This window comes from Lepidochelys olivacea (assembly GCF_965140295.1).
Source record: "Lepidochelys olivacea isolate rLepOli2 genome assembly, chromosome: 1".
NCBI lineage: Eukaryota > Metazoa > Chordata > Testudines > Cheloniidae > Lepidochelys > Lepidochelys olivacea.
Window position 1 is genome coordinate 160,013,153 of NC_140411.1, and position 72,089 is coordinate 160,085,241.

General features: G+C 42.3%; 1 protein-coding gene and 3 long non-coding RNA genes across 4 annotated transcripts; 1 reads left to right on the forward strand and 3 right to left on the reverse strand.

Moving 5' to 3' along the window:
- Positions 1-8,553: 8,553 nt before the first annotated feature.
- LOC311514986 lies at positions 8,554-10,003 on the reverse strand. The gene is made up of 3 exons (XR_014710017.1): positions 8,944-10,003; positions 8,716-8,867; positions 8,554-8,685 (listed from the first exon to the last, which is right to left on the reverse strand). It is a non-coding gene; the product is annotated as an uncharacterized lncRNA (long non-coding RNA).
- Positions 10,004-13,166: 3,163 nt separating this feature from the next.
- LOC311521495 lies at positions 13,167-13,932 on the reverse strand. The gene is made up of 3 exons (XR_014711903.1): positions 13,557-13,932; positions 13,329-13,480; positions 13,167-13,298 (listed from the first exon to the last, which is right to left on the reverse strand). It is a non-coding gene; the product is annotated as an uncharacterized lncRNA (long non-coding RNA).
- A 5,664-nt stretch (positions 13,933-19,596) lies between these two features.
- On the reverse strand, positions 19,597-23,900 carry LOC311515116. Its single transcript, XR_014710051.1, has 3 exons — positions 22,843-23,900; positions 22,615-22,766; positions 19,597-22,554 (listed from the first exon to the last, which is right to left on the reverse strand). It is a non-coding gene; the product is annotated as an uncharacterized lncRNA (long non-coding RNA).
- An 8,093-nt stretch (positions 23,901-31,993) lies between these two features.
- On the forward strand, positions 31,994-53,984 carry LOC311518727 (uncharacterized protein; the record flags this gene model as incomplete). Its single annotated transcript, XM_084624722.1, has 6 exons — positions 31,994-32,075; positions 33,623-33,769; positions 35,022-35,168; positions 36,908-37,054; positions 39,155-39,301; positions 53,830-53,984. 6 exons carry the CDS (start codon positions 31,994-31,996, stop codon positions 53,982-53,984), a joined length of 825 nt encoding a protein of 274 aa, XP_084480848.1.
- Positions 53,985-72,089: the final 18,105 nt, after the last annotated feature.

Consider the following 72,089-nt stretch of genomic DNA (forward strand, 5'->3'; position numbering starts at 1 on the left):
CTGCTGTCGCTGCATACGCCCAAGGGTCATGGAGAGGTTCACCTCTTCCACACCACCAGCACATTTCCCTTCGTAGTAGACACCTTCAGGCCACTCAGCGTCGTCTCCTCCCTGGGCTGTAAACTGACAAACCTTTAATTCTCTGGAATAAAAGGGCTTTAGAGAATTAATATGATACACCTTAGGCTTTCGGTTGGAGGTGGGGAATGCTATGAGATAATTAACAGCTCCCAGGCGCTCCTGGACCACGAATGGCCCTTCCCACGATGCTTCCATTTTATGGGCCTGGAGCGCCTTTAAGACCATGACCTGGTCTCCTACTTTGAAGGAACGCTCTCTGGCATGTTTATCATACCAGGCTTTTTGCTCTTTTTGAGCATCCTGTAAGTTTTCTCTAGCAAGGGCTAAAGAGGTTCGGAGGGTGTTTTGTAGGTTGGTTACAAAGTCCAGAATGTTAGTTCCTGGAGAAGGTGTAAATCCCTCCCATTGCTGCTTCACCAACTGCAATGGCCCCTTAACCTCACGGCCATATACAAGTTCAAATGGGGAAAACCCTAAACTGGGATGTGGTACAGCTCTGTAGGCAAAGAGCAACTGCTGCAATACTAGGTCCCAATCATTGGAGTGCTCATTTACGAATTTACGTATCATGGCCCCCAAAGTTCCATTAAACTTCTCCACCATGCCATTTGTTTGATGATGGTAAGGAGTGGCAACCAAGTGATTTACCCCATGAGCTTCCCAAAGGTTTTTCATAGTTCCTGCCAGGAAATTAGTCCCTGCATCTGTGAGGATGTCGGAGGGCCAACCTACCCTGGCAAAAATGTCTGCTAGTGCCTGGCACACACTTTTAGCCCTGGTGTTGCTTAGAGCTACTGCTTCCGGCCATCGGGTGGCAAAATCCATGAAAGTCAGTATGTACTGCTTTCCTCTGGGTGTCTTTTTCGGAAAAGGACCCAGAATATCCACAGCTACTCGCTGAAATGGAACTTCAATGATGGGGAGTGGCTGGAGAGGAGCTTTGACCTGGTCTTGGGGTTTTCCCACTCTTTGGCACACCTCACAAGACTGGACATAGGTAGAAACATCCTTGCCCATTCCCTCCCAGTGGAATGACCCCCCCAAACGGTCTTTGGTCCTGTTCACCCCAGCATGGCCACTAGGGTGATCATGGGCTAAGCTCAAGAGCTTGGCCCGGTATTTAGTTGGAACTACCAACTGTCTCTGAGGATGCCAGTCTTCCTGGTGTCCCCCAGAAAGAGTTTCCTTGTATAAAAGTCCTCTTTCTACAACAAACCTGGATCGATTAGAAGAGCGGAGAGGCGGTGGGTTGCTCCGTGCCGCCGTCCAAGCTCTCTGGAGGCTTTCATCTGCTTCCTGTTCGGTCTGGAACTGTTCCCTTGATGCTGGAGACATCAGTTCCTCATGGGATTGTGGACCTAGGCTTGGTCCCTCTGGAAGCGATATAGGGGATGGAGCTGTTTCTGTTGACTGTGAACCGCTCTCCGCTGGTGCACTATGTTGGGATTCAGGCTCCGGCTGAGCCTCTTGTGTAGGGTTATCGGCTGCTGCCAGTTCAGGTTCGGTGGGGCCCTCTGGTGTTGAGGTTGCAAGTACTGGATTCAGTGCTGACACGGGGTCTGGTGTTGGTTGTTCGGCTGGTTCCGGTTCTGGGACTGGTTCCGTCTGGGTCTCTGGGACTGGATCCACTACTGCTGTTGCAGACATTGGCCTGGGGTCCAGGTCCATCACCTCTGACTGGGTCCTGATAGAAGTTTCCGGAACAGAGCTAGGCCTCACGGCTTGTTTAGCCTGGTTGCGGGTGACCATTCCCACCCTCTTGGCCTGCTTCACATGATTGGCCAAGTCTTCCCCCAACAGCATGGGGATGGGATAATCATCATAGACTGCAAAAGTCCACATTCCTGACCAGCCCTTGTACTGGACAGGCAACTTGGCTGTAGGCAAATTGAAAGAGTTGGACTTGAAGGGTTGAATCGTCACTTGGATCTCTGGGTTGATTAAATTGGGGTCCACTAAGGAAGCATGGATAGCTGACACTTGTGCTCCGGTGTCCCTCCACGCGGTGACCTTCTTCCCACCCACACTCACAGTTTCCCTCCGCTCCAAGGGTATCTGGGAGGTATCTGGGCCTGTGGACCTCTGGTGTGATTCCGGTGCAATGAACTGTAATCTGTTGGGGTTCTTGGGGCAGTTGGCCTTTACATGCCCCAGCTCGTTACACTTAAAACATCGTCCAGCTGACGGGTCACTGGGGCGAGGAGGGTTGCTGGAGAACGGGGTGGTGGGACGATAAGGGGTCTGGAGGGTTCTTTGGGAGGTAGGTGGGGCTTTGGGCGGCCCCCGGTAATAGGGTGTGGTCTGGGGTGGTCCCTTCTGGTCTCCGCTCCAACTGCGACCAGTTTTCTTCTTCTCTGCCACCTCCACCCATCTGGCTCCAATCTCTCCTGTCTCAATTACAGTTTTGGGTTTCCCATCTAGGATGTATCTTTCTATTTCCTCAGGAACACCCTCTAAGAATTGTTCCATTTGCATTAGGAAGGGCAAATTTACTGGAGATTCAACACTTGCTCCTGATATCCAGGCATCCCAATGTTTTACAATGTGGTAGGCATGTTGTTGGATCATATTAAAGAAGTTCTGTATTAAAATCACAAATGAGTTTGATTCCCCAGAATTTAAATTCCAGGGTATTACTAATTAAGAGCTCTCTTGGTTTTTGGTACTTTCTCTCCCTCTATGTGTGAAACTTGCAAGCTGCTAATTGTGTTAGTACATTCCAAGACAGAGTCTGTTCTCAAAGCAATTCACAGAGAGAGAGACTCAAAGCAATACTCTAACAACAGAAACAGCACCCAGAGACTCCCCGCCCTTTTGTTGTATTAACCATTGTGATTAAAATAGAGATAGAGGATGTATGTGGATGGATGCTTGGTGTGGATAATAACTGAATGATCAGGGAGGTGCCAGCCTAAGAATCCAGTGTCCATCGGCTGAAGAAGGCGTCAAGTGGAAATAACCAGAGGACCCCACCCGGAGGGCAGACTGGAATCCACCCAACAGCCTCAAGAATGGGAGAACCAAAGAACAAGATAACATCTTGGAGCCGTCAGGAATGTGCTATCTGCTGATTGATTCAGCAACAGCATGATGAAGCAATTCCCATAGACTGCCATAGGAAGAAATTCCTATAAAAATAGACTCTAAAAAGTGAGAACTTTGGGGTCTGATTCTGCAAACCAACTTCCAGGAGCATCAGATGAGCATCTGACAAGGCCCTGCTCCCTCCTCATGTCCAGGCCACCTGGCCAGTGGCTTGGCATGAGCAACTCTAAGGCTGGTAACTATGATAACAACCTTGCAGAACCTGTGTGTGTGTGTGTGTGTATGAATGAATGAATGAATGAATGTGAGAATAAATTTGAGATTGAATGGAATGTTATAACTATAACTAACTGCTTACTATGATTCTTTCTGTATTCACAATAAATGTGGTATTTTGCCTTTTTCCCTTTAATAAGATCCTGCTGGTTTTTATTTTATTGGTACAACATTTTGGTGGAGAATTGCGAAAGGGGGAATATTGGTAAAAAACCTCAGTTATTGTAAATATTGGTGTGCACACCGCCAGCTCTAGTGAGCTAGGCATTTCTATTAGGTTAACCAGACCTGCTGGCCTCCGAGAAGGTAGCAGGGGACCTGCTGGCCTCCGAGAAGGTAGCAGGAGACCTGCTGGCCTCCGAGAAGGTAGTAGGGAAAACAGATTAAACCAGACCTGCTGGCCTCCGAGAAGGTAGCAGGGGACCTGCTGGCCTCCGAGAAGGTAGCAGGAAAAACAGATTAAACCAGACCTGCTGACCTCCGAGAAGGTAGCAGGGGACCTGCTGGCCTCCGAGAAGGTAGTAGGGAAAACAGATTAAACCAGACCTGCTGGCCTCCGAGAAGGTAGCAGGGGACCTGCTGGCCTCCGAGAAGGTAGCAGGAAAAACAGATTAAACCAGACCTGCTGGCCTCCGAGAAGGTAGCAGGGGACCTGCTGGCCTCCGAGAAGGTAGTAGGGAAAACAGATTAAACCAGACCTGCTGGCCTCCGAGAAGGTAGCAGGGGACCTGCTGGCCTCCGAGAAGGTAGCAGGGGACCTGCTGGCCTCCGAGAAGGTAGCAGGGAAGAACAGGTTAACCGGACCTGCTGGCCTCCGAGAAGGTAGCAGGGAGAAACAGGTTAACCGGACCTGCTGGCCTCCGAGAAGGTAGCAGGGAGAAATAGGTTAACTGGACCTGCTGGCCTCCGAGAAGGTAGCAGGGGACCTGCTGGCCTCCGGGAAGGTAGCAGGGGAAAAACGCATAGATTAAGCTATGATTTCAGAATCTAGGCTGTGTCACTTGCTAAGTAATACCAGCAGTGACAAAGAGATTGAAATATCCATGTTAAGATGTTTAAAAGAAAACAGGGTAAGCCAGTACCAGAGGGAGGAATGGAGTCAGAAGGAACTCCAACCTTACCTTTTGTTAAAGAAATTACACCTTTTAAACAAATCCTTCAAAAATGTGGGCACAGTCCTTGGACTAAACAAGCCCTAGCTGATGTCTGCACTATTTCGGACTTAGAGGATAGATTGGCTCAGTATATCCTCATGTACAAACCTTCTAGTGCTGCCAAAAGAGATGCAGCAGCAATTTGGTTGTTGTGGGAGGCATGTAAGGATTCTTCCCTCCGCTTGTCTTCATGTAAAGAGGAAAAGGCACAAATGGAAAAGGGAGCAGACAATTGGAAGGTGCTGGCTACAAATATCCAAAGCCAGCTGAAAATAGTGAAAGAGGCACTCCAGGAATACAAAAAGAGTGAAAAAGTTAACTCTGCAGAGGCTGGAGGGAGGTAGGTAAAGGGGGAGAAGGTCCTATGTACGGCACCCCCAGGCATAATTACAAAGAGAAAAGAGAGTAAAAAAAATAAAGTTAACTCTGCAGAGGCTGGAGGGAATTAAGCAGTTAAACTTTGTATTTCACCCAAACAACTTTTAACCGAAAATGTTAAAAAGGAAAAGTGTTAGAGCACTCTTGGTTTCTTTGCAGCCATTCTGAAAGAAAAATGGGCCCTTTTCCAAAGGAATGTCTGTAAATTAGCCAGGCAAAAATAAACTATCTGATTAAAATCATTTGACTGGACAATTTAGTCAAATTTGCTAAAAGAACATTAGAGGGTTCTATTGGAACTTAACTGCCTCAAATGTATAAAGGGAATGTAAGATGTAAAAAACAGAGCAGTGTGGAAGGGATGTTAAGGAAAAGAAAATGTGTATGTATCTGTCTGAGTGTGTGTAAATATGTAAAGTTCTAAGGACCAGTTAGTTTTGTTTTTGTTTTAAATAATGCCACTAAAAATCCATTTGACTCTTTAATTCAAAGTTGCAAAACTGACAGACCTTTTTGCTAGACACAGGTAATTAGTGTTGTTTGGCTTTGGGATTTGGCATTTAACCCTTAAAAGGTAACTCAATGCTTTACAAAATTTAAAATGTTTTTAAGTTGTGGCTGCAGCAGGGCAGTCAAAATCAGGAGAATATATAAAAAAAAATTTGGATTCTTTTTGTTTGTTTTTTGTTTGTTTGTTTTTGTAACAAAATAGCAGATGAGAGTTGTAGTAAAAAAAAAAATAAAAAAAGACAGTGCCTCTCTGAAGCAACAGCTGGGGTGAGGTGCACAAAACAAAAAGAAGCAATGTTAGAAACACTGAGTCTTAAAATGGCTCTGAGTAATCAGACTGTCACTTTGATAAAGGTACATGAAAACTCTGTAAGCAAAAAAAGAAATAGTGACACCTTATGTAAAAATGGATCTGGATAATGTTATAGAAGTTAAACTATGGAAGAAATGTGCATTTGCCCCAGAACATGTGCAGGGTATATTGTAGAAGGGGCAAAAGAAATGCAAACATACCATGCTACTTAATTAAAATGCTATTAGGGCTCCAAAGGGAGCCACAATAGGTTGGGTTTTCTTTTTCAGATTGCTGTGTGTTTTGGAAGCAGAAGTTAAAAGTAATCAAAACTCTGGTGAAAGTTGATTGTGTCCCTAAGACAGAGTCTCTGAGCTGCTGATGGCTTTAAATCCAAAAGCAGGAAGTTTCTGTGAAAATGCAAATTACCTAAATGATAAAGGAAGGAAAGAACTAGCAGCACAAAGGAGCTGCAGATAAAGGACATACCTGGTCAGCAAACAAATTGTCTAAATAAAAGGCATGGGATAACAAGATAATTTTAATAAATGTAATGATAATAAGTATCCCTGTAACAACGTATAGTGTGTATGATTTTTGGAAAAATCCTTTAAGGTCGTATGATAATGATGCTTCTCAGTTATTACCTGTAAATAAAACTTAAAGCTTAACACAGCAGGAAAAACATTATAAACTTAGTCTGCTGTATAAGAAGGAAAACTCAGGGATTTAATGACTAAACAGTGGGATAATTTCCCCATAACCCTTAAAAGATAAAAGCCTTTGAAACCTGGCCTGCCTATAGAACAAAAACAGGAAAATATGGGGGCAATTTCTCTGTTTTGCCTGCAATCAGCAAGGGTATTTGTAAAAGAAATATTTTAAGCAATAATCTGCCACCCCAAAAGGGGTAGAAACATGTTTTTTTGTCTTTCAGAAAATCAGGAAAAGCTGCCAGCTGAAAAGCAACCCAATACCATGAATCTACTGTCACAATAGAAATTGTGTTCTGTGTTCTATGTTTTGTCTTGTGTTTTGTGTTGTTGCTAGCACTGTTGTGTGTTTAAAAAAAAAAAATACTGAAGACCTGCAGGAACTTAAAAATAAATTAAGCTTTCTGTCCCAGCTACAGGACAGCCTGATACAAAAACAAGTACATGCCAATGTAGACTTGGTCCAAATTGGTCTAGGTAACCTAAAAGGCCAATGGAATCTTTAGTAATGGCTTAATACCAGCACATGGCTTATCCATAAGAAAAAAAAAAATATTAGAAATAGGAAACTACACAGCCATAGCTATGGGATGCACTGAAATGCAGATACTTGCACTAGCTACTTTGGAACACAAAATGTTCTGGGTCATACTGGGAAATATTAAGGGTTTGATGCATTTGTTAAAAAAGAAAGAGATCATTGTTTGACACTTATCAATATGAATGGATGCAATATGTTTCCAGTATTGTAAACCAGACTTGTTAATGGAAGAAATTGTTGTCAAAATTGCACACCAACAGTCCCTGGAGGCAAAGGTATTGAAGGTTAACCCACTCCCCATATTACACATGGGATCCTTTTGGCTACCCTGGACCTTGAGCCAGTGGGCTGGGGAGGGAGGGAAGCTATTGGACACTAGAGGTTGTACCGAATGGACTCCTCAAAAGTGGGTGTGCCTCACCTTGCCTGTTGCCCCAGAACCTTGTAGTAAAGATACATCACTAGGATCATGTATGTGGCATGAATTGGAATCACAAACTCAAATTGCCTCACAGTACTTTCTCTTGAATAGGCTACATAGAAAGTGACACTGACGATTATAAATCTTAGTGTCAAAAGGGGGATTATGTTGGATCATATTAAAGAAGTTCTGTATTAAAATCACAAATGAGTTTGATTCCCCAGAGTTTCAATTCCAGGGTATTACTAATTAAGAGGTCTCTTGGTTTTTGGTGCTGTTTCTCTCCCTCTATGTGTGAAACTTGCAAGCTGCTAATTGCGTTAGTACATTCTAAGACAGAGTCTATTCTCAAAGCAATTCACAGAGAGAGAGACTCAAAGCAATACTCTAACAACAGAAACAGCACCCAGAGACTCCCCGCCCTTTTGTTGTATTAACAATTGTGATTAAAATAGAGATAGAGGATGTATGTGGATGGATGCTTGGTGTGGATAATAACTGAATGATCAGGGAGGTGCCAGCCTAAGAATCCAGTGTCCATCGGCTGAAGAAGGCGTCAAGTGGAAATAACCAGAGGACCCCATCCGGAGGGCAGACTGGAATCCACCCAACAGCCTCAAGGATGGGAGAACCAAAGAACAAGATAACATCTTGGAGCCGTCAGGAACGTGCTATCTGCTGATTGATTCAGCAACAGCATGATGAAGCAATTCCCATAGACTGGCATAGGAAGAAATTCCTATAAAAATAGACTCTAAAAAGTGAGAACTTTGGGGTCTGATTCTGCAAACCAACTTCCAGGAGCATCAGATGAGCATCTGACAAGGCCCTGCTCCCTCCTCATGTCCAGGCCACCTGGCCAGTGGCTTGGCATAAGCAACTCTAAGGCTGGTAACTATGATAACAACCTTGCAGAACCTGTGTGTGTGGGTGTGTATGTGTGTGTGTGTGTGTTTGTATGAATGAATGTGTGAATAAATATGAGATTGAATGGAATGTTATAACTATAACTAACTGCTTACTATGATTCTTTCTGTATTCACAATAAATGTGGTATGTTGCCTTTTTCCCTTTAATAAGATCCTGCTGGTTTTTATTTTATTGGTACAACATTTTGGTGGAGAATTGCGAAAGGGGGAATATTGGTAAAAAACCTCAGTTATTGTAAATATTGGTGTGCACACCGCCAGCTCTAGTGAGCTAGGCATTTCTATTAGGTTAACCAGACCTGCTGGCCTCCGAGAAGGTAGTAGGGAAAACAGATTAAACCAGACCTGCTGGCCTCCGAGAAGGTAGCAGGGGACCTGCTGGCCTCCGAGAAGGTAGCAGGGGACCTGCTGGCCTCCGAGAAGGTAGCAGGGGACCTGCTGGCCTCCGAGAAGGTAGCAGGGAAGAACAGGTTAACCGGACCTGCTGGCCTCCGAGAAGGTAGCAGGGAGAAACAGGTTAACCGGACCTGCTGGCCTCCGAGAAGGTAGCAGGGAGAAATAGGTTAACTGGACCTGCTGGCCTCCGAGAAGGTAGCAGGGGACCTGCTGGCCTCCGGGAAGGTAGCAGGGGAAAAACGCATAGATTAAGCTATGATTTCAGAATCTAGGCTGTGTCACTTGCTAAGTAATACCAGCAGTGACAAAGAGATTGAAATATCCATGTTAAGATGTTTAAAAGAAAACAGGGTAAGCCAGTACCAGAGGGAGGAATGGAGTCAGAAGGAACTCCAACCTTACCTTTTGTTAAAGAAATTACACCTTTTAAACAAATCCTTCAAAAATGTGGGCACAGTCCTTGGACTAAACAAGCCCTAGCTGATGTCTGCACTATTTCGGACTTAGAGGATAGATTGGCTCAGTATATCCTCATGTACAAACCTTCTAGTGCTGCCAAAAGAGATGCAGCAGCAATTTGGTTGTTGTGGGAGGCATGTAAGGATTCTTCCCTCCGCTTGTCTTCATGTAAAGAGGAAAAGGCACAAATGGAAAAGGGAGCAGACAATTGGAAGGTGCTGGCTACAAATATCCAAAGCCAGCTGAAAATAGTGAAAGAGGCACTCCAGGAATACAAAAAGAGTGAAAAAGTTAACTCTGCAGAGGCTGGAGGGAGGTAGGTAAAGGGGGAGAAGGTCCTATGTACGGCACCCCCAGGCATAATTACAAAGAGAAAAGAGAGTAAAAAAAATAAAGTTAACTCTGCAGAGGCTGGAGGGAATTAAGCAGTTAAACTTTGTATTTCACCCAAACAACTTTTAACCGAAAATGTTAAAAAGGAAAAGTGTTAGAGCACTCTTGGTTTCTTTGCAGCCATTCTGAAAGAAAAATGGGCCCTTTTCCAAAGGAATGTCTGTAAATTAGCCAGGCAAAAATAAACTATCTGATTAAAATCATTTGACTGGACAATTTAGTCAAATTTGCTAAAAGAACATTAGAGGGTTCTATTGGAACTTAACTGCCTCAAATGTATAAAGGGAATGTAAGATGTAAAAAACAGAGCAGTGTGGAAGGGATGTTAAGGAAAAGAAAATGTGTATGTATCTGTCTGAGTGTGTGTAAATATGTAAAGTTCTAAGGACCAGTTAGTTTTGTTTTTGTTTTAAATAATGCCACTAAAAATCCATTTGACTCTTTAATTCAAAGTTGCAAAACTGACAGACCTTTTTGCTAGACACAGGTAATTAGTGTTGTTTGGCTTTGGGATTTGGCATTTAACCCTTAAAAGGTAACTCAATGCTTTACAAAATTTAAAATGTTTTTAAGTTGTGGCTGCAGCAGGGCAGTCAAAATCAGGAGAATATATAAAAAAAAATTTGGATTCTTTTTGTTTGTTTTTTGTTTGTTTGTTTTTGTAACAAAATAGCAGATGAGAGTTGTAGTAAAAAAAAAAATAAAAAAAGACAGTGCCTCTCTGAAGCAACAGCAGGGGTGAGGTGCACAAAACAAAAAGAAGCAATGTTAGAAACACTGAGTCTTAAAATGGCTCTGAGTAATCAGACTGTCACTTTGATAAAGGTACATGAAAACTCTGTAAGCAAAAAAAGAAATAGTGACACCTTATGTAAAAATGGATCTGGATAATGTTATAGAAGTTAAACTATGGAAGAAATGTGCATTTGCCCCAGAACATGTGCAGGGTATATTGTAGAAGGGGCAAAAGAAATGCAAACATACCATGCTACTTAATTAAAATGCTATTAGGGCTCCAAAGGGAGCCACAATAGGTTGGGTTTTCTTTTTCAGATTGCTGTGTGTTTTGGAAGCAGAAGTTAAAAGTAATCAAAACTCTGGTGAAAGTTGATTGTGTCCCTAAGACAGAGTCTCTGAGCTGCTGATGGCTTTAAATCCAAAAGCAGGAAGTTTCTGTGAAAATGCAAATTACCTAAATGATAAAGGAAGGAAAGAACTAGCAGCACAAAGGAGCTGCAGATAAAGGACATACCTGGTCAGCAAACAAATTGTCTAAATAAAAGGCATGGGATAACAAGATAATTTTAATAAATGTAATGATAATAAGTATCCCTGTAACAACGTATAGTGTGTATGATTTTTGGAAAAATCCTTTAAGGTCGTATGATAATGATGCTTCTCAGTTATTACCTGTAAATAAAACTTAAAGCTTAACACAGCAGGAAAAACATTATAAACTTAGTCTGCTGTATAAGAAGGAAAACTCAGGGATTTAATGACTAAACAGTGGGATAATTTCCCCATAACCCTTAAAAGATAAAAGCCTTTGAAACCTGGCCTGCCTATAGAACAAAAACAGGAAAATATGGGGGCAATTTCTCTGTTTTGCCTGCAATCAGCAAGGGTATTTGTAAAAGAAATATTTTAAGCAATAATCTGCCACCCCAAAAGGGGTAGAAACATGTTTTTTTGTCTTTCAGAAAATCAGGAAAAGCTGCCAGCTGAAAAGCAACCCAATACCATGAATCTACTGTCACAATAGAAATTGTGTTCTGTGTTCTATGTTTTGTCTTGTGTTTTGTGTTGTTGCTAGCACTGTTGTGTGTTTAAAAAAAAAAATACTGAAGACCTGCAGGAACTTAAAAATAAATTAAGCTTTCTGTCCCAGCTACAGGACAGCCTGATACAAAAACAAGTACATGCCAATGTAGACTTGGTCCAAATTGGTCTAGGTAACCTAAAAGGCCAATGGAATCTTTAGTAATGGCTTAATACCAGCACATGGCTTATCCATAAGAAAAAAAAAATATTAGAAATAGGAAACTACACAGCCATAGCTATGGGATGCACTGAAATGCAGATACTTGCACTAGCTACTTTGGAACACAAAATGTTCTGGGTCATACTGGGAAATATTAAGGGTTTGATGCATTTGTTAAAAAAGAAAGAGATCATTGTTTGACACTTATCAATATGAATGGATGCAATATGTTTCCAGTATTGTAAACCAGACTTGTTAATGGAAGAAATTGTTGTCAAAATTGCACACCAACAGTCCCTGGAGGCAAAGGTATTGAAGGTTAACCCACTCCCCATATTACACATGGGATCCTTTTGGCTACCCTGGACCTTGAGCCAGTGGGCTGGGGAGGGAGGGAAGCTATTGGACACTAGAGGTTGTACCGAATGGACTCCTCAAAAGTGGGTGTGCCTCACCTTGCCTGTTGCCCCAGAACCTTGTAGTAAAGATACATCACTAGGATCATGTATGTGGCATGAATTGGAATCACAAACTCAAATTGCCTCACAGTACTTTCTCTTGAATAGGCTACATAGAAAGTGACACTGACGATTATAAATCTTAGTGTCAAAAGGGGGATTATGTTGGATCATATTAAAGAAGTTCTGTATTAAAATCACAAATGAGTTTGATTCCCCAGAGTTTCAATTCCAGGGTATTACTAATTAAGAGGTCTCTTGGTTTTTGGTGCTGTTTCTCTCCCTCTATGTGTGAAACTTGCAAGCTGCTAATTGCGTTAGTACATTCTAAGACAGAGTCTATTCTCAAAGCAATTCACAGAGAGAGAGACTCAAAGCAATACTCTAACAACAGAAACAGCACCCAGAGACTCCCCGCCCTTTTGTTGTATTAACAATTGTGATTAAAATAGAGATAGAGGATGTATGTGGATGGATGCTTGGTGTGGATAATAACTGAATGATCAGGGAGGTGCCAGCCTAAGAATCCAGTGTCCATCGGCTGAAGAAGGCGTCAAGTGGAAATAACCAGAGGACCCCATCCGGAGGGCAGACTGGAATCCACCCAACAGCCTCAAGGATGGGAGAACCAAAGAACAAGATAACATCTTGGAGCCGTCAGGAACGTGCTATCTGCTGATTGATTCAGCAACAGCATGATGAAGCAATTCCCATAGACTGGCATAGGAAGAAATTCCTATAAAAATAGACTCTAAAAAGTGAGAACTTTGGGGTCTGATTCTGCAAACCAACTTCCAGGAGCATCAGATGAGCATCTGACAAGGCCCTGCTCCCTCCTCATGTCCAGGCCACCTGGCCAGTGGCTTGGCATAAGCAACTCTAAGGCTGGTAACTATGATAACAACCTTGCAGAACCTGTGTGTGTGGGTGTGTATGTGTGTGTGTGTGTGTTTGTATGAATGAATGTGTGAATAAATATGAGATTGAATGGAATGTTATAACTATAACTAACTGCTTACTATGATTCTTTCTGTATTCACAATAAATGTGGTATGTTGCCTTTTTCCCTTTAATAAGATCCTGCTGGTTTTTATTTTATTGGTACAACATTTTGGTGGAGAATTGCGAAAGGGGGAATATTGGTAAAAAACCTCAGTTATTGTAAATATTGGTGTGCACACCGCCAGCTCTAGTGAGCTAGGCATTTCTATTAGGTTAACCAGACCTGCTGGCCTCCGAGAAGGTAGTAGGGAAAACAGATTAAACCAGACCTGCTGGCCTCCGAGAAGGTAGCAGGGGACCTGCTGGCCTCCGAGAAGGTAGCAGGGGACCTGCTGGCCTCCGAGAAGGTAGCAGGGGACCTGCTGGCCTCCGAGAAGGTAGCAGGGAAGAACAGGTTAACCGGACCTGCTGGCCTCCGAGAAGGTAGCAGGGAGAAACAGGTTAACCGGACCTGCTGGCCTCCGAGAAGGTAGCAGGGAGAAATAGGTTAACTGGACCTGCTGGCCTCCGAGAAGGTAGCAGGGGACCTGCTGGCCTCCGGGAAGGTAGCAGGGGAAAAACGCATAGATTAAGCTATGATTTCAGAATCTAGGCTGTGTCACTTGCTAAGTAATACCAGCAGTGACAAAGAGATTGAAATATCCATGTTAAGATGTTTAAAAGAAAACAGGGTAAGCCAGTACCAGAGGGAGGAATGGAGTCAGAAGGAACTCCAACCTTACCTTTTGTTAAAGAAATTACACCTTTTAAACAAATCCTTCAAAAATGTGGGCACAGTCCTTGGACTAAACAAGCCCTAGCTGATGTCTGCACTATTTCGGACTTAGAGGATAGATTGGCTCAGTATATCCTCATGTACAAACCTTCTAGTGCTGCCAAAAGAGATGCAGCAGCAATTTGGTTGTTGTGGGAGGCATGTAAGGATTCTTCCCTCCGCTTATCTTCATGTAAAGAGGAAAAGGCACAAATGGAAAAGGGAGCAGACAATTGGAAGGTGCTGGCTACAAATATCCAAAGCCAGCTGAAAATAGTGAAAGAGGCACTCCAGGAATACAAAAAGAGTGAAAAAGTTAACTCTGCAGAGGCTGGAGGGAGGTAGGTAAAGGGGGAGAAGGTCCTATGTACGGCACCCCCAGGCATAATTACAAAGAGAAAAGAGAGTAAAAAAAATAAAGTTAACTCTGCAGAGGCTGGAGGGAATTAAGCAGTTAAACTTTGTATTTCACCCAAACAACTTTTAACCGAAAATGTTAAAAAGGAAAAGTGTTAGAGCACTCTTGGTTTCTTTGCAGCCATTCTGAAAGAAAAATGGGCCCTTTTCCAAAGGAATGTCTGTAAATTAGCCAGGCAAAAATAAACTATCTGATTAAAATCATTTGACTGGACAATTTAGTCAAATTTGCTAAAAGAACATTAGAGGGTTCTATTGGAACTTAACTGCCTCAAATGTATAAAGGGAATGTAAGATGTAAAAAACAGAGCAGTGTGGAAGGGATGTTAAGGAAAAGAAAATGTGTATGTATCTGTCTGAGTGTGTGTAAATATGTAAAGTTCTAAGGACCAGTTAGTTTTGTTTTTGTTTTAAATAATGCCACTAAAAATCCATTTGACTCTTTAATTCAAAGTTGCAAAACTGACAGACCTTTTTGCTAGACACAGGTAATTAGTGTTGTTTGGCTTTGGGATTTGGCATTTAACCCTTAAAAGGTAACTCAATGCTTTACAAAATTTAAAATGTTTTTAAGTTGTGGCTGCAGCAGGGCAGTCAAAATCAGGAGAATATATAAAAAAAAATTTGGATTCTTTTTGTTTGTTTTTTGTTTGTTTGTTTTTGTAACAAAATAGCAGATGAGAGTTGTAGTAAAAAAAAAAATAAAAAAAGACAGTGCCTCTCTGAAGCAACAGCTGGGGTGAGGTGCACAAAACAAAAAGAAGCAATGTTAGAAACACTGAGTCTTAAAATGGCTCTGAGTAATCAGACTGTCACTTTGATAAAGGTACATGAAAACTCTGTAAGCAAAAAAAGAAATAGTGACACCTTATGTAAAAATGGATCTGGATAATGTTATAGAAGTTAAACTATGGAAGAAATGTGCATTTGCCCCAGAACATGTGCAGGGTATATTGTAGAAGGGGCAAAAGAAATGCAAACATACCATGCTACTTAATTAAAATGCTATTAGGGCTCCAAAGGGAGCCACAATAGGTTGGGTTTTCTTTTTCAGATTGCTGTGTGTTTTGGAAGCAGAAGTTAAAAGTAATCAAAACTCTGGTGAAAGTTGATTGTGTCCCTAAGACAGAGTCTCTGAGCTGCTGATGGCTTTAAATCCAAAAGCAGGAAGTTTCTGTGAAAATGCAAATTACCTAAATGATAAAGGAAGGAAAGAACTAGCAGCACAAAGGAGCTGCAGATAAAGGACATACCTGGTCAGCAAACAAATTGTCTAAATAAAAGGCATGGGATAACAAGATAATTTTAATAAATGTAATGATAATAAGTATCCCTGTAACAACGTATAGTGTGTATGATTTTTGGAAAAATCCTTTAAGGTCGTATGATATTGATGCTTCTCAGTTATTACCTGTAAATAAAACTTAAAGCTTAACACAGCAGGAAAAACATTATAAACTTAGTCTGCTGTATAAGAAGGAAAACTCAGGGATTTAATGACTAAACAGTGGGATAATTTCCCCATAACCCTTAAAAGATAAAAGCCTTTGAAACCTGGCCTGCCTATAGAACAAAAACAGGAAAATATGGGGGCAATTTCTCTGTTTTGCCTGCAATCAGCAAGGGTATTTGTAAAAGAAATATTTTAAGCAATAATCTGCCACCCCAAAAGGGGTAGAAACATGTTTTTTTGTCTTTCAGAAAATCAGGAAAAGCTGCCAGCTGAAAAGCAACCCAATACCATGAATCTACTGTCACAATAGAAATTGTGTTCTGTGTTCTATGTTTTGTCTTGTGTTTTGTGTTGTTGCTAGCACTGTTGTGTGTTTAAAAAAAAAAATACTGAAGACCTGCAGGAACTTAAAAATAAATTAAGCTTTCTGTCCCAGCTACAGGACAGCCTGATACAAAAACAAGTACATGCCAATGTAGACTTGGTCCAAATTGGTCTAGGTAACCTAAAAGGCCAATGGAATCTTTAGTAATGGCTTAATACCAGCACATGGCTTATCCATAAGAAAAAAAAAATATTAGAAATAGGAAACTACACAGCCATAGCTATGGGATGCACTGAAATGCAGATACTTGCACTAGCTACTTTGGAACACAAAATGTTCTGGGTCATACTGGGAAATATTAAGGGTTTGATGCATTTGTTAAAAAAGAAAGAGATCATTGTTTGACACTTATCAATATGAATGGATGCAATATGTTTCCAGTATTGTAAACCAGACTTGTTAATGGAAGAAATTGTTGTCAAAATTGCACACCAACAGTCCCTGGAGGCAAAGGTATTGAAGGTTAACCCACTCCCCATATTACACATGGGATCCTTTTGGCTACCCTGGACCTTGAGCCAGTGGGCTGGGGAGGGAGGGAAGCTATTGGACACTAGAGGTTGTACCGAATGGACTCCTCAAAAGTGGGTGTGCCTCACCTTGCCTGTTGCCCCAGAACCTTGTAGTAAAGATACATCACTAGGATCATGTATGTGGCATGAATTGGAATCACAAACTCAAATTGCCTCACAGTACTTTCTCTTGAATAGGCTACATAGAAAGTGACACTGACGATTATAAATCTTAGTGTCAAAAGGGGGATTATGTTGGATCATATTAAAGAAGTTCTGTATTAAAATCACAAATGAGTTTGATTCCCCAGAGTTTCAATTCCAGGGTATTACTAATTAAGAGGTCTCTTGGTTTTTGGTGCTGTTTCTCTCCCTCTATGTGTGAAACTTGCAAGCTGCTAATTGCGTTAGTACATTCTAAGACAGAGTCTATTCTCAAAGCAATTCACAGAGAGAGAGACTCAAAGCAATACTCTAACAACAGAAACAGCACCCAGAGACTCCCCGCCCTTTTGTTGTATTAACAATTGTGATTAAAATAGAGATAGAGGATGTATGTGGATGGATGCTTGGTGTGGATAATAACTGAATGATCAGGGAGGTGCCAGCCTAAGAATCCAGTGTCCATCGGCTGAAGAAGGCGTCAAGTGGAAATAACCAGAGGACCCCATCCGGAGGGCAGACTGGAATCCACCCAACAGCCTCAAGGATGGGAGAACCAAAGAACAAGATAACATCTTGGAGCCGTCAGGAACGTGCTATCTGCTGATTGATTCAGCAACAGCATGATGAAGCAATTCCCATAGACTGGCATAGGAAGAAATTCCTATAAAAATAGACTCTAAAAAGTGAGAACTTTGGGGTCTGATTCTGCAAACCAACTTCCAGGAGCATCAGATGAGCATCTGACAAGGCCCTGCTCCCTCCTCATGTCCAGGCCACCTGGCCAGTGGCTTGGCATAAGCAACTCTAAGGCTGGTAACTATGATAACAACCTTGCAGAACCTGTGTGTGTGGGTGTGTATGTGTGTGTGTGTGTGTTTGTATGAATGAATGTGTGAATAAATATGAGATTGAATGGAATGTTATAACTATAACTAACTGCTTACTATGATTCTTTCTGTATTCACAATAAATGTGGTATTTTGCCTTTTTCCCTTTAATAAGATCCTGCTGGTTTTTATTTTATTGGTACAACATTTTGGTGGAGAATTGCGAAAGGGGGAATATTGGTAAAAAACCTCAGTTATTGTAAATATTGGTGTGCACACCGCCAGCTCTAGTGAGCTAGGCATTTCTATTAGGTTAACCAGACCTGCTGGCCTCCGAGAAGGTAGCAGGGGACCTGCTGGCCTCCGAGAAGGTAGTAGGGAAAACAGATTAAACCAGACCTGCTGGCCTCCGAGAAGGTAGCAGGGGACCTGCTGGCCTCCGAGAAGGTAGCAGGAAAAACAGATTAAACCAGACCTGCTGGTCTCCGAGAAGGTAGCAGGAGACCTGCTGGCCTCCGAGAAGGTAGTAGGGAAAACAGATTAAACCAGACCTGCTGGCCTCCGAGAAGGTAGCAGGGGACCTGCTGGCCTCCGAGAAGGTAGCAGGAAAAACAGATTAAACCAGACCTGCTGGCCTCCGAGAAGGTAGCAGGGGACCTGCTGGCCTCCGGGAAGGTAGCAGGGGAAAAACGCATAGATTAAGCTATGATTTCAGAATCTAGGCTGTGTCACTTGCTAAGTAATACCAGCAGTGACAAAGAGATTGAAATATCCATGTTAAGATGTTTAAAAGAAAACAGGGTAAGCCAGTACCAGAGGGAGGAATGGAGTCAGAAGGAACTCCAACCTTACCTTTTGTTAAAGAAATTACACCTTTTAAACAAATCCTTCAAAAATGTGGGCACAGTCCTTGGACTAAACAAGCCCTAGCTGATGTCTGCACTATTTCGGACTTAGAGGATAGATTGGCTCAGTATATCCTCATGTACAAACCTTCTAGTGCTGCCAAAAGAGATGCAGCAGCAATTTGGTTGTTGTGGGAGGCATGTAAGGATTCTTCCCTCCGCTTGTCTTCATGTAAAGAGGAAAAGGCACAAATGGAAAAGGGAGCAGACAATTGGAAGGTGCTGGCTACAAATATCCAAAGCCAGCTGAAAATAGTGAAAGAGGCACTCCAGGAATACAAAAAGAGTGAAAAAGTTAACTCTGCAGAGGCTGGAGGGAGGTAGGTAAAGGGGGAGAAGGTCCTATGTACGGCACCCCCAGGCATAATTACAAAGAGAAAAGAGAGTAAAAAAAATAAAGTTAACTCTGCAGAGGCTGGAGGGAATTAAGCAGTTAAACTTTGTATTTCACCCAAACAACTTTTAACCGAAAATGTTAAAAAGGAAAAGTGTTAGAGCACTCTTGGTTTCTTTGCAGCCATTCTGAAAGAAAAATGGGCCCTTTTCCAAAGGAATGTCTGTAAATTAGCCAGGCAAAAATAAACTATCTGATTAAAATCATTTGACTGGACAATTTAGTCAAATTTGCTAAAAGAACATTAGAGGGTTCTATTGGAACTTAACTGCCTCAAATGTATAAAGGGAATGTAAGATGTAAAAAACAGAGCAGTGTGGAAGGGATGTTAAGGAAAAGAAAATGTGTATGTATCTGTCTGAGTGTGTGTAAATATGTAAAGTTCTAAGGACCAGTTAGTTTTGTTTTTGTTTTAAATAATGCCACTAAAAATCCATTTGACTCTTTAATTCAAAGTTGCAAAACTGACAGACCTTTTTGCTAGACACAGGTAATTAGTGTTGTTTGGCTTTGGGATTTGGCATTTAACCCTTAAAAGGTAACTCAATGCTTTACAAAATTTAAAATGTTTTTAAGTTGTGGCTGCAGCAGGGCAGTCAAAATCAGGAGAATATATAAAAAAAAATTTGGATTCTTTTTGTTTGTTTTTTGTTTGTTTGTTTTTGTAACAAAATAGCAGATGAGAGTTGTAGTAAAAAAAAAAATAAAAAAAGACAGTGCCTCTCTGAAGCAACAGCTGGGGTGAGGTGCACAAAACAAAAAGAAGCAATGTTAGAAACACTGAGTCTTAAAATGGCTCTGAGTAATCAGACTGTCACTTTGATAAAGGTACATGAAAACTCTGTAAGCAAAAAAAGAAATAGTGACACCTTATGTAAAAATGGATCTGGATAATGTTATAGAAGTTAAACTATGGAAGAAATGTGCATTTGCCCCAGAACATGTGCAGGGTATATTGTAGAAGGGGCAAAAGAAATGCAAACATACCATGCTACTTAATTAAAATGCTATTAGGGCTCCAAAGGGAGCCACAATAGGTTGGGTTTTCTTTTTCAGATTGCTGTGTGTTTTGGAAGCAGAAGTTAAAAGTAATCAAAACTCTGGTGAAAGTTGATTGTGTCCCTAAGACAGAGTCTCTGAGCTGCTGATGGCTTTAAATCCAAAAGCAGGAAGTTTCTGTGAAAATGCAAATTACCTAAATGATAAAGGAAGGAAAGAACTAGCAGCACAAAGGAGCTGCAGATAAAGGACATACCTGGTCAGCAAACAAATTGTCTAAATAAAAGGCATGGGATAACAAGATAATTTTAATAAATGTAATGATAATAAGTATCCCTGTAACAACGTATAGTGTGTATGATTTTTGGAAAAATCCTTTAAGGTCGTATGATAATGATGCTTCTCAGTTATTACCTGTAAATAAAACTTAAAGCTTAACACAGCAGGAAAAACATTATAAACTTAGTCTGCTGTATAAGAAGGAAAACTCAGGGATTTAATGACTAAACAGTGGGATAATTTCCCCATAACCCTTAAAAGATAAAAGCCTTTGAAACCTGGCCTGCCTATAGAACAAAAACAGGAAAATATGGGGGCAATTTCTCTGTTTTGCCTGCAATCAGCAAGGGTATTTGTAAAAGAAATATTTTAAGCAATAATCTGCCACCCCAAAAGGGGTAGAAACATGTTTTTTTGTCTTTCAGAAAATCAGGAAAAGCTGCCAGCTGAAAAGCAACCCAATACCATGAATCTACTGTCACAATAGAAATTGTGTTCTGTGTTCTATGTTTTGTCTTGTGTTTTGTGTTGTTGCTAGCACTGTTGTGTGTTTAAAAAAAAAAATACTGAAGACCTGCAGGAACTTAAAAATAAATTAAGCTTTCTGTCCCAGCTACAGGACAGCCTGATACAAAAACAAGTACATGCCAATGTAGACTTGGTCCAAATTGGTCTAGGTAACCTAAAAGGCCAATGGAATCTTTAGTAATGGCTTAATACCAGCACATGGCTTATCCATAAGAAAAAAAAAATATTAGAAATAGGAAACTACACAGCCATAGCTATGGGATGCACTGAAATGCAGATACTTGCACTAGCTACTTTGGAACACAAAATGTTCTGGGTCATACTGGGAAATATTAAGGGTTTGATGCATTTGTTAAAAAAGAAAGAGATCATTGTCTGACACTTATCAATATGAATGGATGCAATATGTTTCCAGTATTGTAAACCAGACTTGTTAATGGAAGAAATTGTTGTCAAAATTGCACACCAACAGTCCCTGGAGGCAAAGGTATTGAAGGTTAACCCACTCCCCATATTACACATGGGATCCTTTTGGCTACCCTGGACCTTGAGCCAGTGGGCTGGGGAGGGAGGGAAGCTATTGGACACTAGAGGTTGTACCGAATGGACTCCTCAAAAGTGGGTGTGCCTCACCTTGCCTGTTGCCCCAGAACCTTGTAGTAAAGATACATCACTAGGATCATGTATGTGGCATGAATTGGAATCACAAACTCAAATTGCCTCACAGTACTTTCTCTTGAATAGGCTACATAGAAAGTGACACTGACGATTATAAATCTTAGTGTCAAAAGGGGGATTATGTTGGATCATATTAAAGAAGTTCTGTATTAAAATCACAAATGAGTTTGATTCCCCAGAGTTTCAATTCCAGGGTATTACTAATTAAGAGGTCTCTTGGTTTTTGGTGCTGTTTCTCTCCCTCTATGTGTGAAACTTGCAAGCTGCTAATTGCGTTAGTACATTCTAAGACAGAGTCTATTCTCAAAGCAATTCACAGAGAGAGAGACTCAAAGCAATACTCTAACAACAGAAACAGCACCCAGAGACTCCCCGCCCTTTTGTTGTATTAACAATTGTGATTAAAATAGAGATAGAGGATGTATGTGGATGGATGCTTGGTGTGGATAATAACTGAATGATCAGGGAGGTGCCAGCCTAAGAATCCAGTGTCCATCGGCTGAAGAAGGCGTCAAGTGGAAATAACCAGAGGACCCCATCCGGAGGGCAGACTGGAATCCACCCAACAGCCTCAAGGATGGGAGAACCAAAGAACAAGATAACATCTTGGAGCCGTCAGGAACGTGCTATCTGCTGATTGATTCAGCAACAGCATGATGAAGCAATTCCCATAGACTGGCATAGGAAGAAATTCCTATAAAAATAGACTCTAAAAAGTGAGAACTTTGGGGTCTGATTCTGCAAACCAACTTCCAGGAGCATCAGATGAGCATCTGACAAGGCCCTGCTCCCTCCTCATGTCCAGGCCACCTGGCCAGTGGCTTGGCATAAGCAACTCTAAGGCTGGTAACTATGATAACAACCTTGCAGAACCTGTGTGTGTGGGTGTGTATGTGTGTGTGTGTGTGTTTGTATGAATGAATGTGTGAATAAATATGAGATTGAATGGAATGTTATAACTATAACTAACTGCTTACTATGATTCTTTCTGTATTCACAATAAATGTGGTATTTTGCCTTTTTCCCTTTAATAAGATCCTGCTGGTTTTTATTTTATTGGTACAACATTTTGGTGGAGAATTGCGAAAGGGGGAATATTGGTAAAAAACCTCAGTTATTGTAAATATTGGTGTGCACACCGCCAGCTCTAGTGAGCTAGGCATTTCTATTAGGTTAACCAGACCTGCTGGCCTCCGAGAAGGTAGTAGGGAAAACAGATTAAACCAGACCTGCTGGCCTCCGAGAAGGTAGCAGGGGACCTGCTGGCCTCCGAGAAGGTAGCAGGGGACCTGCTGGCCTCCGAGAAGGTAGCAGGGGACCTGCTGGCCTCCGAGAAGGTAGCAGGGGACCTGCTGGCCTCCGAGAAGGTAGCAGGGAAGAACAGGTTAACCGGACCTGCTGGCCTCCGAGAAGGTAGCAGGGAGAAACAGGTTAACCGGACCTGCTGGCCTCCGAGAAGGTAGCAGGGAGAAATAGGTTAACTGGACCTGCTGGCCTCCGAGAAGGTAGCAGGGGACCTGCTGGCCTCCGGGAAGGTAGCAGGGGAAAAACGCATAGATTAAGCTATGATTTCAGAATCTAGGCTGTGTCACTTGCTAAGTAATACCAGCAGTGACAAAGAGATTGAAATATCCATGTTAAGATGTTTAAAAGAAAACAGGGTAAGCCAGTACCAGAGGGAGGAATGGAGTCAGAAGGAACTCCAACCTTACCTTTTGTTAAAGAAATTACACCTTTTAAACAAATCCTTCAAAAATGTGGGCACAGTCCTTGGACTAAACAAGCCCTAGCTGATGTCTGCACTATTTCGGACTTAGAGGATAGATTGGCTCAGTATATCCTCATGTACAAACCTTCTAGTGCTGCCAAAAGAGATGCAGCAGCAATTTGGTTGTTGTGGGAGGCATGTAAGGATTCTTCCCTCCGCTTGTCTTCATGTAAAGAGGAAAAGGCACAAATGGAAAAGGGAGCAGACAATTGGAAGGTGCTGGCTACAAATATCCAAAGCCAGCTGAAAATAGTGAAAGAGGCACTCCAGGAATACAAAAAGAGTGAAAAAGTTAACTCTGCAGAGGCTGGAGGGAGGTAGGTAAAGGGGGAGAAGGTCCTATGTACGGCACCCCCAGGCATAATTACAAAGAGAAAAGAGAGTAAAAAAAATAAAGTTAACTCTGCAGAGGCTGGAGGGAATTAAGCAGTTAAACTTTGTATTTCACCCAAACAACTTTTAACCGAAAATGTTAAAAAGGAAAAGTGTTAGAGCACTCTTGGTTTCTTTGCAGCCATTCTGAAAGAAAAATGGGCCCTTTTCCAAAGGAATGTCTGTAAATTAGCCAGGCAAAAATAAACTATCTGATTAAAATCATTTGACTGGACAATTTAGTCAAATTTGCTAAAAGAACATTAGAGGGTTCTATTGGAACTTAACTGCCTCAAATGTATAAAGGGAATGTAAGATGTAAAAAACAGAGCAGTGTGGAAGGGATGTTAAGGAAAAGAAAATGTGTATGTATCTGTCTGAGTGTGTGTAAATATGTAAAGTTCTAAGGACCAGTTAGTTTTGTTTTTGTTTTAAATAATGCCACTAAAAATCCATTTGACTCTTTAATTCAAAGTTGCAAAACTGACAGACCTTTTTGCTAGACACAGGTAATTAGTGTTGTTTGGCTTTGGGATTTGGCATTTAACCCTTAAAAGGTAACTCAATGCTTTACAAAATTTAAAATGTTTTTAAGTTGTGGCTGCAGCAGGGCAGTCAAAATCAGGAGAATATATAAAAAAAAATTTGGATTCTTTTTGTTTGTTTTTTGTTTGTTTGTTTTTGTAACAAAATAGCAGATGAGAGTTGTAGTAAAAAAAAAAATAAAAAAAGACAGTGCCTCTCTGAAGCAACAGCAGGGGTGAGGTGCACAAAACAAAAAGAAGCAATGTTAGAAACACTGAGTCTTAAAATGGCTCTGAGTAATCAGACTGTCACTTTGATAAAGGTACATGAAAACTCTGTAAGCAAAAAAAGAAATAGTGACACCTTATGTAAAAATGGATCTGGATAATGTTATAGAAGTTAAACTATGGAAGAAATGTGCATTTGCCCCAGAACATGTGCAGGGTATATTGTAGAAGGGGCAAAAGAAATGCAAACATACCATGCTACTTAATTAAAATGCTATTAGGGCTCCAAAGGGAGCCACAATAGGTTGGGTTTTCTTTTTCAGATTGCTGTGTGTTTTGGAAGCAGAAGTTAAAAGTAATCAAAACTCTGGTGAAAGTTGATTGTGTCCCTAAGACAGAGTCTCTGAGCTGCTGATGGCTTTAAATCCAAAAGCAGGAAGTTTCTGTGAAAATGCAAATTACCTAAATGATAAAGGAAGGAAAGAACTAGCAGCACAAAGGAGCTGCAGATAAAGGACATACCTGGTCAGCAAACAAATTGTCTAAATAAAAGGCATGGGATAACAAGATAATTTTAATAAATGTAATGATAATAAGTATCCCTGTAACAACGTATAGTGTGTATGATTTTTGGAAAAATCCTTTAAGGTCGTATGATAATGATGCTTCTCAGTTATTACCTGTAAATAAAACTTAAAGCTTAACACAGCAGGAAAAACATTATAAACTTAGTCTGCTGTATAAGAAGGAAAACTCAGGGATTTAATAACTAAACAGTGGGATAATTTCCCCATAACCCTTAAAAGATAAAAGCCTTTGAAACCTGGCCTGCCTATAGAACAAAAACAGGAAAATATGGGGGCAATTTCTCTGTTTTGCCTGCAATCAGCAAGGGTATTTGTAAAAGAAATATTTTAAGCAATAATCTGCCACCCCAAAAGGGGTAGAAACATGTTTTTTTGTCTTTCAGAAAATCAGGAAAAGCTGCCAGCTGAAAAGCAACCCAATACCATGAATCTACTGTCACAATAGAAATTGTGTTCTGTGTTCTATGTTTTGTCTTGTGTTTTGTGTTGTTGCTAGCACTGTTGTGTGTTTAAAAAAAAAAATACTGAAGACCTGCAGGAACTTAAAAATAAATTAAGCTTTCTGTCCCAGCTACAGGACAGCCTGATACAAAAACAAGTACATGCCAATGTAGACTTGGTCCAAATTGGTCTAGGTAACCTAAAAGGCCAATGGAATCTTTAGTAATGGCTTAATACCAGCACATGGCTTATCCATAAGAAAAAAAAAATATTAGAAATAGGAAACTACACAGCCATAGCTATGGGATGCACTGAAATGCAGATACTTGCACTAGCTACTTTGGAACACAAAATGTTCTGGGTCATACTGGGAAATATTAAGGGTTTGATGCATTTGTTAAAAAAGAAAGAGATCATTGTCTGACACTTATCAATATGAATGGATGCAATATGTTTCCAGTATTGTAAACCAGACTTGTTAATGGAAGAAATTGTTGTCAAAATTGCACACCAACAGTCCCTGGAGGCAAAGGTATTGAAGGTTAACCCACTCCCCATATTACACATGGGATCCTTTTGGCTACCCTGGACCTTGAGCCAGTGGGCTGGGGAGGGAGGGAAGCTATTGGACACTAGAGGTTGTACCGAATGGACTCCTCAAAAGTGGGTGTGCCTCACCTTGCCTGTTGCCCCAGAACCTTGTAGTAAAGATACATCACTAGGATCATGTATGTGGCATGAATTGGAATCACAAACTCAAATTGCCTCACAGTACTTTCTCTTGAATAGGCTACATAGAAAGTGACACTGACGATTATAAATCTTAGTGTCAAAAGGGGGATTATGTTGGATCATATTAAAGAAGTTCTGTATTAAAATCACAAATGAGTTTGATTCCCCAGAGTTTCAATTCCAGGGTATTACTAATTAAGAGGTCTCTTGGTTTTTGGTGCTGTTTCTCTCCCTCTATGTGTGAAACTTGCAAGCTGCTAATTGCGTTAGTACATTCTAAGACAGAGTCTATTCTCAAAGCAATTCACAGAGAGAGAGACTCAAAGCAATACTCTAACAACAGAAACAGCACCCAGAGACTCCCCGCCCTTTTGTTGTATTAACAATTGTGATTAAAATAGAGATAGAGGATGTATGTGGATGGATGCTTGGTGTGGATAATAACTGAATGATCAGGGAGGTGCCAGCCTAAGAATCCAGTGTCCATCGGCTGAAGAAGGCGTCAAGTGGAAATAACCAGAGGACCCCATCCGGAGGGCAGACTGGAATCCACCCAACAGCCTCAAGGATGGGAGAACCAAAGAACAAGATAACATCTTGGAGCCGTCAGGAACGTGCTATCTGCTGATTGATTCAGCAACAGCATGATGAAGCAATTCCCATAGACTGGCATAGGAAGAAATTCCTATAAAAATAGACTCTAAAAAGTGAGAACTTTGGGGTCTGATTCTGCAAACCAACTTCCAGGAGCATCAGATGAGCATCTGACAAGGCCCTGCTCCCTCCTCATGTCCAGGCCACCTGGCCAGTGGCTTGGCATAAGCAACTCTAAGGCTGGTAACTATGATAACAACCTTGCAGAACCTGTGTGTGTGGGTGTGTATGTGTGTGTGTGTGTGTTTGTATGAATGAATGTGTGAATAAATATGAGATTGAATGGAATGTTATAACTATAACTAACTGCTTACTATGATTCTTTCTGTATTCACAATAAATGTGGTATTTTGCCTTTTTCCCTTTAATAAGATCCTGCTGGTTTTTATTTTATTGGTACAACAATGTCGGGTAAATGACATGTCTGGTTTCCACCTTAGGGCTCTGAACCTCCGACGAGACTGCTCGGGTGTTATCCCCATTCTGACTCTCGCCTTGGATTTAAACAGTTCATACTTGTTCATGTGTTCTTTAGGCATTTCAGCTGCCACCTCAGCTAAGGGTCCACTGAGCTGCGGCCTCAGCTCTACCATGTATTGGTCAGTAGAGATGTTGTACCCAAGGCAGGCCCTTTCGAAGTTTTCTAAGAAGGCCTCAGTTTCATCACCTGCCTTGTAGGTGGAGAACTTTCTGGGATGGGAAGTGGTACCTGGAGAAGGATTGCTAGGGTTTGTTGGTATATTCTGCTGGGCCTTTATCCTCTCCATCTCCTCCACATGCTTCCTCTCTTTTTCCTTCTCCTCCTCCTTCAGCCGCATGAGTTCTATCTGTCTTTCATGTTCCCTTTGTTTTTCCTCAGCCTGAAATTTGGCTAATTCCAGCTGTAGTCGAGCTGAGGATTTGGCCATTCTAACCTCTCTGTTTTTAACTAACTTTACACCCGAGGTTTAGAAATAAACAAACAAAACTTGGCTGTAAAATTTTGCTGTGCTGGAATAGAATACCTATTCTCTGATAGTGATTGTCAGCCTACAGAAAAAGACAATTCCCTTGTCTCTGCTTTGGGCCCAAATTAAAGCAAAAAACCTCCAACTACTTGGAAACCTGCTTACCCAGCCCAAAGAAGAAAAAAAATTTCTTTTCAAACCTGTGCTCCTTGTAAAACAAAAAAAAATCAAAATCCTAAAAAAAACCCTGCCACTTTTGTCTCCAGGCAAATGGGTAGAGCACACACCCCCTATTTACTTTTAGGAAGAAAAGAAAAAAAAAAACAACCTCTGGGTTGGAAGACTGTGAATTTCCCTGCAGGAGTTAAGTACCCTGCCTCCAGGCAAAGAAAACCTGCAATTCACAAGATAATCCCCTTTTGTCTCTGCTTGGCCACAAAGCAGAGAGAAACCAAGCTGCTTTCAGTTTCAAAGCTGCCTTCTGGACTTCCTAAAAATTCCTTTTTAAAATCTGTATTTCTAGTTCAAAAAATCTCAACTGGATCTCAAAATGATTTCAGGTTAATCCCACCACTGTGCCACCATGTCAAGGTTCCTCCCCCACTCTGAACTCTAGGGTACAGATGTGGGGACCTGCATGAAAAACCTCCTAAGCTTATCTTTACCAGCTTAGGTCAAAACTTCCCCAAGGTACAAAATATTACCCCCGTTATCCTTAGACTGGCCGCTACCACCACCAAACTAATACTGGTTACTGGGGAAGAGCTGTTTGGACGCGTCCTTCCCCCCAAAATACTTCCCAAAACCTTGCACCCCACTTCCTGGACAAGGTTTGGTAAAAAGCCTCACCAATTTGTCTAGGTGACTACAGACCCAGACCCTTGGATCTTAAGAACAATGAACAATCCTCCCAACACTTGCACCCAACAAATGTTGGATAAAAAGCCTCACCAATTTGCATAGGTGACCACAAACCCAAACCCTTGGATCTGAGAACAATGAAAAAGCATTCAGTGTTTTACAAGAAGACTTTTAATAAAAAATAGAAGTAAATAGAAATAAAGAAATTCCCCCTGTAAAATCAGGATGGTATATATCTTACAGGGTAATTAGATTCAAAAACATAGAGAACCCCTCTAGGCAAAACCTTAAGTTACAAAAAAGATACACAGACAGAAATAGTTATTCTATTCAGCACAATTCTTTTCTCAGCCATTTAAAGAAATCATAATCTAACACATACCTAGCTAGATTACTTACTAAAAGTTCTAAGACTCCATTCCTGTTCTGTCCCTGGCAAGCGCAGCATACAGACAGACCCAGACCCTTTGTTTCTCTCCCTCCTCCCAGCTTTTGAAAGTATCTTGTCTCCTCATTGGTCATTTTGGTCAGGTGCCAGCGAGGTTACCTTTAGCTTCTTAACCCTTTACAGGTGAGAGGAGCTTTCCCCTGGCCAGGAGGGATTTCAAAGGGGTTTACCCTTCCCTTTATATTTATGACAGGCATGTTCTGGGAGGTAGAATCCAATAGATTCTAAGTTAAACTTTTTGACTCACAACAGACCTCATGGGACATTTTAGAAACACATGTTGATGGGCGTGTCAGTATAAAATAAGGAGCCAGCTGCTAACTATTTTATATCCTGTTCATATCCTTGTCAAAGATTATTTGGAAAGCAATCACATGCTAAATTTTAACCAGCTGACCACACAGTGACTAAATCTACCAAGTGGAACTATTTTAGCACAGTTGATTGGTTATTACTATGGCAGGTAGAAGTATAAATAGGGAGAACGAAACGCTTGATGCTCACTCAGCAAATACCTCAAGCCACAGGTATGTATTTCCCTTCTAATTTTTCTTCAGTGCTTTTAACTAAATAATTGTATTGATTATATTGTAAACTGTGATTGTTGCATTTCATCCCAGAGACTGATTGTTATTCGGAGCCGAGGGAAAAAAACGTGGCCTGATTTTTTCCAAAGGTGCTGTGAACCCACAGTTCTTATTTGCTTCAGTGAGAACAGTGGGTGATTAGTATCTTTGGAAAGCAGATAGTACATCAGAAGGGCCAAGATGGAATTTGAGAAGCAAATAGCCAAAGATAAAGACAAAAACCAAGAAATTCTCGAAGAATATCAGAAGCAAGAAGCCTTTCAGGGTTTATTAAACTACTAGGGAGGAAAAGGACACTGCAGAGACGTTACTAAAAAAATACACCTCAGCCTTTCTAAAAGGGGATGATGGGCAGATACCTACCCCTGAGATACTTTATAGAGGTGGTAATAAAGATGCGGCAGTGCTAGAGTGTGAGGTGTCAACGTAAGACATGCTGGAACAAATGGATAAAATAAAAGAGCAAGAAGTCATCTTGACTGGTTGGTGACTTGGCTGAGCTGCTAACAAAAATCTGTAATAGATAATGAAAATGAATTACTCTGTTAGTCGACTGGAAGGTAGCCAATGTTGTTGCTATTTTCAAACAGGTGCTTAGGGTGAGCCTGGGAACTACAGATCAGGGAGTCTTACTTCAGGACCAGGTACATTTAGTGAAAAAATAGAGAATTATAAAACACTTACATGATAGCTAGGGCCCTACCAAATTCACGGTCCATTTTGGTCAATTTCTCGGTCATAGGATTTTGAAAATTGCAAATTTCATTATTTCAGCTATTTAAATCTGAAATTTCACAGTGGTGTAATTATAGGGATCCTGACCCAAAAAGGAGTTGTGTGTGGGTCGCAAGGTTATTGTAGGGGAGGATGCGGTGCTGCTACCCTTACTTCTGCGCTGCTGCTGGTGGCTCTGCCTTCAGAGCTGGGCAGCTGGAGAGCGGCGGCTGCTGGCCGGGAGCCCAGCTCTAAAGGCAGAGCCACCTCCAGCAGCATTGCAGAAGTAAGGATGGCCTGGTATGGTATCGCCACCTTTACTTCTACACTGCTGCCTGCAGAGCCACTCTCAGCCCTCAGCCAGCAGCCGCCACCCTCTCGCCACCCAGCTCTGAAGGCAGCGGCGCAGAAGTAAGGATGGCATGGTATGGTATCGCCACCCTTCCTTCCATGCTGCTGCCGCTGGGGCACTGCCTTCCGAGCTGAGAGCCCAGCCAACAGCCGCCGCTCTCTGGCTGCCCAGCTCTGAAGGCAGCACAGAAGTAAGGATAGCAATACTGTGACCCCCACACACACACACACAATATCTTTGCAACCCCCCTGCAACTCCCTTTTGGGTCAGGACCCCCAATTTCAGAAACGCTGGTCTTCCCCATGAAATTGTATAGTATAGGGTAAAAGCACACAAATGACCAGATTTCACAGTCCGTGACACGTTTTTCATGGACATGAATTTGGTAGGGCTCTAATGATAGCATAAAGAGAGGACCAGCAGCGTTTCTGTAAAGGAAAATTGTCTGGCTTACCTATTAGAATTCTTTTTAGGGTGTTAACAAATTAATGGATAAAGGAGAACCAGTAGCTGTAATTTGTTTGGACTAGAGCTGGTCAGGAATTTTCCAGGGAAACAGATTTTACTAGGAAAATGCCAATTTGTTGAAACAACGTTTGTGAAAACATATCAGTTTGAACAAACTCCTGACGAAACACAGGCTGGGCTGCTGGGGAATCTGGGCTCCCAGGATTCATGGCTGTGGGGCACCTCTGCCACATGGACTGCCTTGGAAGCAGTTACAGCAGGGTTTCCTGCCTCCATAGCTCTGGGGCAACCCCACTACGTGGAATGACTTGAGACTGGGGACTGTAGAGTTTCCAGGGTTTGTGGTTCCAGAGAAACCCTGCCATGTGGACTGTCCCAGATTCTGGGGCCTCAAGGCTTCCATGCTCCCTGCTGCAGCCGTGTAAGTGTAGACAACCCCATGTATCTCAGGGGTAACGCTGCGGAAGCCAACAAGGTTACACTGGTGTATAATTGATTTGAGAAAAAAAATCAGATCATATGTATCTACTAGGATTAAAACATGGTTTTCTCTCTAGCAAAGTTATAAAAATATGTTTTAAATGTCCACACAGAGAAGAAACTACACATTATAAGACAGCTTAGTCACAACCATGTTTATTACACAACCTTGCTTAAACATGGATATTTTTGCAGTGTAGATGGAGCAAAAAGATATACATGCAGTAGATGGATCATTGTCTGGAAAATGTAATCAAAATCTAGAAACTGATACAAGTCCTAGTCAAATCAATGGAAAGATTTCCGTTGGCTTTAATGGATAGAGCCCATACAAACTGATCCAAAGATCACTGAAGTCAGTAGGAGTCGTTCCATTGACTTCAATGAGCTTTTTGATTCATAGATATACCTGAGGATATGAAATGAGCCCCTTTAGATGTGAAAGATTTTCAAACTACATTCAAATTTTTCAGAAGAATCTGAAGGCTGAAGATTACAAAGTGAAATGGAAGAGAAGGGGGTTTGGTTACTGGCGGTGGTCCTGGTATTGGAATGCAGAATCCTGATTGAAGGAGGTGAAATACCAAGTAAGTACAATTAACATTTCATCCCAAGGTGATGATGTATGAGCCAATACAAAACTTCTATTGACTTCATATGATCATGGCTCATTCCCTACTCAAAGCAAGGTAATGTATCTATGGGAAATATGTCTTGGTTTCCAGTGTTCTCCCCCTACATCAGACTTTTGCTCTCTCTCAGAGATACTGGCTGCCAGATAGGCAACCATAGAATTTGTAGCTTCACCAATGGAAGTTCTAAGAAATGATCAAACCTTTCCTGAAGTAGAAACCGTCTCATGCACAGTAATTAGAAGCATTGTCAGGAAATGGTTATTAAATGGGCAGCCTCTGTCCCTTCTCAGTAGACCTCTCTCCCAAAATGTAGTTTCCCATTTCAGGCCAGGAAACCCAGGAGGTCACCCTCCAAGAGTTACACTCTGCATCTCCTCAAAAATGGTACCAGCGATCTCTCTAATCTGGCAGACAAAGACATACAAAGATCTAGTGGATGGAAATGAAGCTTGAAAAATTCAAACTGGAAATAAGGTGTGAATTCTGAAGAGTGAGGGTAATTAACTACTGTAAGATTTACCAAGGGATGCAGTAAATTTTGTATCACTTGCAGTCTTTTAAATCAAGCATAGCTGTCTAAGTGCTGCTCGTTACTGGGCTTTGATGAAGGGAGTAATAGGTGAAATTCTAGGGCTATGTTACGCAGAGGAGACAAGATACTTTCAAAGCTGGAGGTGGGGAAACAAAGGGTCTGTCTGTCTGTGTGGTGCTTTTGCCGGGAACAGATCAGGAATGCAGTCTCAGAAACTCTGTTAAGTTAGTAAGTCATCTAGCTAGAAATGCGTTAGATTTCCTTTTGTTTAATGGTTCGTAAAATACTCGGTGCTGAATGGAATGTATAGTCCTGTTTTTTTGTCTTTTTGTAACTTAAGGTTTTGCCTAGAGGGATTCTCTATGTTTTAGAGTAACAGCCGTGTTAGTCTGTATTCGCAAAAAGAAAAGGAGTACTTGTGGCACCTTAGAGACTAACCAATTTATTAGAGCATAAGCTTTCGTGAGCTACAGCTCACTTCATCAGATGCATATCGTGGAAACTGCAGCAGACTTTATATATACACAGAGAATATGAAACAATACCTATTCCCACCCCACTGTCCTGCTGGTAATAGCTTATCTAAAGTGATCATGTGCTGGAAATGGCCCACCTGATGATTACAACTCTCACCTCTACTGACTGCGGTGACATTCCTATGCACTAAAGTAATCAGAGCTGGGCACCCAACTCTTTAAGTGCCTCTTCAAAATCCCACTCTACAATGTAATAGTTCATCAGCTTTTACTTGTAAGAACTGAGATTTCATTTCACAATTTCCCAGTTTTTCTACTGTTAGGGGTGTTTAAATTGAGGGGATTCCAGATTGAAAGAGCGATAAATTTTAACTTCTGAAAGCATAGGAGATAAATGACACTGCCATTAAGATAAAAATTTGAATGAGCAGAGTACTGAAAACTAACCACAAACAGGAAAATACACAAAATCTTGGACTTGTCTTTAACAGGTACAGAGGAATGTGCTATGGACTCAATGGAAAGAAAGAACTGTGGTTATTCAGGCATTTCAGTAGAAGATTGCAAATCTAAAGGATGTTGTTTTGATGCAAAATACCCCGGTGTGCCCTGGTGTTTCTATCCTCACCTAAAAAAAGGTAACATACTTCTATGAAATGTGTATAACTATCCCATTACATGAATGTACAAAACTAATGGAAGTGGAGAATGATGCTTGTTTTCTCCCTGGCCTGCACTATACTTTGTGCGATGCTGGCAAATCCTTTTTTGACAGAACTTCATGGGCTCTTCCTTTATTTTCTTATCTTTCTCTCTTATACACACTCACAGTATCACACGCTCCCCAGTGTGTATCATCCTTAATTGGCTCCCTGTACTAGTCCTAATCCATTCTCATGTTTAGTGGACTGTGTGCCTGACTCAAAATATCCGAGAGGATAATCTGTCAGGTTCCCGCTGGGGTGCCACCTGGATCTGGGGTGCCATTGAACCCTCTGACCCACCAGCTTGGGCTCCCACTCACACTGAGCTGCTGTGATAAGTTGTACTTTCACCAGCATTCACATTGCCATTCAGTCTGTGAATCTGTACTCCTGTGGAGGCAAATCTTTGTCAGAAACTGCCTTACTTCCTAATGCACAAACACAGTGTATTTCAGGTGGTGGCTTAAAATGAAACCACATCATTTTTAAGGATAGGGGACTAATGGTCATCCTTTATATTAACATTCCATTCATAAATGGTTTATAAAGGGTTAATGAATTACTAAGCGTTAATCCATTTTTGAGAAATTGTTGGAGCCAAAGAGGTCTGAACAGGAACTTTCCTGGGAAAACAGTGCTGTACGGGTTCCAGGCAGGAAAAAGAAGTGGCAGAGCTCTCATGCGGGCTGGATTTGGGATGCCGTTTCACATTTCTGCTGAATCAGGCTGTGTGTTCCACTACTGAGCCCAGTCACAGCAATGCTACAGGAGCAGAAGGGGCAAGCTCAGTACTCGCAGTTTAGTGGAAGGTGGATTAGACTGGAATGGAGGAGAGCATGATTACAACTCTCACCTCTACTGACTGCGGTGACATTCCTATGCACTAAAGTAATCAGAGCTGGGCACCCAACTATCTAAGTGCCTCTTCAAAATCCTACTCTACAATATTATAGTTCATCAGGTTTTCCTTGTAAGAACTGAGATTTCATTTCACAATTTCCCAGTTTTTCTAATGGTAGGTGTTTAAATTGAGGGGATTCCAGATTAAAAGAGCTATAAATTTCAAATTCTGAAAGCATAGGAAATAAATGACACTGCCATTAAGCTAAAAAATGTGAACAAGCAGAGTACTGAAAACTAACCACAAACATGAAAATACAGATATCTTGGACTTTGTCTTTAACAGGTACAGATGAATGTGCTATGGACGTAAAAGAAAGAAAGAACTGTGGTTATTCAGGCATTTCAGTAAAAGATTGCAAATCTAAGGGATGTTGTTTTGATGCAAAATACCCAGGTGTGCCATGGTGTTTCTATCCTCTCCTGAAAAAAGGTAACATACTTCTATGAAATGTGTATAATTATCCCATTACTTGAATATACAAAACTAATGGAAGTGGAGAATGATGCTTGTTTTCTCCCTGGCCTGCATTATGTTTTGTGTGATGCTGGCAAATACCTTTTTGACAGAACTTCATGGGCTCTTCCTTTATTTCCTTATCTTTATCCCTTGTATACACTCACGGTATCACATGCAGCCCAGTGTGTTTCATCCTTAATTGGCTGTCTGTACTAGTCCTAGTCCAATCTCATCTTTAGTGGACCATGTGTGCTTGACTCAAAATAGCCAGTAGTGCGTAAAGTGGGGAGGGTAGGTACTGTGTCAGGTTCCCCCTGGGGTGCCACCTGGAACTGGGGTACCACCGAGCCCTCTGACCCACCAGCCTGGGCTCCCACTCATACTGTGCTGCTGTGATAAGTTGCAAAGTCCTCTAAGCTTGTACTTTCACCAGCATTCACATTGCCATTCAATCTGTGAATCTGTACTTCTGTGGAGACAAATCTTTGTCAGAAACTGCCTTACTTCCTAATACACAACCACAGCGTATTTCAGGTGGCGGCTTAAATCAAAACTACATAATTTTTAAGGATAGGGGACTAATGGCCATCCTTTTTATTAACATTCCATTCAAAAAGGGTTTATAAAAAATTAATAAATTACCAAGGGTTAATCTATTTTTATAAATTGTTGGAGACAAACATGTCATTAGTTTATTCATAGCCTTGTCTAATAACAACTTCTATTGATGTGTTTATAACCATCCATAACACTAATCCTATTTCTAAGATGATATCGCATAATATTGAGTATTCATTTATTAACACTTTATATGCCATGTATAAACGAAAACGGAATATAAAATAAGACCAGTATAATAAATGTCCAGGAGTCCAGTCAGGGCAATTCAACACACGTAGTACAGAAATACTCACTCTTAGCACTGCCTTCCCTTGCAGTGACTATCCCCAGAGGAGCATAACTTTATAAACCAACACTTTTAGCTTCCTTCTTTAACCAAGAGTGTATGGAAATCCTGTGTCTTACGTTAGCCAACGGGATTTCAATATTGAGAAAGATGATTCCCAGTATTTGTATTCAAGAATACCAGACTTAGCCTTAGTGTGAGCCGTGGGACCAGGTAAACTACTCTGAACAGGAACTTTCCTGGGAAAACAGTGCTGTACGGGTTCCAGGCAAGAAAAAGGAGCAGCAGAGCTCTCACGCGGGCTGGATTTGGGATGCCGTTTCATATTTCTGCTGAATTAGGCCGTGTGTGCTCCGCTGCCGAGCCCAGTCACAGCAATGCTATGGGACTGGAAGAGGCGAGCTCAGTACTCGCAGGTTAGTGGAAGGTGGATTAGACGGGAATAGAGGAGAGCATGATTACAACTCTCACCTCTACTGACTGCGGTGACATTCCTATGCACTAAAGCAATCAGAACTGGGCACCCAACTCTCCAAGGCCCTCTTCAAAATCCAACTCTACAACATTATAGTTTGTCAGCTTTGACTTGGAAGAACTGAGATTTCATTTCACAATTTCCCAGTTTTTCTACTGGTAGGGTGTTTAAATTGAGGGGATTCCAGATTGAAAGAGCGATAAATTTCAACTTCTGAAAGCATAGGAGATAAATGACACTGCCGTTAAGATAAAAATTTGAATGAGCAGAGTACTGAAAACTAACCATGATCAGGAAAATACACAGAATCTTGGACTTTGTCTTTAACAGGTGCAGATGAATGTGCTATGGACTCAATGGAAAGAAAGAACTGTGGTTATTCAGGCATTTCAGTGAAAGATTGTACATCTAAAGGATGTTGTTTTGATGCAAAATACCCCGGTGTGCCCTGGTGTTTCTATCCTCACCTAAAAAAAGGTAACATACCTCTATGAAATGTGTATAACTATCCCATTACATGAATGTACAAAACTAATGGAAGTGGAGAATGATGCTTGTTTTCTCTCCAGCCTGCATTATGCTTTGTGTGATGCTGGCAAATACCTTTTTGACAGAACTTCATGGGCTCTTCCTTTATTTTCTTATCTTTCTCTCTTATACACACTCACAGTATCACACGCTGCTCAGTGTGTTTCATCCTTAATTGCTCCCTGTACTAGTCCTAGTCCATTCTTATGTTTAGTGGACCATATGTGCTTGAGTCAAAATATTCAATAATGTGCAACGTGCAGAGGAAACCCTTACTTACGGCATGAGCCAGCTCCCGTTAACATCAATAGGAAATTTCTTTTAATACACTTTAGATTAAAAATCTAAATCTTTTCTATGCACATTTCTATTGGAAAACATTTTGAGAATTTTTCGTGACCAGCTTTAATGCGAGCATCAAAGGTGTTCCCTGGTGCTTCATTCCCTACTCAAAGCCAGGCCATGTATCAATGGGCAATAATCTTGGTTTCCAATGTTCCTTCACTACATCAGACTTTTTTGCTCTCTCTTGGAGATACTGACTACCAAAAAGGCAACCATAGCATTTGTAGCTTCACTAATGAATGTTCTAAGAAATAATTTAACATTTTCTGAAGTAGAAACCGTCGCATTCCCAATAATTAGAAGCATCCTCAGGAAATTGTTATTAAATGGGCAGCCTCTGTCTCTCCTCAGTGAACCTCTCTCCAAAATGTAGGGTTTCCCATTTCAGGCCAGGAAACCCAGCAGGTCACCCTCCTAGCGTTACACTATCCATCTCCTGGAAAGTGGTACCAGAGATCTCACTAATCTGGCAGACAAAAGAATAGCAAGATCCAGTGGCTGGAAGTGAAGCTTGAAAAATTCATACTGGAAATAAGGTGTGAATTTTGAATACTGAGAGTAATTAACTAATATTTAAGGATAGTGGACTAATGGTCATCCTTTATATTAACATTGCATTCAAAAAGGGTTTATAAAAAATTAATAAATTACCAAGGGTTAATCCATTTTTATAAATTGTTGGAGCCCAACAGGTCATTAGTTTATTCATAGCCTTGGCTTATAACAACTTCTACTGATGTGTTTATAACCATCCATAAAACTAATCCCATTTCTCACATGCGCATAATAGCTATTAACACTTTATATGCCAGGCATAAATGAAAACTGAATATCAAATAAGACCAGAATAATAAATATCCAGGAGTCCAGTCAGGGCAATTCAACACACATAGTACAGAAAAACTCACTCTTAGCACTGCCTTCCCTTGCAGTGACTATCCCCAGAGGAGCATAACTTTATAAACCAACACTTTTAGCTTCCTTCTTTAACCAAGAGTGTGTGGAAATCCTGTGTCTTATGTTAGCCAACAGGATTTCAATATTGAGAAAGATGATTCCCAGTATTTGTCTTCAAGAATACCAGACTTAGCCGTCGTATGTGCCGTGGGGCCAGGTAAACTACTCTGAACAGGAACTTTCCTGGGAAAACAGTGCTGTACGGGTTCCAGGCAGGAAAAAGAAGTGGCAGAGCTCTCATGCGGGCTGGATTTGGGATGCTGTTTCACATTTCTGCGGAATCAGGCCATGTGTTCCACTGCCGAGCCCAGTCACAGCACTGCTATGGGAGTGGAAGGGATGAGCTCAATACTCATAGTTTAGTAGAAGGTGGATTAGACTGGAATGGAGGAGAGCATGATTACAACTCTCACCTCTACTTGACTGTGGTGACATTCCTATGCACTAAAGCAATCAGAGCTGGGCACCCAACTCTCTAAAGCCCTTTTCAAAATCTCACTCTACAATGTTATAGTTTGTCAGGTTTTACTTGTAAGAACTGAGATTTCATTTCACAATTTCACATTTTTTCTACTGGTAGGGGTGTTTAAATTGAGGGGATTCCATTTTGAGAGAGCTACGAATTTTAACTTCTGAAAGCATAGGAGATAAATGACACTGCTATTAAGCTAAAAATGTGAACGAGCAGAGTTCTGAAAACTAACCACAACCAGAAAAGTACAGATATCTTGTACTTTGCCTTAACAGGTGCAGGTGAATGTGCTATGGACGTGAAAGAAAGAAAGAACTGTGGTTATTCAGGCATTTCAGTGAAAGATTGTACAACTAAAGGATGTTGTTTTGATGCAAAATACCCAAGTGTGCCCTGGTGTTTCTATCCTCCCCTAAAAAAAGGTAACATACTTCTATGAAATGTGTATAATTATCCCATTACTTGAATATACAAAACTAATGGAAGTGGAGAATGATGCTTGCTTTCTCCCTGGCCTGCATTGTGCTTTGTGCGATGCTGGCAAATCCCTTTTTGACAGAACTTCATTCACTCTTACTTTATTTTCTTATCTTTCTCCCTTATATACACTCACGGTATCACATGCTGCGCAGTGTGTTTCATTCTTTATTGGCTCCCTGTACTAGTCCTAGTCCAATCTCATCTTTAGTGGACCATGTGTGCCTGACTCAAAATAGCCAGTAGTGTGTAAAGTGGAGAGGGTAGGTACTGTCAGGTTCCCCCTGGGGTGCCACCTGGAACTGGGGTACCACTGAGCCCTCTGACCCACCAGCTTGGGCTCCCACTCATACTGAGCTGCTGTGATAAGTTGCAAAGCCCTCCAAGCTTTTACCTTCACCAGCATTCACATTGCCATTCAGTCTGTGAATCTGTACTTCTGTGGAGACAAATCTTTGTCAGAAACGGCCTTACTTCCTAATGCACAACCACAGTGTATTTCAGGTGGCGGCTTAAAATGAAACCACATCATTTTTAAGGATAGGGGACTAATGGTCATCCTTTATATTAACATTCCATTCATAAAGGGTTTATAAAGGGTTTATAAAGGGTTAATGAATTACTAAGCGTTAATCCATTTTTGAGAAATTGTTGGAGCCAAAGAGGTCTGAACAGGAACTTTCCTGGGAAAACAGTGCTGTACGGGTTCCAGGCAGGAAAAAGAAGTGGCAGAGCTCTCATGCGGGCTGGATTTGGGATGCCGTTTCACATTTCTACTGAATCAGGCTGTGTGTTCCACTACTGAGCCCAGTCACAGCAATGCTACGGGAGTGGAAGGGGCAAGCTCAGTACTCACAGTTTAGTGGAAAATGGATTAGATTGGAGGATAATCCGAGAGGATAATCTGTCAGGTTCCCCCTGGGGTGCCACCTGGATCTGGGGTGCCATTGAACCCTCTGACCCACCAGCTTGGGCTCCCACTCACACTGAGCTGCTGTGATAAGTTGTACTTTCACCAGCATTCACATTGCCATTCAGTCTGTGAATCTGTACTCCTGTGGAGCCAAACCTTTGTCAGAAACTGCCTTACTTCCACTGAGCCCTCTGACCCACCAGCTTGGGCTCCCACTCATACTGAGCTGCTGTGATAGGTTGCAAACACTTTATATCCCACTGATGAATGATAACTTAATATCAAGTGAGACCAGAATAATAAAGATCCAGTAGTCCAGCCAGGGTAATTCAGCACACATAGTACAGAAAATCTCACTCTTAGCACTCCCTTCCTTTGAAGTGACTATCCCCAAACAAGCATAACTTTATAAACCAACTCTCTTAGCTTCCTTCTTTAACCAAGAGTGTGTGGAAATCCTGTGTTTTATGTTAGCCAATGGGATTTCAATATTGAGAAAGATGACTCCCAGTATTTGTCTTCAAAAATACCAAGCTTATTTTAATTTAACAAATTTAATTTAATTTAATTTAGATTAAAAATCTAAATGTTTTCCATGAACATTTTCATTGGAAAACACTTTGACAATTTTTTTTTACCAGCTTTACTGCTGGTTGGAAACTTGAAGGTAGGGAGGGGAATAGTAAAAAAGGGTAAATAAAATTCATGGTTTAGCATCAGAATAACTTTTCAACTAGTTTTAGTGATTTTTTCATCTTCATTAACCTGAAAAATAGAGAATATTTATTGTAGGGGCATCTCAGTTATCTCTTCCCTATGCAGATATATGCCCTGGTCTACACTAGGACTTTAGGTCGAATTTAGCAACGTTAAATCGATTTAAACCTGCACCCGTACACACAGTGAAGCCCTTTATTTCGACTTAAAGGGCTCTTAAAATCGATTTCCTTACTCCACCCCTGACAAGTGGATTAGCACTTAAATCGACGTTCCCAGCTCGAATTTGGGGTACTGTGGACACAATTCGATGGTATTGGCCTCCGGGAGCTATCCCAGAGTGCTCCATTCTGACCGCTCTGGACAGCACTCTCAACTCAGATGCACTGGCCAGGTAGACAGGAAAAGAACCGCGAACTTTTGAATCTCATTTCCTGTTTGGCCAGCGTGGCAAGCTGCAGGTGACCATGCAGAGCTCATCAGCACAGGTGACCATGATGGAGTCCCAGAATCGCAAAAGAGCTCCAGCATGGACCGAACGGGAGGTACGGGATCTGATCGCTGTTAGGGGAGAGGAATCCGTGCTATCAGAACTCCGTTCCAGTTTTCGAAATGCCAAAACCTTTGTGAAAATCTCCCAGGGCATGAAGGACAGAGGCCATAACAGGGACCCGAAGCAGTGCCGCGTGAAACTGAAGGAGCTGAGGCAAGCCTACCAGAAAACCAGAGAGGCGAACAGCCGCTCTGGGTCAGAGCCCCAAACATGCCGCTTCTATGATGAGCTGCATGCCATTTTAGGGGGTTCAGCCACCACTACCCCAGCCGTGTTGTTTGACTCCTTCAATGGAGATGGAGGCAATACGGAAGCAGGTTTTGGGGACGAAGATGATGATGAGGAGGAGGTTGTAGATAGCTCACAGCAAGCAAGCGGAGAAACCGGTTTTCCCGACAGCCAGGAACTGTTTCTCACCCTAGACCTGGAGCCAGTACCCCCCGAACCCACCCAAGGCTGCCTCCTGGACCCAGCAGGCGGAGAAGGGACCTCTGGTGAGTGTACCTTTTAAAATGCTATACATGGTTTAAAAGCAAGCATGTGAAAGGATTACTTTGCCCTGGCATTTGCGGTTCTCCTAGATGTAGTCCTAAAGCCTTTGCAAAAGGTTTCTGGGGAGGGCAGCCTTATTTTGTCCTTCATGGTAGGACACTTTATCACTCCAGGCCAGTAACACATACTCGGGAATCACTGTAGAACAAAGCATTGCAGTGTATGTTTGCTGGCATTCAACCAAAATCCGTTCTTTCTCTCTCTGTGTTATCCTCAGCAGAGTGAGATATAATTCATGGTCACCTGGTTGAAATAGGGTGCTTTTCTTCAGGGACACTCAGTATAGCCCATTCCTGCTGGGCTGTTTGCCTGTGGCTGAACAGAAATGTTCCCCGCTGTTAGCCACAGGGAGGGGGGAAGGTTGAGGGGGTAGTCACGCGGTGGGAGGAGGCAAAATGCGACCTTGTAACGAAAGCACATGTGCTATGTATGTAATGTTAACAGCAAGGTTTACCCTGAAAGAGTGTAGCGACTGTTTTATAAAATGTGTCTTTTTAAATACCGCTGTCCCTTTTTTTTTCTCCACCAGCTGCATGTGTTTCAATGATCACAGGATCTTCTCCTTCCCAGAGGCTAGTGAAGCTTAGAAAGAAAAAAAAAACGCACTCGCGATGAAATGTTCTCCGAGCTCATGCTGTCCTCCCACACTGACAGAGCACAGATGAATGCGTGGAGGCAAATAATGTCAGAGTGCAGGAAAGCACAAAATGACCGGGAGGAGAGGTGGCGGGCTGAAGAGAGTAAGTGGCGGGCTGAAGAGAGTAAGTGGCGGGCTGAAGACAGGGCTGAAGCTCAAATGTGGCGGCAGCGTGATGAGAGGAGGCAGAATTCAATGCTGAGGCTGCTGCAGGACCAAACCAGAATGCTCCAGTGTATGGTTGAGCTGCAGCAAAGGCAGCTGGAGCACAGACTGCCACTGCTGCCCCTCTGTAACCAACCGCCCTCCTCCCCAAGTTCCATAGCCTCCACACCCAGACGCCCAAGAACGCGGTGGGGGGGCCTCCAGCCAACCAGCCACTCCACAACAGAGGATTGCCCAAAAAACAGAAGGCTGTCATTCAATAAATTTTAAAGTTGTAAACTTTTAAAGTGCTGTGCTTAAAGTGCTGTGTGGCATTTTCCTTTCCTCCTCCACCACCCCTCCTGGGATACCTTGGTAGTCATCTCCCTATTTGTGTGATGAATGAATAACGAATGCATGACTGTGAAGCAGCAATGACTTTATTGCCTCTGCAAGCGGTGATTAAAGGGAGGAGGGGAGGGTGGTTAGCTTACAGGGAAGTAGAGTGAACCAAGGGGCGGGGGGTTTCATCAAGGAGAAACAAACAGAACTTTCACACTGTAGCCTGGCCAGTCATGAAACTGGTTTTCAAAGCTTCTCTGATGCGTACTGCGCCCTCCTGAGCTCTTCTAACCGCCCTGGTGTCTGGCTGCGCGTAACCAGCAGCTAGGCGATTTGCCTCAACCTCCCACCCCGCCATAAACGTCTCCCCCTTACTCTCACAGATATTGTGGAGCACACAGCAAGCAGTAATAACAGTGGGAATATTGGTTTCGCTGAGGTCTAAGCGAGTCAGTAAACTGCGCCAGCGTGCCTTTAAACGTCCAAATGCACATTCTACCACCATTCTGCACTTGCTCAGCCTGTAGTTGAACAGCTCCTGACCACTGTCCAGGCTGCCTGTGTACGGCTTCATGAGCCATGGCATTAAGGGGTAGGCTGGGTCCCCAAGGATACATATAGGCATTTCAACATCCCCAACAGTTATTTTCTGGTCTGGGAAGAAAGTCCCTTCCTGCAGCTTTTGAAACAGACCAGAGTTCCTGAAGATGCGAGCGTCATGCACCTTTCCCGGCCATCCCACGTTGATGTTGGTGAAACGTCCCTTGTGATCCACCAGAGCTTGCAGCACTATCGAAAAGTACCCCTTGCGGTTTATGTACTCGCCGGCTTGGTGCTCCAGTGCCAAGATAGGGATATGGGTTCCGTCTATAGCCCCACCACAGTTAGGGAATCCCATTGCAGCAAAGCCATCCACTATGACCTGCACATTTCCCAGGGTCACTACCCTTGATATCAGCAGATCTTTGATTGCGTGAGCTACTTGCATCACAGCAGCCCCCACAGTAGATTTGCCCACTCCAAATTGATTCCCAACTGACCGGTAGCTGTCTGGCATTGCAAGCTTCCACAGGGCTATCGCCACTCGCTTCTCAACTGTGAGGGCTGCTCTCATCCTGGTATTCATGCGCTTCAGGGCAGGGGAAAGCAAGTCACAAAGTTCCATGAAAGTGCCCTTACGCATGCGAAAGTTTCGCAGCCACTGGGAATCGTCCCAGACCTGCAACACTATGCGGTCCCACCAGTCTGTGCTTGTTTCCCGAGCCCAGAATCGGCGTTCCACAGCATGAACCTGCCCCATTAGCACCATGATGCATGCATTGGCAGGGCCCATGCTTTCAGAGAAATCTGTGTCCATGTCCTGATCGCTCACGGGACCGCGCTGACGTCGCCTCCTCGCCCGGTATCGCGTTGCCATGTTCTGGTGCTGCATATACTGCTGGATAATGCGTGTGGTGGTTGATGTGCTCCTAATTGCCAAAATGAGCTCAGCGGCCTCCATGCTTGCCTTGGTATGGCGTCCGCACAGAAAAAAGGCGCGGAACGATTGTCTGCCGTTGCTCTGACGGAGGGAGGGGCGACTGACGACACGGCTTACAGGGTTGGCTTCAGGGAGCTAAAATCAACAAAGGGTGTGCCTGTACATCAAGGAGTATTTCAGGCAGGACTGCACGGAGGGTTCCAATAAGAAATGGTGCACCAAAGTTATCATTGTTATTGGAACAAGGAGGTTAGCCTGGCCTCTGATTGATACATGGCTAGATTAACCTCGCTGCGCCTTCTCTGTGACTGACTGCAGTGTGATCTAGACAGGGGAGGAGGAAAATGAGTACAAAACAAATCTGGTCTATTTCTTGTTCTGACCCACTCCATCTATCCTTTACATCTTTGGCTGGCAGCAGACAAAAAAGGCGCGAAATGATTGTCTGCCCTTGCTTTCACGGGGGGAGGGAGGGTGGGAACGGGGTCCTGACGATATGTACCCAGAACCACCCGCGACAATGTTTTAGCCCCATCAGGCATTGGGATATCAACCCAGAATTCCAATGGGCAGCGGAGACTGCGGGAACTGTGGGATAGCTACCCACAGTGCAACGCTCCGGAAGTCGACGCTTGCCTCGGTACTGTGGAAGCGCTCCGCCGAGTTAATGCACTTAATGCACTTAGAGCATTTTCTGTGGGGACACACACACTCGAATATATAAAACCGATTTAAAAAAAACGACTTCTATAAATTCGACCTAATTTCGTAGTGTAGACATACCCTATGACATACATTTGTTTCATCTCCCTGTATTGGTTTATGTGCATATGATATATACTATTATTCTGCTGCTGGCTCTCTACAGCTAGGATCCTCTGTCATTCAGTAGCCATCAGCACAAATCTCACATGAAGGGCACAAAAAGCTGGTGCAGATTCCAGTTGTGGCATCCCAGCCTTTGTGCAATTTCTACTATCAGGGCCTCTGCTCTGATCTTACTCACCACCTCCTGGGTATAACCGAACTAAAGAAAAATAAAATCTTGACACACTCCTTCTATTAGACCAGCTGAACTCCTGTGTACAGTCAGCTGAGGATGTGCAGAAGGGGACCGTTGTGCTGAACAATTGCCTGATAGACACCTCTCAATTTGTCACAGCTTTGCTGCTTCAGGATTCAGAAAAAATACTTTTCATTGACCTGTGGACTTGATGGGAAAATCTGACCCTAAAATATTGGTTTTCCCTTTTTTTTCTACCCTCAGATTATTAAAGAAAATCTACCCCAGGAACTTACACCAGCAACTTCTCTGTCAATAGAACCATTGATGAAGGAATGTGTTTAAATCTTCTGATTTCTACTCTGTAATAATTTTGATTTCCAGGTCATTCCTGTCTTATACAATGACACAGTTAATTACTGGATGGGGTGGGGTTTGGGTACCAACTATTTTTAAAAAAAAAAAAATCCTCTTCACTGGTTTAGTACTGGGCAACTGTTTATCATTTCAATAAATCCAAATAAAATTTATAACTGGTGTGTTGCATACCAGTTTGTTTTTAATGTTCCTAATGTTTCCTATTTCTTTCAAAATTATGTCCCTGATTCTCCACTTTGTTTGTGTTGCATAATAGGGAGTGGTGGCCTCAGAAAGCTGGCTGCCACTCCCTGATTCCTGACTGCTCACATCAGGAGAAGTTAGAACAGCAGAAGGCATGCTTCAACTTCTGCCTTTGGCACAAGCTAAGCTCACACCACTGTGGGAACCAGACATAGGTGGAGCCCCACTCCACTGGATCCCCATAATAAGAACATCAGAATGGCCACACTGGGTCAGACCAATGGTCCATCTAGCCCAGTATCCTGCCTTCTGACAGTAGCTGGTGCCAGGTGCCAGAACGGGGCAATTATTGAGTGATCCATCCCTTGTCATCCAATCGCCGCTTCTAGCGGTCAGAGATGTAAGGACACCTTGAGCATGGTTGTGTCCCTGATCATCTTGGCTAATAGCTACTGATGGACCTATCTTCCATGAACTTAGCTAATTCTTTTTTTAATACAGTTATAGTTTTGGCCTTCACAACATCCCCTGGCAACAAGTTCCACAGGTTGACTGTGCGTTGTGTGAAGATGTACTTCCTTTTGTTTGTTTTAAACCTGCTGCCCATTAATTTCATTGGATGATCCCTGGTACTTGTGTCATGTGCAGAGGTAAATTACACTTCCACATTCACTTTCTTCACACTATTCATGATTTTATAGACCTCTACCATATCCCTGGCCCTTAGCTGTCTCTAAACTGAACAGTCCCAGTTGTCTTAATTTCTCCTCAGATGGAAGGTTTTCCAATGTTTTCCAATGTGCATTACTTTGCATTTATCAGTATTGAATTTTATCTGCCATTTTGTTGCCAAGTCACCCAATTTAGTGAGATCCTATGATGGGGTAGACTAGGCCTTGAGGCCCCCAGCTGTAGGCCTTGCCGTGCCACACCTTGCCCCAGAAAAAGGCAGTGGAAAAGATCCTCCAAGCTGCCTAGAGAGGTGGCGTAGGATGCAGAAAATCAGAGAGGCTGCAGGGAGCAGCCAATCAGGGTCTAGCAGACTTGTATAAATGGAGCTGTGAGCCCAGAGTAAGTTCAGCCTGCTGGCGGGAACTGGGGGAGCAAGCAGTGCTCCTGGTTGACTGCAGTAGCTGAAATAGCCACGGCAGGTTGTTGCTGGCAGGGATAGGGAGCAAAGAAGATGCTCCTGGCTGGCTGCTGGCACTCGACAAAGATAAGGGCCATGAGGAAGTGGCCCAGGGAAACACAGTTAGTTAAAGTGATGTGGCACATAGTTGCTACTTAGAGGCTTCCTGGGTTGGGGCTCAAAGTAATGAGTGGGCCTGGGTCCCCTCCAACAGCCATTGGGGAAGTGGCTGTGACCTGACAGAAGGGAGTTTAGATAAGCCCAGGGAAAGGACTGTATATGGAACTGTAAACCGCTTAGAAGGGGGTTGAACTGAGACTGACCCAGCTGGAGATCCAGAGTCAGAGGACAGAAGGGCAGATGAAGAGTCACCATGGAGGAAGCCCTGGGGGTGCTGCTCCATCCAAGAGTAGGAACCTTTGCAAGTAAGCCGGCCAACTAGGGTACTGAGATAGACCCTGTTGGTCAGACTGAGGACTGGAGCCTGGGCTGGGCTACAGAGATGTTGCCAGAGGAAGGGAATTGCAATGGGCCCTGTTGGACTGTGAAGTGACTGAGACAAGGAGGAGCTGCAGGACGTTACTGAGGACTTTGAGATAGGCTCGGTTAGACAGTATACCCCGAAAGGAAGTTGTTTTCTTCAGTTCCTCACATGGACTGTGAGAGGGCGGAGGCACCAAAGGCCTGCCTGACAAGTGCAGCAGCCGACAGGGGGCACCATGATTAGAGGAAATTGGAAAAAACTGCAGACACACCATAGCAGAATGGGGTGCTCGCAAGAGGTGGGTGACATGCTGTTACAGATCCCTTTGTAAATCTTTGCCGTGAGTTTTTGTCTTAACTATCTTGACTAATTTTGCATTGTCTGAAAACTTTGCCACTTCACTATTTACCCCTTTTTCTAGATCATTTATGAATATGTTGAACAGCACTGGTCCCAGTGGAGATCCTTGGGTTACCCTGCTATTTATCTCTTTCCTTTGTGAAAACTGACCATTTATTCCTACCCTTTGTCTCCTATCTTTTAACCAGATACTTATTTATTACTTATACTTATTATTTTGTTGGTCTTTTGACTGACAGTCAACATTCAGTTGCCAGTTTGATTACTTGAGTTGTGGTTTTCCACTTAACATGGTGAACCACGTGAAGGTTATCCTCTTCCATCCAACTTCCCATCAGGCAGATTATGGACACCATACCCCAACAATGCCTGAAATTGCAGAAACCACATGCAGCCACCTCATGTCTCTGGATCTAGCCAGGGAATGGCAAAGTGTCTGGACCTCATTCACTGTTCCAAACAAGCACATTATCATTGACCCAATTAGCTGCCCTCCAGGTTTCAATCTGCTGTGCAGACTTTGGGCCATACTGAACCACATCCAAATAAACCATAGAAGCTGCAGCTACTTGATGTAATGTGGAAAATCAAAGACTCCCCTTCATGAGGCTGCAGTGAGAACATGAAAAACATCTAACACAGTGCCCCAAATAGGGATGACGACGTGAGTGATATCCACAGTGTCACAGAGGAGGCCTTGAAATGGCTTATGGACCTATAACTGGGTTTGAAGCCTAAAGCCTGAAAAACTGGAAGGAAATTTATTTTTAAAGTCTCATGAATCTTTAGGTTCTAACTCATTGTGAGCTCTGAGGGTTAGCAATCCCAGAACTCTTTCCCTCCACAGGGCCCTATGTGGAGCCATGGATCAGTGGGAAGTGAGGTAGGCAGCAGAAAGGATGGTTCTTCAGGGTCAAGGTCTCCACTCCTGGTTCAAACAAGGTGTAAAGTGGACTTACCTCAATGCTGCTGCTGAGGGGGCCAGCAGGCAGGCATGGGCACAAAAGGGAAGATGGGGCCAAGCATGTCTGGGTGGTGTTGCTCTTAGGCCAGTGCCCACGATTCCCTGCTGAAGAGACTCTATCACTGGGGATGGGAGAATGGAAGGAAAATCAGGATATACTGTTCAAATAGGGCCAGAAACTTGATCTTTTGTTAAAATTGGTCAGTAGAATTTTTTTTTTCCAAGGTGACTGTCCTTTAAGAATAAATGTAACACGGATGGTAGTGGCTTCTCATCACAAGTAGTTGTCGTACCTGCGTTTAGGAAACAACATATCCACGGTACACTAGTTCAGTAGTTTTCAACCAGGGATATACGTAACCCTGGGGGTACACAGAGGTCTTCCAGGGGGTACTTCAACTCATCTAGATATTTGCTAGTGCTTTTTATGTAGCCTGTTGTAAAACTAGGCAAAGTCAGTACACATTAAATTTCATACAATGACTTGTTTATACAGCTCTATATACTAAGAATTGTAAGTACACTATATTCCAATTGATTTATAATTATGGTAAATATGAGAATAAGCAATTTTTCAGTACTTGTCTGCTGTAACACTTCTGTATTTTTATGTCTCATTTTGTAAGCAAGTAGGTTTTAAGTGATGTGAAACTTGGGGGTATGCAAGACAAATCAGACTCCTGAAAGGGGTACAGTAGTCTGAAAAGGATGAGAGCCACTGCTCTAGTTGGTGCTGTACTTCTGCAACAGTACATTTAAAAAGAAAAAAACCTCCTTTTAACGGTCCTGCTAATTATTATAAGATTTGGACAACACTTTTTCTTGTCTACGTACCAGACTTCCCCTCTGTGTTTAGAATTCAAGCCAGTTCTCATTCACTTACCTGATCAAAAGCTGACCAAGGGCACCAGCATTAAAGGAGGGATTTCAGTTGGTGAATTTCACAACAGCCTTAATTATTTGTCTCTTTTCTGATCAGTGGCAGATGCTGGTGGGGAGGAGCAAATCTACATGGCATGCCCTTTGGTTATTATCCATGTACTCAGCAGCTCAGATATTCCATCGGTGGCAGATATAGATGCTGGGAAGGTTTTGTGGTAGAGCAAACCTACAGGGTACATGGGCTAACTGAGCAGGCTCAGAAGTGCTAGATGGTCCTATAGAAGCTACTGCTATAGAAGAAAGATTCCGGCTCCAAAATCTGTACCTTTTTCTTGCTTCTAATTGGTGTGTGGGGTAGAAAGAACCAGCCAGGTCAAGAAAACTTCCATATCCCTGATGGTTTTCGGGGAGAGAGGCAGACTGCCTTAAACTTGGGAGGTGAAGAAAGGCAGAGTCAATAGGGACTGAGGTAGGGATTTGAGGGAAATCTCCTTGTGCTTGTTTTCTGCTGTGAGCTCCCATGAAAAATTTATTTAGTTTTGTTTTTTAAACCTTTAAGTGAATTTGCTGTTGGTGAACAATACTGGATTGAACGCTCTGGACATTAAAGACCTCTGTTTATCCATATCAGTTTCGCCACTCCAGGTCAGGTCCATCTATCTCTGTATCCTGCCTATGGCAGTAGCCAGATTAGGTAGCAGCAGTGCAAGCTTCCCACATAAACCATCCCGGCCCAGGTATTTCAGCCTTGCCCTGGAGTCGGGATGACAGGGGAAGTCAGTTTTCATGCTACATTCAGGCCTTAGGCTGACCTATATTTAAAAGTTGTATTGGTATAACTTTCAGGGTTTTTTAACCAAAGTAGGTCTACTAGTATAAACCCTAATATAGATGCAGTTATACTGCTCTAAATGTGCCTTGTACCACTATAGGTTACTCTGGCTCAGAGAGCTATGAGCACTTAGATTAGGGTTGCCAGTTTTCTAATCACACAAAACCAAACACCCCTGTTCTGCCCTCTCCTCTGCCCCCTCTCCGAGACCCACCCCTTGCTCGCTCCATCCCTCCATTGCTCACTCTTCCCCACCCTCATTCACTTTCACCTGGCGAGGGCAGGAGGTTGGGGTGCGGGAAGGGGTATGGGCTCTGGGCTGGGGTTGCAGGCTCTGGGGTGGGGCTCGGTCCAAGGGGTTCAGAGTGCAGGAAGGGGTGTGGGCTCTGGCTGGGGGTGTGGGCTCTGGGGTGGGCCATGGCTGAAGGGTTTGGGGTGCAGGAGGGGGCTCTGGGCTGGGCCAGAGGGTTGAGGTGTGGGGAGGAGTGAGGACTCCAAATGGGGGTGGGGCCGGGGATGAGGGGTTTGGAGTGCAGGAAGGGGCTCCAGGCTGGGGCAGGGATAATCAATGCCCACACAAACACCACTGTTTTTAATTCCTGGGGGAGCTGCAGTAACTCTCTCTCTCTCATGGAGCACAATATAGTCCCTGAAGAGATTACATGTAGCTGCAATATTTGTCAAAGGTATCATTTCCTTCTTTGTCTTCTCACTTCCATTCCCAGTAAGGTGCAGACAATAGTCACGTTATATAGAATAGTTCACTTTCCTTTTTGCCTTACAAAGTTTTCTATATCGGGTTTGGGGTGGAGGGAATTTGTCCCCATCCCTTCAATTCAGTCCCTACCCCCAGCTTCTCTCATTCACAGATGAACTGCTCCTAAATTCTTGTCCGTGGTTTTGTTGAAGGCGGTTTGGTGAAACTATCCCCTTGTGGTTCAGATCTCTAATTTTTGCTCTGCCTACTCTAGATAGTATTATGATGCGGATGGCATGAGAACCTATCTAACCATATTAACGTGTGATTCGTTCACTCTCATTTCCTTGGTGGGTGAATTGTAGGGTATTTTTTGTTTTGTCAAGGCTTTGTTTTGAAGGGGGGAGTTGTTTATGTATGAGCTTCTGTGTGTTTATATTAGCACATGTACAAAAAGGGGAGATGACTACCTAGGAAGGAGTACTGAGGAAAGGGAGCTGGGGGTCAGTGGACCACAAGCTAAATATGAGTCAACAGTGTAACACTGTTGCAAAAAAAGCGAACATCATTCTGGGATGTGTTAGCAGGAGTATTGTAAGCAAAACACGAGAAGTAATTCTTCCGCTCTACTCTGCAATGATTAGGCCTCAGCTGGTGTATTGTGTCCAGTTCTGTGCACCACATTTCAGGAAGGATGTGAACAAATTGGAGAAAGTCCAGAGAAGAGCGACAAAAATGATTAAAGGTCTAGAAAGCACGAACTATGAGGGAAGATTTAAAAAATTTCTTTTGTTTAGTCTGGAAAAGAGAAGACTAAGGGGAGACTTGATAACAGTTTTGAAGTATGTAAAAGGCTGTTACAAGGAAGAGGGAGAATTTTCTTTTTCTTAACCTCTGAGACTAGGACAAGAAGCAATGGGCTTAGATTGCAACGAGAGGTTTAGGTTGGACATTAGGAAAAACTTCCTTACTGTCAGGGTGACTAAGCACTGGAATAAGATGCAAGACAAATAGTTCAGACATCGGTGAGAGGTTTATTGCAGGAGTGGATGGATGAGATTCTGTGGCCTGCATTGTGCAGGAGGCCAGACTAGATGATCATAATGGTCCCTTCTGACCTTAATATCTATGAGAATTAGGCCCAGACCTCTAGGAAGTAGGACCATATATATAAATAAATAATTATTATTGATGTCTATTGAAGGTAAAGCTATCTACGGGGTGACTTCAGTTTTAAATGTGGAAACTGGCAGGCTATTTCTGATCAGGCTGTGCAATTGCATCTGAGAAATGTAAAGCTTAAATTGCCATTTATTTATTTTCTTTATCAACAATCAGTGGGGGGTTTGTATAGGATAAAAGCACAAAGATATGTCTGGTGTCAATAGGGATTAACCATTTTGTCCAAGACACAGCTAGAAAGCTGAATTTAAAGGCAGAGGAAATCTGCAATGAGGGTGTGACTGGAAAGATGGATTCCAAGCTCCAGTTCATTACAAACATGGGCCCTGATCAACTCTCAGTCAATGAAAAGACTTCAGTGGGAAATGGATTGAGCTCATGGCATTTTTTCCATGACAGGAATCCTTTGCAAGTGCATATCATGAAATCAAATCCAAGTGACACAGAATTATCTGATTAGTTCATCAGTTCTCTTCATCTAAACAAGGTTTGTTTGAGCACATCTAGTGCTCGTGAAAAGTTCTAGCATGAAAGCCCTGGAGACTAAAATCTCCAGCAGCATGGGTAGTAGCATTGCATACTTGTCCACATTGCCCTGTCCAGGTGCTTTAACCATGATCTGGAGGAAGTACCTGCGGGGTGAGGAGGTAGTTCAGTCTCCTTGGTCCATTGAGTCCTTGTGTCTCTGTTAAGACAGCCAACAAATTTATCAATCCATGCCATATGTGATGGGTTAGCCATGTGGATACTTGTCCATTTGGAAATAGACTATGATCATGTAGGCCACAGAAAAGTCTTTAGCTGGTAATTTTAATTCATACCCAACTTGCGCTAGTTTCATCTTTTTGGTAATATTTTAATCTGTAGTATTTGTATTGACAATAGGATGATGTATTTTTCTCCAGAACTGACAGTAATTGGTTTCTCTTGGGAAGTCAGAGAGAGAAATATCCACTTTCCAGGAAAGGGCAACCTATTTAGAGCACAAAAATACCAAAGAAGCATCTAGCAATTTTTGTTTTGCTGCTTTTATTGTTTCAGGCAGGTACATGATACTAAAGTATAGAAAAAAGACTGCAGTGGTAAACTATGTCATTGTAAAGAAAACAGAGGGATCAGAAATGACCTGCATGGAAATCAGCATCATTGCAGCTTGCATACATTGTACAGATGAGTGCACTTTGTCATTGTCATAATGAAGAACTCCACCGTGAGAGACACGTTTCTAGAGAAGATCCATTTTATAGTTGACATTCTGGGTGGAGAAGGAAAAAAATGAAAATGACTACTGCCCAGTGCGTTACCTATCTCAAACAATTTCAACAACACCCATTTCACAAACACTGACATCATTCTGAAAGTTAGGACTATGTTTAATTTTCCCCGTCAGCAATAGAGGAAACAAATTAGTAACTGAACTCTAAATATTTTCACATAAGGGGGTGCCAGATGGTGTTGAATAGGAAGGAAATGAAAAAATAAATGAGAGGGAAAAACTGAAAACCAGTTTAAACAAGATTCTCCTCAACCTCCCAAATCCTCTCAGTTTTTCCTCTGTTTCCTCCTCTTCTTTCAATGTATCTATTAATTGTAGATGACCAATCTCTCTAAGGCAGTCACATTTGTAATCTTCCATTTATCTTTGAAATCTACTGATTTACTAAAATGTCATTTCTGCTTCACCGTGTGGCTTCTGTACACACTAGTGTGTAAGAATGCATTTAGTTATATGGTTGCATTCACAAGATGGTAACGTCACCATGCAGAAGACAGCACCAATCCCTACCTTAGCATGACATTTAACTGATCACAGGACTCCTCCTGAAAGTTGCTGCATTGACTTTAATGGAAGGGGAAGATGCTCAACACCTTGCAGAACTGGGATTTATACAAATAAGTCTGTCTGCCAGCACTGAAAAAACTGACATCCTTCACACACTTACCTTCTACTGGAACTGGTTTGAAACACCAGGGGCTATCTGGAGCATCTGAATTAAAGCAGCATTGTCTTGCACTACATTCAATTTCAGTGATGCCTGGATACCCACAGTTTTCTCTTGCTTTTGGTTGCACATCACATTCACCTGGAGCTATTTAAAATGAAGTACAAGGTAAACAGCCTAACATATTTTTCCTTAAATCATTATGAATCTGTTAAATTGCACCGGCCTGTAAATGACACTTTCAGCCACATCAAGCACTTTTGTAAACCTAAACAATTTATTACCTTAAACTATAAATAGACCCAGCTCAAAACAGTCCCTCAGCAGGGGACCAAGCAGTGAAATGGGTTATTTCCTTAGACTTATATTGCAGAAGAAATACGTTCAAATTCACAATTTAAATGAGTCTAGTGTCCTGAGACTGCTGAATATTTGCTCTTACCACTATAGGGTGACCAGATGTCCCAATTTTATAGGGACAGACCTGATATTTGAGGCTTTTTCTTATATAGCTGCCAAGTACCCCCCACCCTCTGTCCTGATTTTTCACACTTGCTATCTGGTCATCCTATACCACTATGAAACCACTAGACAGCTTTGTAATGATTGGCATTCTTTCTCCAAAAGAAGCCTCCCTCCAGCACAGTAACAGTAAGCATTACTGTACAGTAGTTTTACTTCACTACAAAAATTATACAACTACTGGTAGTACAAATTTGTAATTGTAAAATACTAAGAGCCGAATTCCAGCTATGTCAGTAGTACCCCAGGCAAATACCCCAGAGAAGAATTTGTCCCTAATTTTGTAGTTACTGTAAATTGAAAGAAGCTGCACTGAAATCAATGGAGTTACATTTGTGTAAAATCCCAATGAAAAGTGAGAGCAGACTGGCAAAAATCAAAGTAGAAATGCAAAAGTGGGAACTGGTTTACTATATCGAGTACTTTGCTTAAATCATCTAATACCACAGATGTGAAAACTAGTCCTTTTTATTTTTTGTTTATTTGAAATTGTTTTCTTGCTACTTTACTTATTGGGAGTGGCGTGTTTTCCAAACTTCAGGTCTGGAATACCTAGACTCTCTGGAGATTTGACTTGACACGATTCTCTTACCCTTTCTAGACAGTAAATTCCATGTAGCAGGAATCTTGTCTTTGTTCATGCTTTGTAAAGCACGGTGTACATGTATGGTGCTATGTAAGTACTTAAGACACACTCACAACCTGGTTTTGAGGAGCAGGCCCTTTTCGAAAGCTGGGTGGATTTCCGGAGGGGAGCCCATCCGAGTTCATGGGAACAAATAGGCACAACCTGGTTCTGCAGCTCCTAAGGCCTGATCTTGCAGATTGAAGTCAATGAAATTTTCCATTTACTTTAATGGGAGCATGATCGGGACCTTAGGAAAAGCTTTTTGAGGGTTGCATAATAAGGATTTTGCAGTACTGCGTCTTATAAATTTGTGTATTAAAATTCCTTGTATTTTTAACAATATAAATATAACTAAAATCTGAAGTATGTACATTATATATGCTGGTTTATATACAGTACTTTAGAATGCATTTAACTTGGACCATGAAAATGGACTAGTCAGTCTAGCATGAAGTCCTCTAGGGGCCTCACTGTTGCTAGCCTATATTCATGGAAGGCTTTCGGATGATATGGGGATGGGCAGCAATATAAGATTCTAAGATAGGCAGATAGCTCCCCTACAATAGAACAATGTTTGGATTCCAGCATTTGGACTGCTCGAAGCTTAAAGCCCAAACAAGAACTGTTTATAAATTTGTAAAATTTTGAAGTAATTCCCAATAAGATTTGCAAAACCTTAATTCTGGTTCTAAAGTAACTGACTTTTTTTCTTTAAATAATATTAACTCCATAGAAAAATAAGATCCTACATAGGAGTATGTAAAACATGCTTCACCTTATCAAAAATGACTTTTGCTGTGTCGCATATTGTGTATTCTCTTTTGCGAGCAGCTGCCCAAGCATGTACATGCAAAGGGCCCAAAGACTATATTTTGGGAACAAGGATGTCATCTTTCTATCATATAGATCTGTTGTGTAAGCAGTGCTATCAAACATTTCTGCAAAAGGACTCTCGCAAATACAAAAACATGAGCTAAGCTCTTGAAAGAATTGCTATATGCTGCTAATACACTAGGTAGTGCGCCTTGCCACAAGACTGTATTATGTCTAATTCCTCCAGGTCTATTTTTCCCATCTCTGGGATAATTTTTTTCCCTGAACACGAACAGCTTCCAATGAAATCAGTAGAATTCTGCACAAACATCCAGATCAAAATTGGGCCCTATGTGGACAAATCTCTCCAGGAAAAAAAACACTATTGTTAGAAGAACAGACCCACATCTAGTTATCTCTGCATGACAAAAAAAACCATAAATGTATTAGATCTCAAACATCTTTGCTCTATCCTTCCCACTCATGCCAAGAAAAAAATATTAGAGGGGTCCTAATTTTTATTCTTTCCCATTTGGAATCATTATGAAGCTAAAGTACATTAAATTTTACATCTCAACATAACAATCAACATAATAGTTTCTTAATATTTAACATTACTGAAATTATAAAGTAAGATCCTTGGGAAATACCTTATTTAACAATACTCAGAATTAGTGTTGATTAATTTCAGGTGGTTTGAGCTTATGCCCTGAACATGATATTTTAAACATGCACTTACGCAGCAAGGCATTGCTGAGCCCCACAATGAGGGAAATGGTCAGTAACCAGAACACCTTATTTTCCATTGCAGTCTTCAGTGTTCAGTCTTTAAGAAGAATGTGAGTCTACAGATGAAAATGTCCTTAGAGGGTTTTGTTTTATAGCAGTTTTGTTTGACCAAATAGTTTCAAATAACATTTACCTAAGGAGGCATTTTTGGCAGTTCTCTCCATTTATCTCTTTTTGATTAAAACATTTTCCAGCCCATACAATGTCCAGTGAAGTAATAAATATTTGAAAGTGGGAAAATGCTGGTGTAGATTTAAAGCTTATATGGCAATCAGATTTTACATTCCGTACTGTCAACCTAACCTTATCAGAAGGAAGTTGAAACTCTATCATGGGTGCGTTCAGTATCAATTATTTTTAATATTAAAAAAGTGATATTTTGGCAAGCCACCAGGAAGCAGATTTTTAAAAGGACATAAGTGTTGCTGTGCTCAGTGTTGCAATACTTAATAGATTTAGGAGCATAAAGACCATTTGCAAGAGTGATTTAGGCTCCTAAGAGCCTAAATCCCATCAATTGTCAATGGGATTTTGGCACCTAGGAGCCTAAATCAGTTAGGTGTTACAATGCTGGGTGCTGCAACACTTAAATATCTGGGCCTCCGTGCCCATATGTCTGAGACACTAGTTCTATTCTATATGGCTTCTTATATCACCTCATCACTGTAGTATATGAGCACTTTCTGGTAGTGCATAATTCAGGGGAAAAAAGGGGAAAAAATCTGAAAAGCAGACAAAAGTTATGTAGGATTTTTAACATTTTTCTCACTTCTGAACTAAGGCCTCAGTTTAGTAAGGTACTTAAGCACATGACTGACTTCAGTCATATGGTAGTTCCCGTGTATAACTGACTACCTGTCTGTAGCACTTCGGGCTCCTGCTATCCATATAAAGAAAGCTGGAGGAGAAGCAGAGCTGCACTTCCCTCCTCCACACAGTAAAAATAAAACCTTACAATAAAACATCTGGAAGAAGAAGTTTCTGAACAGTTTGTTCGTTCTTTTATTTCCAGATAATTATCTCTCAAGGTTTATCTAAATGGCATAAATCTAGGCCTTAGTCTTTAAAATGTCACACTATTGATAACTGCAGATGCTACATAATCCAGAAGGACTGATAAAGGCTCAGCTAAGGCCCAGCACCGATGGCTAAGATACAACCTAAGTAACCCTTTTTAAATAGTGATTAAGGCTAGGATTTAGTCAAGGGGGTTTTTAGTAAAAGTCATGGACAGGTCACGGGCAATACACAAAAATTCATGGCCCCTGACCTGTCCATGACTTGTACTAAAAATACCCATGATTAAATCTTGGGGGAGGGGAGTGCTGGGGAGACAAGAGGGGGTGTCACTGCTGAGGGGAGCTGTCCGGGAGGGATGGGGGAGCCGCTGCTGGGAGGTCACCTGGGGTCAGCAGTACCAGCTACCGGGGCCACGGACTGCGGCTACTCTGGCTGGCCGGGGACCGCTGCCTGGAGCAGTGGCTGGTGGGGCTGTCCTGGGGGCCACATGAGCAGCTGGCTCCAGAGCCAGCTGCTTGGGCAGCCGTGGGGTCAGACACACTGGCTGCTGCAGAAGTCACAGAAAGTCATGGAATTCCTGACTTTTGCGACCTCTGTGACAGACACAGAGCCCTAATAATGATCAATAACATCACTGTAACGGTGAAGTGTCTGGGGCAACTGAGGAACAGAATTTAAGTGACTCACTTATGATTATGTGGGAAATCTGGGGCAGAGCTGGGGACAGAACCCCTGATGGATTCATACCTTATCCATTGGACCACATTGCCTCTCATAAAGTTTTTCAAATCTCAGCTTTTAGGCTAATTGCAAAATAAGATTAAAGTGCTTACTCACCTTTTGTAAAGCGCTCTGAGATCTACAGATGATAAAGCAGTGTGTAAATGCAAAGAATTAATATTAGCTATATATATCAGATGTAAGAAGACAAATCAGAAACAGATCACTTGCTTGAGAAAAACTGTGGCCAGGTAGATTAAGTATTTGGAATAAAGCAGAATGAGCCCTGATGCTTAGGGTATGTCTACACAGCAAAGAAATACCCACAGCGGGCCCATATTAGCTGACTCGAGGTCACAGGGTCAGGCTGCAGTCATGTTTCATTGTTGTATAGACTTCTGGGCTCGGGCTGGAGGCATGTGAATAAGTGGTAAGGTGAAATTAATGATAAAAAACATAGTAAAGTGTTCTTTTGCATTTACATTTTCTGAATGTGCTGCAACTTCTTTTCTTCCACCCAGCAGGAAGGAAACTAGGAAAAGAAGTATTGGGCAAATATGTATTCCTCTGTAGGAACTAATGCTGATGGTTGCCTGGCTACTAATGGCTAGAAAAGCCAGAACAGCAGTGATCTGTTTAAGGCACAGGTGCAGCTCATTTCCAAATGGGTAATCATCTGAGGCACAGGAAGCAAATTAAAAACAACCTTGAGAGGTCAGAGAAGCTCTAAAAAAGAGTCCTAAAGTGAGAGGCTGGTTATAGTGTTTTGGAGTAAGATCTTTGACTTTATTTAGGGCGATGGTGGGCCAGAAAATAAGAATTCCATTCCTTGAAAAATCTTGAGGTTTTAACATTTGTTTTCATTCTGCATCAGAACAAAAACTAGTCTCTTCAAATGTTTCTCTAATAGTCCAGTGGTTAGGGGATTCACCTGGGATGTGGAAGATCCGGGTTCAAGTCCTATTATTTGTATTGTACAAGTGCATAAGAGTTCCAGGCCCCATTGTGTTAGGCCAGTGGTGTAGCTAGGACAGGAAAACTGGGTGGGCAGGCAATGATGGGGGGCCTGTCTCCCCCCATCCTTCCAGTCAGCCCTCACCACTCAGAAGGCACCAGAAGATGAGGCTGCAGGGCACCCCCATGGGGTAGAGGGGGGGCCCTGCCGGGGCTCAAGATCCATCCTGTCTTAGGGTCTGTCCGCCCGGCTGGCCGCGTCCCTCTCCTGCCAGTGCCGTGTGCTGCTGCTCCGGCCCTAGCGCCAGCCGTGCCCAGACCCACCCCCATGAAGCACACCCTCCGCCTGGAAAGACTCACCCCATCCCAGCCTGTGGATTTGGGGAGCTCTGGTCCTGATTTGTGTGGACCCGGATGCTAAGTGGGTGGGCCCCCGCCCAGCTGTGGCTATGCCCCTGTGCTACGCACTGTACAAACCTAGAACAAAAGATAGTCCCTGCCCCAAAAAGCTTACAACTGACGTATAAGAGACAAGAGATGGATGCAGACTGACAGGAAACAATGAGACAATATTGGTCAGTATGATAGGCAGTGGTCTCAGCACACCAACAGCCTAACCATTGTCAAGTTTTTTGTAGATATATCAAAGGAGAATTTTAAGGAGGGATTTGAAGGAGAAAAATTATTTGGCTTTGCAGACATTTACCGGGAGCTCCTCCCAAGTGTGAGATGCTGCACAGGAGAACGCAAAAAGGGGCATTAGATGGAGGCTGGTATCATGGGCTGATCAGAGGTGTGAGTTGCCCTTTGAATACTGAATGAGAGATGATAGGTCATGAAAGGCCCAGAAAATGAAGATAAGTAACTTATGTTTGATATGACCATGAAGAGAGAGCCAGCGGAGGGATGTGAAGAGAGGCCACGGTCAAAACAATGGGCTAGGAAAATTAACTCTGCAGCAGTATTCTGAATGGTTGTGAGTGGGGCAAGATTGCATTTGTCCTGGCCAAAGAAAAGGATATTGTAGTATCAAGATACAAGGTGAGAGCCTGGATAAGAGTTTTAGTTTAAGAAAAGGGAAGAATCAGAGACATGATACGGAAAGAACTGGCAAGACTTAGGGCTTATCTACACAGAGAAGTTAGTGCAGAATAAACTAAAGTGTGACTTTAAAGTGCAATAGCTATTCCACACGAACTCCCCATGTGACACTCTTATTCCACATTAGAAGTGTCTTTGTGTGGTTTAGCTGAGTCTGCAAAGCCCCTGGTGAGTTCTAGAGAGAGGTCTGAGTAAAAGATGATGCCCAGGTCAAAGTCCTGAATGACAGGCAAAATGATGGTATTGTCCACACTGATCGAGGTAGAAGTAGTGGAGCGTGTTTCGGGGTGTGGGAAGATTAAGAGTTCTGTTTTAGCCATCTTGCGCTTGAGCTGACATACAGCTGTGAGGAGATGTCAGAGAGACGGGTTGAGATTTTAGTTTGGACAGAAGGAGTCGGGTCTGCAGCAGAGAGGTAGATTTGAGTCATCTGCATAGAGTTGAATTTGTATTTGCGGATGCAGTTACCCAGATATCACAAGTAGAGGGTGAAGAAATACCTAAATAAGTGGTTTAATTTTTTTATCATTTTTATTATTATTATTTTATTTTAAAGAGGGCTGAACATCCACAGCTCACACTGGTTTGTGGATATTCAGTACTTTTATGACCAGGCTGTTTATTAAGTGCCCTGAATGTGGATTTAGGTGTCTGACCTTAGGCACCATAGTTTGAAAATTTTGGCTTAAATGACACTTACGTTTTTAAGCCTTTGCCTGCAGATAATACTATCCTCACAGTACAGAAGAGAGTCATTCAGACTGTCACAAAAACTGTAATAAGTCACCAGGACCAGACGGTATTCACCCAAAAGTTTTGAAGACTTCAGATGGGAAACTGCAGAACTACTACTTGTAATATGTTTCAGAGAGGTAGCCGCGTTAGTCTGTATCAGCAAAAAGAACGAGGAGGACTTGTGGGACCTTAGAGACTAACAAATTGATTTGGGCATAAGCTTTCATGGGCTAAAACCCACTTCATCAGGTGCATGGAATGGAAAATACAGTAGGAAGATACATATACACAGAGAACATGAAACAATGGGTGTTGCCATACCAACTGCAACAAGACTAATCAATTAAGGTGGGCTATTATCAGCAGGAGAAAAATAACTTCCCTACAGCTAGTTGAAAAGATATTCTAACAAAAAACTGCAAACATTTTTATACAATTTTTTATTATTATTATTCCTCTCCCTACCCTCAAGTTTACAACCAGCATGAAAAGCTGGTTTAAAAAAAATAGTCAAAATATTTTATTTTATTTTATTCCATAAAAATGTTCATGGAAATTATTTAGATTTTTAATCTAAATTAAAATTAAATTACATTTCCCCATTGATGTAATGGGAGCTGGCTCGTGCCATATGTAAGGGTATCCTCTCCACATAACACAGCATTGGCTATTTTGAATTAGGCACATGTAGTCCACTAAAAATGAGATTGGACTAGTACTAGTATGTGGTAGCCAATTAAGGATGAACCACGCTGTGCAGCATGTAATAGTGTGGGCGTGAGTGTGTCTGTATAGGAGAGACAGAAAATCAAATAAAGGAAAAACTCATGAAGTTCTGTCAAAAAGGGATTTGCCAGCATCACACAAAGCATAATGCAGGCCGGGGAGAACACAGGATCACCCTCCACTACCATTAGTTTCGTGTATTCAAGCAATGGGATAATTATACACATTTCATAGAGATATGTTACCTTTTTTTATCGGAGGATGGAAACACCAGGGCACACCTGGGTATTCTGAATCAAAACAACATCCCTTAGTTTGGCATTCTTTTTCTCAAATGCCTGAATAACAACAGTTCTTTCTTTCCTTTACATCCACAGCACGTTCACCTGTACCTGTTAAAGAGAGAGTCCTAGATTTTGTGTATTTTTCTGTTTATGCTTTTTTCCCAGTACTCTGCTCATTGATAGATAATAATAATCATGACAGATGAACTGTGACCAAAATGCACTTTATAATTTACTTGATTACACCACAGATAAGAGATTTGCCCAATGGCTTAATGTGAGAGCTACTTCCAGCTATGCTATTATCCAGGTGATGCATACAGAGAATGCAAATAGTACTTTTTGTCATTAAGATTCCATCATTTTACTAGTCTGCCAGATTCCCCAGAAGTCCACCATGTGAGCTGGCAGGAAACCAGGCAAAGTTCCATCAGATCCCTGCCTATGTTTCCTCAGGAGTTTGTTGAAACTAATGTGTTTTCACAAACATTGTTTCCACAAATTGGCATTTTCCTAGTAAAACCTGTTTCCTTGGAAAATTCCTGACCAGCTCTAGTCCAAACAAATTATATCTACTCGTTCTCCTTTATCCACTAATTTGTTAACGTCCTGAAAATAATTCCAATAGGTTAGACAAACAATTTTCCTTGACAGGAGCACCGCTGGTCCTCTCTTTATGCTATCATGTCAGTGTTTTATAATTCTCTATTTTTTCACTTAATGTACCTGGTCCTGAAGTAAGGCTCCCTGATCTGTAGTTCCCAGGCTCACCCTAAGCACCTGTTTGAAAATAGCAACAACATTGGCTACCTTCCAGTCGACTAACAGAGTAATTCATTTTCATTATCTATTACAGATTTTTGTTAGCAGCTCAGCCAAGTCACCAACCAGTCAAGATGACTTCTTGCTCTTTTATTTTATCCATTTGTTCCAGCATGTCTTACGTTGACACCTCACACTCTAGCACTGCCGCATCTTTATTACCACCTCTATAAAGTATCTCAGGGGTAGGTATCTGCCCATCATCCCCTTTTAGAAAGGCTGAGGTGTATTTTTTTAGTAACGTCTCTGCAGTGTCCTTTTCCTCCCTAGTAGTTTAATAAACCCTGAAAGGCTTCTTGCTTCTGATATTCTTCGAGAATTTCTTGGTTTTTGTCTTTATCTTTGGCTATTTGCTTCTCAAATTCCATCTTGGCCCTTCTGATGTACTATCTGCTTTCCAAAGATACTAATCACCCACTGTTCTCACTGAAGCAAATGGAAAAAAAATCAGGCCATATTTTTTTCCAGCTACCCTGAATAACAATCAATCTGGGGAATCAAAGGCAAAAAAATGACAGTTCACAATATAATCAAAACAGTTATTTGGTCAAAAGTGTTGCAGGAAAATTAGAAGGGAAATACATATCTGGGGCTCGAGGTACTTGCTGACGGACGATCAGGAGTTTAGTTCTCCTATTTATACTTGTACCTGCCACAGTAGTAACCAATCAACTAAATTAAAACAGTTCCACTTGGGAGATATTTATTGGCTGTATGGTCTGCTTGCTAAAATTTAGCATGTGATTATTTTCAAAATGTCAATGACCAGCATATAAAATATATAGCAGTTTGTACACATTTCCCTTCCAAAAAATTGCATTTATAAACTAAGGAGCAGTTTGGTATACATTCTCAAGAGAAAGAGAGAGCAGGTGACACATAGGTCCCTATGATACTTCCAAGTCCACCCACCGTCTGTTTCTCAAAGGTGACATAAGTGAGATTTGTTGTGAGTCAAAAAGTTTAACTTAGGATCTGTTGGATTCTGCCTCCCAGAACATGCCTAACACCAGATCTGTTTATTTAAGGCCTATCCTAGATACAAACAGGTGAAGCTACTGCAATGGACCTATCTCTGTGTGGCAGAGTTTCCCTTGAGAGCCCCATCATTAGGTTTGCTTAGCACACAGGCCTGGGGTCAACCTGAGGAATCCTGAACTCTGACAGCTCGTCCCATGAGTGTGACAAGGAGTAACCGAGCAGCTGGTTTTAAGAGCATGAAGCACCAGGAAATCATTCCTGAAGTCCAGGACAAAGTGTATGCCAAGAAGAAACAATCTCCTTTCTTAGCTCCAAAACTTCTCTCAATTCCCTGTGATATACACCTCTGGCAACCAGCCTTCTAGTGCCAGGTGATACTGACATAGTCTGGCAGTACCAGTATTAGCTGGAGGAAGTATTGGACTGAATCTGGTGGCAGTACTTCCTCCTCTCCTGTAGGTAGCACTATCCTAGCAGAGACAAACAGAAAGCCAAAATAAGACAAGGAGAAGAAAGAGACGAGAGGATGGGGTGGGGAGGGAAGAAGCTGATTGATCAATCTTTGACCACAAAAGGAGTACCAATGAGACACCACAAGGCAGGGGAAGGAACACAGGAGTAGACTGCTGGTATCAGAGGCAATGTAGCCTGTCTGTGGGTCTGAACAGTCACTTCTCTCACATGTATTGTTTTATAGCCATTCTAAATTCAGTCTTTTCCACCATGAAAAATCAGGACAAAAGGTCAAAAAATATTTTTTGCAGGAGGGAAAGACAGAAGAAATTCCATTTCAGATCAACTGAAACAGAGTTTTTCAGCTTGCTCTCTAGCCAGTTCATCAGGCGGCCCTGGGAGCCAATAGGCTGCTGTAGAGTCAGGGACCCTGGGCTCCCCAGCAGCCATCCATATGGGCTACCAAGGACTTAGGGAGGCAGGTAGACTGGCAGGACATCAGGTAAGTTTCTGACTGAAACCTGTCTAGTTTTCCATGGAACTTCCATCAAAACAAACTGGTTTCTGTTGAACATTTCAATTTCTTACAAATTGGCATTTTCTGGCGGAACCTGTCCATCCAGAAATTTCAAACCAGTGCCAATAGTAGTGTTTGGTTACAGCAGTAGGTTCATCCTGCCGACTAGTTCTCAGTAGTCAAATCATGGTTTCATGGTCTGATCTATTGAGCTATCACTGCCTTTCTTATGGGTGACTTCCTCTTCATCACCAGCCTTAAAGCACATTTAAACCAGGCGCAACCTGGGGAGCAGACACTTGTTACTGCCAACTGACCGCCTCCTGGGCTCTAGCAGTAACCCTCAGCTGTAAGGAAGTTCTGAGCCCAGCCCTGTCTGACATATGCTGAGTGACTGAATTTAGGAGAATGGGATCCATTTATAAGCTTGAGTGTTTAATTAGAAGGTGCTGGGGACAATGTGTGAAATGCTTATTATGTAGCCATTTGCCAGGTGATTAATAGCAGTAACAAAGGCCAAGTTCCACAAATCTAGGGATCCCTCTTAAAACTTACAAACAAACACCACCATCTCTTGCCCTCATGTAGAATTTCTAGAATCACTAAATATCTTCCCTGGATGCACTTATTTGCAATACTTCCCCATTCACAAGCACCAAGTGTGTGTATGAAACAAAGAAAGCTTTATTAAGGGTAAAAAGAGAACAGAGCATCAATATAGCTATATGAATGATAAATAACACTGTAACTTTGTCAGTAGTCTGTTAACTCAGTTCCTCATCTGCTGGAGTGAATGTCCAACAGCGAAGAGAAATTCCCAGAGGACACTGAACTGGGAGGAGCTGTGGCTGCCAGCAAGAAGAGAAATAATCCAAAGGGCCCTACTGAGAGATGGGCAGGAAGCACTTAATCCAGCTATGTTCTGTGGTCCATTGCTATAAAATCTGAGCACCTCATAAACTTTAGCATAGTTATCCTCCGAACAGTCCTGTGAGATTGGGCAGTACTATTATTGGATTGTTTTCTAGAAGATCTGTTCTAGGAATTATTTTAGGGAAGTTCTGTGGCCTGTGTTATACAGGAGGTCAGACCAGATGACCACAATGGACCCTTCTGGCCTTGGAATTTGTAAATATGCAAATGTCCTTTATCATATCACTTCTCCCTTTGCAAAACCCTACTCGTGGTTTGGTGTCAGTGTGTAGTGTAGTCCCAGAGTCCTTAGAGCCTCTCTCCAATCTCTTGAGTGTTGGTTAGTCCTGCCCTGATGCTCTACCACCTAACTTAGATTTTGGAGTACAGCTTTCTTTAGTGGCTGGGTAGGAGCAGCCTTACCAGAGCTTACTCATCTCTGCTCCCTGCATCATTCCCCAATGAAAGACTCCTTCCAACAAAGGATCCTTAGTAGAGGGGAACCTTTGAACACAGTCCTTGCTACCGGGCATGTACTCCCCATCCTAAAGTATGAGCTCTTTCTATCCTCTCTCCTCTCACAGTTCAATTCCAACCAATTCTGAGTCTGTGTACAATTAGGGGGACTCCACAGTGTTACTGGAGAAGTTGTACATTGAAATTTTATGCAAAAGAAGTTCTCTGTAGCCATACATTCTCCTGTCCACCACTAGATAGAGAGAGGAAACTTCTTTCCCTCTGCCTCTTCTGTCCATCTGGAATTCTGGGTAAATAGCTTACGTAGGATTGCCAGGTATCTGGTTTTCAACCGGAACACCAGGTCAAAAAGGGTCCCTGGTGGCTCCGGTCAGCACAGCCAACCGTGCCGTTAAAAGTCCAGTCGGCAGTGCTGTAAGGCTAAGGCCTACCTATCCTGGCACTGCGCTGTGCCCCGGAAGTGGCCACCAGGTCCGGCTTCTAGGCAGGGGAGCCATGGGGATCCATGTGCTGCTCCCACCCAGAGCACTGCCTCCGCACTCCCATTAGCTGGGAACCGCAGACAATGGGAGCTGGGGGGGGGGCGGTGCCTGTGGGGAAGAGCTATGCACAGAGCCTCCTGCCCCCTCCCCCCCGAACCCAGGAGCCGGACCTGCTGCTGGCCACTTCTGGGGCACAGCGTGGTGCCAAGACTGGCAGGGAGCCTGCCTCAGCCCTGCTGCGCTGTTTACCGGGAGCTGCCCGAAGTAAATCCATGCCCCAAACCCGAGCCCAACCCCCAGCCCTGAGCCCCCACAAACCTGGAGCCCCCTCCTGCATCCCAGACCCCTCATTCCCAGCCCCAGCCCAGAGCCTGCACCCTCAGCTGGAGCCCTCACCCCCTGCACCGCAACCCCAGCCCAGAGCCCCTTCCCACACCCTGAACCCCTCATCCCTTGCCCCACTCCAGAGCCCGTACCCCCACCCCAGAGCCAGTACCACCTCCTGCACCCCAACCCCCTGCCTCAACCCACAGCCCCCTCCCACACTCCGAATCCCTTGGCCCCACCCCCCAGCCTGGAGTCCTGTCCTGCACCCCAAGACTCTCATCCCCAGCCCCACCCCAGAGCCTGCACCCCCAGCCGAAGCCCTGACCCCCTCCCACACCCTAACCTCCTAACCCAGAACCAGTGAAAATGAGCGAGGGGGGGGAGAGCGAGCCACCGAGGAAGGGGGAAATGTAGTGAGCAGGGCCCTGGGGCAGGGGCAGGGCTGGGGTGTTTGGTTTTATGCAATTAGAAAATTGGCAGCCCTAAGCTTATACAGACAAAGCAGCTCAGCAGCCATTCTTCTTTCTGTTCCTCAATAGATGAAAGCAGAGAGTTCCTTAGTTGTTAAAGCATTAGGCCACAGGACTTAGATTTGTACCAAACGTTGAACCCTCTCTGGATTCTATACTTAGTGTACTTTATAAAAGTGTGTGGGAGAAGGTTTAAATATTGGGGATATCCAAGAAGCCTCCTGGAACATCCTCCTTCCACTCCACTCAGAGGCCTACGCTCCTGCTATTTAGCTTATCATCCTGAGAGGAAAGGGTGATGGTCTTCTTTCCCCTCCCATAGCCTACTAGGCCCAGTGAGCCTCTCCCTGTGGGTTTCACTACCCCACTGGTGTTCATCTGCCTTTCTAAACACTTATATATAGATGGTCAAAAATTCAAAACCATTTTTCCTGAAGATTATTTCATTCTTCTGGTTTTGGAAATGGAGTGAAATTTTTATTTTTCAAAAATTGCCATGAATCTTTTCAGACAGAAATATTTTCATTTCTGAAAAATCAGATTTTTTCCAAAAACAAAAAAAAGTTTGAGTTTCAAAATAGAAACATGTTGAAAACAAAATGTTGACTATGAAAGTCCCACCATGTGACTAAGTCAACCAACCAAATACTGACTATGAAAAAATTCCCAAACCCAAGAAATCACACTGCTATTACAGTTCCTTTTTTAAAAAATTGCCCACATTTCCTCTTTTAAGCATGAACATTTTCAACCAGCTCTGCTGCAACTAATCTAGGCCAAGTTCTGGTTGGGTTTCACTTTGTCTAAATTGGTTCATCCTTCCCCTTCATACTAACAATAGTAATGAACACTTCTTAGTAATGTATTTACTAAGCATGATCCCATCTCAGAGAATACAAATGCTGACTATAGGGAGTATTGCAGACATCAGGCCATATTAGAAGATCCAGGCACATTCTTCCACAAGAAGCAAAATATACATATATATTCTTTTGAGTCTCTTCATTTTTGGTGAAACAGGGTCTGAACCTCAGATCTGAATCCAGTTCTAGAGTTTCTCAACTCTGTTGTGTATTTGAATTCAGGTTTTTGGGTCGGGCCCACCTCCAGGTTGTGTGTGTGTGCACGTTCGGTTGATCTGAGGTATCTAATCTTTCCATTTTATCTCATGGGTGTGACAAAATTGACACAATCCTCTCCCAGCACTGACTCTAACCGTGTAAAATATACCACAATGGGCCATGTATTATTTTACAAGAGCTTCCTAAATGAGTCTACAGGGGTGGAATTAAAGTTGGTTTTGGCATATGCAATGGCATATTTTACATGGCTATGTTTGTCTAAGAGATTGTATGGACTATGAATATATTGGAATGTTTATCTTGCCTTAACTGTTCATTTCCGGACTTAAAATGCATAGATTTTTTTTAAATATGCAGTTCCTTCGTAGATACACAGATAGCAACCTGCACTGAGAGAGCCTTTTGTCTGTTAATTTCCATGGTTTAAAAACACATGAAAACAGTGACCTCTCCCTGCCTTTAGATCTGGAGCAAAATAATTCATTAATTAATGCCTAATTAATTTCATTTGGTGACCCCTAGTTCTTATGTTATGAGAAGTAGTAAACAACAATTCCTTATCTATTTTCTCTACACCAAAAAGAAAAGGAGTACTTGTGGCCCCTTAGAGACTAACAAATTTATTTGAGCATAAGCATCTGATGAAGTGAGCTGTAGCTCACGAAAGCTTATGCTCAGATAAATTTGTTAGTCTCTAAGGGGCCACAAGTACTCCTTTTCTTTTTGCGGATACAGACTAACACAGCTGCTACTCTTTCTCTATACCAGTCATGATTTTATAGACCTCAATCGTATCTCCCATTACCTGTCTCTTTTCCAACCTGAAAAGTCCCAGTCTTATTAATCTCTTCTCATACAGAAGCCTTCCCTAATCATTTTTGTTACCCTTTTCTGAACCTTTTCCAATTCCAATATATCTTTTTTGAGATGGGGCAACCACATCTGCACACAGTATTCAAGATGTGGGCATACCATGGATTTATATAGAGGCTACATGATATTTTCTGTCCTATTATCTATCCCATTCTTAATTATTCTCAGCATTCTGTTAGCTTTTTTGACTGCCACTGCACATTGAGTGGATATTTTCAGAGAACTATCCACAATGACTCCAAAATCTCTTTCTTGAGTAGTAACAGCTAATTTAGACCCCATCATTTTATATGTATAGTTAAGATTATGCTTTCCAATTTGCATTACTTTGCATTTATCAACATTAAATTTTGTCTGCCATTTTGTTGCCCAGTCACCTAGTTTTGAGAGATCCTTTTGTAGCTCTTTGCAGTCTGCGTGGGATGTCACTATCTTGAGTAGTTTTGTATCATCTGCAAATTTTGCCACCTCACTGTTTACCCCTTTTTTCAGATCATTTATGAATATGTTGAATAGGACTGGTCCCTGAACAGACCCCTGGGGGCCACCACTATTTACCTCTCTCCATTCTGAAAACTGACCATTTATACCTACCCTTTGTCTCCTATATTTTAACCAGTTACCAACCCATGAGAGCACCTTCCCTCTTTATACTGTGGCAGCTTACTTTACGTAAGAGTCTTTGGTGAGGGACCTTGTCAAAGACTTTCTAAAGGTCTAAGTACACTATATCCACTAGATCCCCTTGGTCCACATGCTTGTTGACCCCCTCAAAGAATTCTTGTAGATTGGCAAGGCATGATTTCCCTTTACAAAAACCATGTTGACTCTTCCTCAACAAATTATGTTCATTTTTATGTCTGACAATATTGTTCTTTATTATAGTTTCAACCAGTATGCCCAGTACTGAAGTCAGGCTTACAGGCCTGTAATTGCTGGGATCACCTCTGGAGCCCTTCTTAAAAATTGATGTCACATTAGCTCTCCTCCAGTCATACCCAGTCAAAAGGAAGCCATATAAATGGAATGTGGGTAAAGAAAACACAAGCAGTATGAGAGATGGAACAAATCACAGCTTAAATCAGATAGTCTCAAAATTGATTAAAAACCTGCAAGATTTCAGCTTGTAATCTATTCACAATATACCAAAAACAAAGCTCTGAGCAAAGGCAATGTTGTATTGTATCTAGAAAAGATGTCAGCTCTTCATTTACATACGGATACCCATACTAACTGAACCCACCCCACCCACACACCTATCTACAGCAAACAATAGCTACATTGTGTGCATGAAAACTTGTATATACATTTCTATATAAACAGTATATTACAATGCCGTATCAAGCCCCGTGTTTGCCCGTTTATTCTGTTTATCTCTATACAGTTCTGTGTGTACATGTATAATGATCAGAGGACACAATTGTATAGCTTCCTATCCACCTACCAGCCCCAAAGCCACAAACAAACAGCAGAAACCCACACAAAGCCCGAATCAATGGGCTTTGTGCGGGATACTAAGTGGGAATCGAGGAGGCTGGGATTCAGTACTTCCAACCCACATGTGGCTGCCATACAGCTCCTCTGCAGACATGACCCCAGCCAAAGGCAGGAATAGAGGCCCTCGCCACTTTACACCTCCTGTATGGGCTGTTAGGGCCACTGAATATGCA